Genomic DNA, 72089 nt, shown 5'->3' with positions numbered 1-72089 from the left:
GCAATAATAATTCAATCGACTTTTGCAACAGAGGGAGGTGATACCACGGTAAGCATCTCCAGTAGAGAAAAAAATGTCTGTTGGGTATTCTTGACACGCCTGATGATGCATTACCTTCTCTGTTGCCCCAGCACAAACTGGAGTAGATAGCGTATTTTCCTCATGTTACAGATAAGCAAACTGAGGCTCTGAGAGTTTAAGTAACCATCTAGGGTCACACGTGAAGGCTGATATTTGAATCAAGTCTGTTAGTCAAAGGCCTGTGCAATAAGGTAAAGGGCAGGTTGGAGTCTTATGACACATTATCATTTCCTTATATAAATGTTCTCATTTAATTTGTTTGAACTTCTGTTTTTTCTTTGGCATTTTGGTAATGAAGAATACGGGAGCAGGAATCTTTATTTTTTTTTTTTTTGAGACAAAGTCTCACTATGTCACCCTTGGTAGAGTGCCGTGGTGTCACAGTTCACAGAAACCTCAAACACCTGGGCTTAAGCGATTCTCTTGCCTCAGCCTCCCAAGTAGCTAGGACTGCAGGCACTTGCCACAACACCCAGCTATTTTTTGTTGCAGTTGTCATTGTTGTTTAGCAGGCCCAGGCCGGGTTCAAACCCACCAGGCTCAGTGTATGTGGCTGGTGCCATAAACACTGTGCTATGGGCGCCGAGCCAGGAATCTTTAAAGTTGATGGTTTTAGAGGCCCTGAAAAAACAGGGTATGAATGATCATCAAACGTGGCATTTAGTTTTCTTTATCAAGGATCAGCTACACATGTATACATGTCTATGTATATAAAATATATTTATACACACATATAAATATATATAAATATATGTGTATAAAATATACATATATTCACATATAAAGTATGAACTATTTTATATACACACATATACACTATAAAAAAATTGAAAGAAAAATAACTCCAGAAGCTAAATTATAATTAAGAAAGCCTGCCCTGTTGATGCTTCTGGGGCTGAGGTCTGTATAACAATGAACCATCATGACATTCTAAATCCTGGCATGCTTACAGTGGATGGCGTATGTGGGTGTGACAGGGATAATTTTAAAGAATGAAATGACCACTTCGCACAATGGAGAGAAAAATGAATGGTGGGATCTTAGGAAGCTGAAAATATAGAGATAATCCTGCTTGTACTGAATGCCTATTACATAGCAGGTTATTCTAGGTGTGGGGTGTAGACTCCTAGTTCCCCTAATGGGCAAGGAAGACTTCCTGTTCATTTTATGAATCATTTTGTGGATGAAGCAACTGAAGGTAATGAATAGCCAAGGACTTGCCTCAGATTACAGGGCAAATCAGTAGTAAAATATGGACTAATTCAAGGTTTTTAATGTTCAGTTCTGTACTAATACCAACCTGCGGGGGTTAGAAGAGTATTACTTAGCATGTTCCTATGTGCAGGAATAAAATTTTTAAAACTGTGGAGAATACTGACTTAATTCAAACAGGTTTCATCCTTACAGGACTTATCAGAGGCTTTATTAAATTTCAGCAGAAGGATACAGCAGGTTATCACTTCCCAGACAGATTTTGTTGGTCATGCATGGGAAATTTCTCTGGACTGTTGCTATAAAATACATTCTTGAAGAAACCCTGGCTATATATATTTCCACCTAAAATACTGGGGGTGCTAAAAAGGGTACATACATTTTATGAGATGTTATCTATGTCTTACTTTTGGAAGTTGAATGAATCTTGGTAGCAGTGTGTAGTGTGATGTTTGCTCAAAAGATGATGTTAATCAAATTAGTTCTAGTGTCTCTGTGTGATAGACAGATCAAAGAAAATGACAGTAACCCAAGACTCCCTTGAAGTGGTGTTTGAAATTTGAGAATATTGTAGAAGGATGATGGAGATGAGAGCATGCCACAGAACCTCCAACACACCTAAGAGCTGTATGCATTTGTGGTTAAGTTTGAGGCACATGGTAGTGTGTGTGATGTGCACAAGGGAAGATCTTGGAGGCCTCACACAGCTAGAATTGGTTCTTCTGCTGTGGTATTGGAAAAGATTACGTGCTTGCCACAGAAGTCTACTGAACAATGTGTGCATGAGACAGGAGTTAGCAGAACAAGCGTGGGATGTATCCTCAAAAGAGCAAAGTTTTCATCCCAGCATTGTTACAGGCATGGAATGAATTCCAAGATGTGGTACGAGAGGATGAGGAGTTTGTGTGGGGAAATGGTTTGTTCTGATGAAGCACAGATTAAATTGAACAGAAGAGTGAACTGACATAATTTTGTGTATTGGCCCCAGGAAATCCCCATGTTCACGTGGGAAAAGAAGTCAGTTTACTGGGCCTCAATGTCAGGTGTGGACGGTCATTAGGGGACTACTGGGACCATTCTTTTTTGAAGGTACCATTACTGGTCAAGTGTACCTGGACGTGCTTCTCACAGTTTCTGAATGATCAGCTTTACTTCCAAGGAGATGGCTTCCCAGTGCACTTACCTCGATGAGAATGAACCTGGACAATGGATAGGGTGAAGAGGTGCGGTTGCATTTCCCCCACATTCTCCTGACTTAACACCCTTTTACTTCTACCCGTTGGGGACCTTAAATGGAGTGATGTGCCATAGAAAACGGTGACCCTGGAATATTATGCAGCCTTAAAGAAAGATGGAGACTTTACCTCTTTCATGTTTACATGAAAGATGGAGCTGGAACATACTCTTCTTAGTAAAGTATCTCAAGAATGGAAGAAAAAGTACCCAGTGTACTCAGCCCTACTATGAAACTAATTTAGGGTTTGCACATGAAAGCTATAACCCAGTTACAACCTAAGAATAGGGGGAAGGGGGAAAGGGAGAGGAGGGAGGGGGGAGGTGGGTAGAGGGAAGGGGATTGGTGGGATTACACCAGCGGTGCATCTTATAAGGGTATATTTGAAACTTGGTAAACGGTCTGTAAAGCTAGTGAATGATGCCCCATGATCATATCAATGTACACAGCTATGATTTAATAAGAAAAAGAAAGAAAAGAAAAGAAAACGGTGACCCTCGTGGTACTTTGGGAAGAAATTGAAACAGTATGTGCGGTAGTACAACTCAACACTTTGGTCAATGTTGCTCAAGCAGTGGTGAGCCATAATCAGAAGTGTCTGGAAGCTGATGGGAACTACTTGAGCACCTGTTATAAGTCAAACTTGATTTGTAGTCATCTTTTCTTTTTCTTTCTTTCTTTCTTTCTTTCTTTCTTTCTTTCTTTCTTTCTTTCTTTCTTTCTTTCTTTCTTTCTTTCTTTCTTTCTTTCTTTCTTTCTTTCTTTCTTTCTTTCTTTTTTTTTGTAGATACAGAGTTTCACTTTATGGCCCTCGGTAGAGTGCCATGGCATCACACAGCTCACAGCAACCTCCAACTCCTGGGCTTAAGCGATTCTCTTGCCTCAGCCTCCCGAGTAGCTGGGACTACAGGCACCCGCCACAATACCTGGCTATTTTTTTGTTGCAGTTTGGCCAGGGCCGGGTTTGAACCCACCACCCTCCATATATGGGGCCGGTGCCTTACCGACTGAGCCACAGGTGCCGCCCTGTAGTCATCTTTTCTTATTGGTAGATATTGAATATTGCAACTTTAATACAGTTTTTTCCTTTCATAAAATGTGTATACATTTTGTTGGCACCCTCTTTATTCTTATGGCTACATAGAGAAATTGCATCATCGGGGTAATGCAGGCCAACAACACCGAGCCATTTGTACACCAATGAGAAAAGCATGTTACTTTTGTAACCAAGAATGTGGTCTTGGGGAAAGGAGTAGTTTTTTCTTAATACTTAACAATTAAAGTCTATGACTTTCTTTCAGCCCTTATGTTTAAATACATCATTCTGCTTGGTGGTCTTAGAAGGGGGGATGCCTTGAGAGATTTTTAGTTTTTTAATCCTAGACAACGCAATGTGTTGATGAGTATGTGAGGAAATGAGAAATTACACATAGTAATGGTATACATTTACAAAACCTCTCCCACTAAGTGAGACTTAAAGAAAAAAAAAAAAAACACAATCACTTCAGAGAGTAAATTGTCAATTTTTATTTTATTTTATTTATTTATTTATTTATTTTTTTATTGTTGGGGTATTTTATTTATTTTTTATTAAATCATAGCTGTGTACATTAATGCGATCATGGGGCACCATACACTGGTTTTATAGACTGTTTGACACATTTTCATCACACTGGTTAACATAGCCTTCCAGGCATTTTCTTAGTTATTGTGTTAAGACATTTACATTCTACATTTACTAAGTTTCACATATACCCTTGTAATATGCACTAATTGTCAATTTTTAATTGAATTCCACTTGTAGGTAAATTTTTAATTGAATTCCACTTGTAGGTAAATTGCCTGGAGGAGTCCTTTCAAATGCGCATAAGGGAACCTGTGCCAGTATATTCATTACATGATATTTGAAACAGTAAAAAAAAAATTGTAAATAATCTAATTGCCCATGATTAGAGGAAGGCAAAAATAAACACGCTTATTCATACATTGAATCTTATGTGGCAAAGTATTAGTGAGGTTCATGCATCTACATAAACCAATTGAAAAACCCATCAATGGAAGAAAGATCAAGTTGCATTTAGGATCCTGTGGCATGTCATTCTTAAGTTACGCCCAATAATACCCTATATTGTGCACGGGTATCTATTAGAGGCAGTATATAAAATATATGAAATTCACCAAACTTAAATGGGTTTGCTATGGTTTGGATATGGTGTGTTTGACCTTGTCAAGTCTCATGCTGAAACGTAGTTCCCAGTGTAGGACACGAGGCCTGAAGGGAGGTGTTTGGGTCAGAGGGGAGGATCCCTTATGAGTGGCTTGGCACCGTTTTCAAGGGAATGAAGAGTTCTCACTCTTACTTCTTTCTCCTGAGAACTGGTCATTGAAAACAGCCTGGTACTTCTCTCTTGCCACGTGGCCTCTGTGCATGCCAGTCCCCTTCACCTTCCACCAGGAACGGAAGCAGCCAGAAGCCCCTACCAGAACCAGGCTCTGTGTTTTTACACAGCCTGCAGAACTGTGAGCCAAAGAAAGCTTTTCCAAGTTACTCAGCCTCAGACATTCCTTTATAGCAGTGATTTTCAACTGGCGTGCCTGGAGAAGATCTGAGGTATGCTGCAAAAAAATTTAAGATAATTACTTAAACTATTTTAAAAAGAAGTTCAAAGTACCGTAAGTATATTCTGTTTTTTACTCTTTTTTTTTTGGGGGGGGGAGTCAATGTATTTTAAGTGTACCATGGAAGTTTAACTATAAGTTCAAGTTTAAGGAAAAAAAAAGGTTGAAAAACACTGTTTCATAGCAACACAAAAAACAGACTAAGACAAAGTTATATCTAGGGAGGGAAAAGGAGAAAATGAATGGAAAGAATAAACTTTAACTATATCACTAAAGTCATAGTCTTACAATAGCTGGAGAGGAAATGTAAAATAGTAACATAACCGCTTTTGCATAACGGATACACATCTTCTTTCATGTATTCTTATGTTTGAGTTAATGTTGTAAATAATAAAACAACAGTTTCTTGAACTTAAAAACCTTACCAAGATAATGAAATGTCAGGTCTATGAACAAAATTAAAGTGGTTTTAAAAGCAAAGAAACCAAAACTTTCCCTTTTACTCTTACAGTATATTGCTTTATTTCATGGGTGAGATGGGATTTATTTTGCAGCTTTTGCTTTTTCTTTTCTGTTTTGAGATAGTCTTTACTCCATTTCGTAGGCTAGGGTGCCATGGTTAGCCTAACTCACAGCAACCTCAAACTCCTGGGTTTAAGTGATCCTCCTGCCTCATCCTCCCAAGGAGCCCGCCACCATGCCTGGCTCATTTTTCTATTTCTTGTAGAGATGGGGTCTTGCTCTTGCTCAGGCTGGTCTTGAACTCCTGAGCTCAAGGGACCCTCCCACCTCAACCTCTAGAGTGCTAGGATTATAGGCGTGAGCCACCATGCCTGACTGCAGCTTTTGCTTCTAACAAATTAGAAGTAATGAATTCTAAATAATTCATTCGTGCTGCTATAAGGAAATACTGTCGACTGGAGGGCTTAGAAACAACAGAAATTAATTTCTCAGACTGGGGAGTCCAGGATGAAGGCACCAGCAGATTTGGTGTCTTCTTTCTCTTTCCCGTTTTCTTGCTGTGTCCTCAGGTGCAGGGCAGCAATCTGGGCCCTCTTTTACAAGGCACTGTTACAATTCATTTGGGCTCTGCCCTCATGACCTAATCTCCCAAAGGCATCACATACTGATTTGGGAGACGGCAAAATGTGAAAAAATAAGCATCCTAAAATACATAAAATACAGTACATTTAATATTTTTAAAGCATTTTCATTAATAGTTGTAAAGAATTATTCAGAACTTGCACCAAGATTATATTTATGATGAAGGCAATGTATAACTTAGTAATGTAACAACATTGTATATTGGCTAGTGCTTTTCCTCACATCCCAGAGTCATGTAAAGTTTATTAGAAAAACTGTACATGATAAGGTTATCGTTAAGAATTTATTCATTCTACCAGTGATGCAATTCTGTTTTCTTCTGTTACACAGGTGGTTGTGTCTTCTCAACTGTTAGCTGTGTCCTATTCTCACCACAGCAATTTCATATTTATTGGGTTTGGATTGAAGGTATAGCATGAGATACATCATTGCTAGCTTTAAAAACAAGGATCAATAACGGCTCAGCTGTCAGTACCCTTGTTAAATCTGTCCCTTATCTATCAGACTGCAGTATATAGCAGCAGACTAGGTAATTACGATTCTTCATAGCTCTACAAACTTTCTCTGACATCAACACGATTATTTCCAGGGAAGCTATAACTTTAAGTAATTCCTTGAACTTCAAACTGCATGAATCAGCACCTTGGATTCAACATTTTAAGTGTCAGCAAATCCTCTTTTAAAAATGGATATTTTCTAGAAAACTTGGTTTGAAAATAGAAAGTCACGTGGTTCTTCATAATTTTCACAGGCCTATGTGGGTTTTTTGTTGTTGTTTTTTTTTTTCTTTTCAAAAATAAAACTAAATCCTCCTCTTACTTGAAAAGACTTCTAAAATCTCAAATAATACAAAGAATACCCAGAGAAATAACAGATGTTCCTCACTTATGAAGATAGGTTTTCAAGAGTCATTAAAATAATGGGGAGCCCATATACAATGAGAAGCTTCATCTTATAAAGAATTTAAATTTCTCATTTTAAGGAGAAACACTACTAATAAATTGAAATGAAGCATGACTTTCTGTGAAGGTTTCTAACTGATCTTGGGTTTTCCTCTTACATTGCAAATTCAGCCAGGCTGATCTTTTCTAAAATGATAATCTAATAGTATCACAAAAATCAATGGGCTAAAAATCCTTTACGAGAATGTGTTATATTGTTATGTTTCCAGCTTTAGCAAAGTAGATGGATTCGTCCACTGAAAAGCAGCAGAAGTTCTAGATGAACTGTTGAAAAAAAAAAGATATATATATATATTTGAAGGTTTTGAAGAACAACCAGGGGAGTGAGCATTGAAGTGTCAAAATTCGAAGAGAAGGGAAGAATGGAGATGCTTCTGACATGAGGACAGCTGTCTGCCTCACAGCATCTGGCAATGGAATTTGGCAGCCTGCACCCAGTAATGGGGGCTGCAGACTTCCTAGGAGTGCAAGTAAGGGGACCAGATAGCCATTGAGGGAATAATGCATCAGTTTAAGCTGAACATTAGGTAATCTCAATAAACTAGTAAATAAAAATTAAAATTTAAGGGCCACCCATGACAAGGAGCCCATGTAAACATTTCATGTTTTAAATTGAGATTCTCGAAGGTCTACATCAATGATGTAAGGGCTAATAGACTAATCCTCCCAAAGATTGAAACCCAGTCAGATCAGCTCTACCCTGAACTATATCAAACCAATATGTCTTTAGCCCAAATGACTGCTAGAAACAAAATTAAATCTTGCCTCAAAGAAAATAACTTTATCAGACCATTAAATTGTCTCTGTAATTCATGTACAGTATCTGACTTTGCATAACAGTTTTCAAAATGTTTATTATTCAACTTACTAGTAGGCAAGACTAACTCTAACAGACAACAGAATGAAAGGCAAAGTGCTATTTACAAAAGAAAGAAAAAATGTACTAGAGATTCAGATATTTAACCCAATGTCCAATAAATGATAGAATTTTAAAAAAAACAGCTATAAAAAAAAATAAAAAGACTCACAGGAGACCCGAGTCTTGGAGCTACCAGGGACTTTAAAATAAATGTGATTCCAGATAGAAGATATGATTAGGAATTTCAAAATTACTGGAATCTATTAAAGAGATGTAAATAGAAATTGCAGAACTGAAAACTACAATTTACTAGAATTTAATAGATTTTATAAAACAATAGAGAGAATTTGTAAATTGGGAGATTGGTGAGTAGAATGTAATAAGACTAAAGATGATTTTAAAGACATAAAAATATGTATATGCATTCAATAAAAAGGTATCATATATATGCTATTAAAGCTTATAGAAAGTGAGGAGAGAAAATGTGGCAGAAATAATATTTGAGAGATATTTACAGAATTTTCTAAAATAGAAGAATTATCAAGATACAAATTCAAAAATCACTATAATCAAAAATGCTGAATAAATTACATGTATATAGGAAACTACACATTGGGACCTCATAGTAAAGATGCTGAAGACAAAAAGAAAAATCTTAAAAACACCACCCCCAATAGATTATCTCCAAAGGAGTGAAAATCAGTTCTTGATCTCCACAGAATTTCAGAAGTTAGGAGGCAAAGATGTTTAAAGAATATGTTTTAAAGCAAAGAAAGAAAACTATAAATGGTTAAAAATAATTTTCAGGAACAAAGATGATGAATTTATACAGATAAAGAGTATTATATAACCTCGGTAATTCAGACACTATGGAACTTGTACAAATAGTGATGGAACAATACACCAGAATCCAAAAATCAATCCATAAATATCCATACATTTAATTTATGATAAAGTGACATTGTTACTTATATGCAAAAAAAGGATGGAACTTGGGACAAATATGACTTAATTGATTAGATATTCCTGTGGAATAAATATTTTGATTCATAATTTCTTATTTCCATATATAAAAATTAACTCAAAGGGGCTCACGCCTGTCATCCTGCCACTCTGGGAGGATGAGGTGGGTGGATCACCTGAGCTCACGAGTTTGAGACCAGCCTTAGCTAGATAGAGCAAGACTACGTCTCTAAAAATAGCTAGGCATCATGGTGGGCACCTGTAGTCCCAGCTACCTGGGAGGCTGAGGCATGAGGATCGCTAGGAGTTTGAGGTTGTTGTGAGCTGTACATGGCACTGTACCAAGAGTGACAAAGTCAGACTCTGTCAAAAAAAAAAAAAAAAAATTAACTCATGGTGGATTTTACTATGTATTTTCTTACACCCCCTTACTATTTGACAAAAGATAGACATAATATTCTTTTTATGAACCCAATAGAAATGCATGCAGAAGTTCACAAATAATCATGTGAGGATATTAATAACACTACTATTTGTAATAATCCAAAACTAGGAACAACTCATAAATGTAGCATAAATTGTAATATGGTCATAACATGGAAAGCTATATACTAGTGGAATGAATGCAATGCACCGCATACAAAGAGGAGAAATCTCACAATGTTGGTAAAAGAATCCAGATACAACAGAATGCATGATGTAAATTTTAACATTTATAAATAGTTGAAACTCAGCTATGGCATTAGAAATCAGAGTAATGGTTATCCTTAGCGAATAAGATGTTAATGAAAAGGAGATAGCTGGTCCAAAAGTTGATCATATGAAATGGGCCATACTTGTCATACCCAACTAAAACATAGTTGAGAGTCTTAAAGCACTCAGGCCAAATAACATTGCTCCAAGAATATAATTCCTTACAGACCTGGCTGTTGAAACTGCTGGTTTTATCTGACATCTGTGGAAACATCCTACTGCTATTCTAAGACCAGTTCTACTATCACTAGCCAATCAGAGTTTGCCAGCTCCCCAAAATTTTACTAGTGCTAACAAATTTTCTGGAAAAATAACATGTGACATTTCTCCCTTTTATAAAACTTACAAGCTCCTTGTTCCCTGGACGTATTGAAGGACTACTTGGTCTGCCTATATGCCCAATTGAAATTCTCACCTTCCAGATAAAATATTTTAGACAGAGATATATATATATATAAATTATTATTATTATATATATAATTTATATTATATATTCATATTATATATATAAATATATAAAAATAAATATATATATATTTTTTGACCTTAACACTGATAAAATTCTATTTCTTTATAAGGAATAGACATCATATAAATATGCTTCTTGTGTACTAATTCCTCAGTTTGTACCCTTATGAATTCTATACATTTCTGTTTACATTTCAATACAATTATATAGAAACCCCTCTAAATTGCCTACCAAATACAATCTAACTGTAGCAGTTGGCTTAGACTGAGTTTTGCTGTATTAACAAAGGATCCAACAATACCAGTGGCTTACCACAGCAAGTATTTCTTTCCCATTCATGTACATGTTGTTTGGGGGCTGCCTTCTGATTTGAGAGCAGTGGTAGGCTTATAGAACGGCTCTTAATTTTCTACTCAGATTTGGCAAATCTCACTTCTTGCTCACATTCTACCAGCCAAAACAATTCACGTGGACAAGTCTAACATGAATGAAATAGGGCACACAAGGAATGACACCAGGAGCAATGGCTTGCAAGGACATCCATCATCTTTCCACACCTACGCCAGCATTCTCATCTGCTGTACCAAATACTTTAAGCTTCAGTAAGAATGAGTTGTTTATAGTTACGTACACATACTCTGCTATCTCTGGGCTCTAAGGCATAGGTCACCCCATATTCTTGGCTTGAAATACCCTTCCGCTTCACTACTTTTTCTTTTACCTGACTAAATACTGCCCATAGCTCTTTAAGATTTAGTTCAGAAAACTCAACGCATGATATTCATACCCCACATGGAATGAGCAGAGATATACCATCATGCATATCTCTGTTGATAGTAGGTAAACCTAACCATGAATAGTGGATGTTATTTTGGGGGTTCCCCTCTACTGTGAAACTTACTTTGACCACTTCAGGACAGGTAAAGGGCACCTCTACCCCAGATAGTCTCTGTGCACATTGCTGCCACTGCACACATGAGGTCTGATAATTACATTTATGAACTTGCCACCATGCACTTACATTGGCAGCACTGTACGAACAACTTGATAATGTTTCATAACCTTGGTATATCTGTGTCTCATAGTTGTGTTTATGTCAACGTGTGGTGGTGTCTTGCTGAGTGGCGTTCATAATTGTGGTTACATGTTTTGGTATCCTACCACAGGAACATAGGAACTTGATTAGAAAAATGGAAAAACATTAAATTTCTTGTTAAATTTGGCGAGAGTGGAAGTGAAATCAGGGATATGTATAGTTCAAGTTTCCATGAAGAAAAGAGCAGTGTACAAATGGATCAAACATTTTTCTGGGAGGAGAGAAAGTGCTACTGATAAAGAGAGGTCAGTGTAGCCAAACAAGCAGAACTAAAAAAAATTGCAAAAATTTATTAACTTGTGCATCAAATCATCAACTGATTGTAAGAAGCATGGCAGACCAAGTAAACATTGGTAGAGAAACAGAAAAATCTTAACCGAAAATCTTGGCCCAAAAAAGTCATGGCTCTTGCATCACAACAATGCACCAGCTTACATAGCACTTTCTGTGAGAGAGTTTTTAGCTAGGAAAGAGATAACTATATTGGAACTAACTCCCTCACCTGATCTGGCCCCCAGTGACTTCTTAAGATAAATGAAATATTGAAAGAAAGACATTTTGATACCTTCAGGACACTAAGGGTAATATGACAATTCTGAAGACCATTCCAGAAAAGATTTCCAAAATTGCTTTGATGGGTGAACTAGGCACTAGCATCAGGGCATAGCTTCCAAGGGGAGTACTTCAAAGATGACCATAGTGAAATCTAGCAATGAGGTATTTAGCACGTTTTCTAGGATAAGTTGATGAACTTAATTATCAAACTCTTATATCTTAGTGTTCTATAATTTTTGCTCACAAGCTTGTTATCCCCACTAAATTATAGGCCACTTAAGCATAAGGATAATATTTCACTGCACCTTTACCTAGCACATAGTAGGTGCTCAATAAATACTGATTGAATTACTACATGTGTCATATGTGTAAGAAAAAGCAAAGGTGACTATTATCACCCTAATACAATAATTTATGATTCTTATTTTATGTTCTCACTTTTCTAAAGCACTTTATTTATTTATTTTTTTTTTTTTGAGACAGAGTCTCGGTTGCACAGCAACCTCAAACTCTTGGGCTCAAGTGACCCTCTTGCCTCAGCCTCCCAAGTAGCTGGGACTACAGGTGCCCACCACAACACCTGGCCAGTTTTAGAAGCAGAGTCTGTCACTCAGGCTGGTCTTGAACCTGTGAGCTCAGGCAAACCATCTGCCTTGGCTTCCCAGAGTGCTAGGATTACAGGTGTGAGCCACCATACCTAACAAGCTGTGAAACGGTATAGAAGTTTACTATGTATAAAACAATGGCATACACATATATTCTTGAAATACAGAAGATACTCCCAGGAAATCTGGTATTCAGGTACAGGGACAGCTCATGAAAATTGTCTAGTGCCCCACTTCCAGTATAAATGCTAAGAAAAATCACTCACGTGGGAATATTTAACACATCACTCACGTGGGAATATTTAACGCATGTAACATGTGAAGTGTGAGATATATATAACCCTGGAGCATTAAATGGATGGCAAATGACCAATATAAATATTTATTTCCCTCTCCTTTGAGAGTTAGTGAATCATTTATATATTCCAATATATCTTCCTAGGTTTGCTCCTTAAGATGACAGAGAAATGATCTTTGGAAAAATACCACCCTACACGCCTTAATGAAAGCAGTAAAAATGTTTATCACAGCCACCCTAATTATACAGTATGACTTTTTAAAGTAGTTCTGATAAAAAATAATGGGTAGGAAAATGCCTTTAGTAGGCTATAGTAATACAACTCCTAGAAAAACATATGATACTCACTAATGAGCAGGTGAGACACTCATCTTTTTTCACTTACTCCAAGAAATTACTAATACCGTAAATTTTCTTACCTCATTCTACTGACTTGAGTATTTCACTTTTTTTCTCTGTGTGTAATGATTCATTTATGCAATGTTTCTGTTTACGTTTTTAGGTATTTCTACGTAAGCATATTTACTGCTTTAAGACTTTTACCTTGAAGTTGTTTTTTCTCAACTAATTTCCCTGTGGTCAAAGAAAACGATCAGTAACAGTGTGAATGTAATAACAAGCTTTTCCTATGGACTGCACACTACGCCAAGTGTGCTGGACACACATGGAACTTCATTTAATGCTCATGGGAGCCATAAATTCAGGGGTCCTTTTGCATATGAAGAAACAGACTTGGGGAATAATTATTTTAAATAATTACTTACCTGACATCAGCCAGCAGCCAAATGAAAGTTCAAGTATTCGATTTTGGCTTTGAAATCAGAATTTATCTTCTTATCTATAACAAACTAAAACCCTTTAATGCTTTTAAGGGAATCTTGGGGTAAATGTCCTTAGGACAACAAATAATTTCTCATAAGCAGATAGTTCTCTCAAATCCTAAGAAAACAAATACTTCGCTTGAGGACATTAACCAGTCCTCCAGCAAAATTATTTCCCCTATTTATTTATTTTTCAAAAGCAGCAGAGAAACTAGAGATCCCTCCTTTGTAAGGAAACATTTTTCTAATAACAAAAGAAATAAGTAACATCAGTCTTGGCTACCCTATGTGCCAGGTCCTGTGCTAAAGATAATTTACGTGGATTGCCTCACTTCACCCTCACAGCAACCTTACAAATTAGGAGCTATAAATATATCTTTATCCTTTTTGTTTTTGGAAATTCAAAGCCTCCAACTTACTTCTTCTGAATTTTATCTTATTTTATGCATCCCATTGTTTTAGCTATTTGGGAGCATTTTGGATTCTGACTTTATCCATTTCTGTACGTTCAGTCAAAATGTGTGTCATTAATTTTTTTGTTTCCCTCTCTTGTATGTGTATTGCCTAACAAAATTCTGTTTATATTTGAAACAAAGATAAAGGGCATTTTGTTCTTATTATACAGACATACTGAGAACATTGCTGCCTTAGATGCCATTTTTAAATAAAGTCATGCCAGGATAACTTCAAATACAAAGTAAACAGAAGATAGAAGACTTCTCAAACTTTTTAATGTATTCAATTTAAGATTTATTGGGATATCACAAGAGACATATTCCTCAGAACATCCTAAGAGTTGAAAAATGTCTTCACATTCCGTTTAAGCTCATAAGCTCTTTCTGGTTCCCTTTCAGGGTCATTATGACTGACACTGTAAGGAATAACAATGTCAACAAATCTATCTGTCCATTTCAAACTCATCTTCTAACTCAGGATGTATTAGTCTGCATGGAATGGAACATCAGTATTGTCAAAAATATGACATTCAGCTAACCTTAAAGAAAATTGTTACTTTCGAAAATAGGAAGTCTTACCCCTCAGTTTGTGGATATTCTTCAAATTCTCTCACCTCAAGGTATCAAACATAGAATTCCATGCAAAAGAATGTATAAATTTGCATTTTGGAAGAGATAGTGTCCATGGTTTTTACCTGATTCTCAAAGGTTTTTACCTGATTCACTGATATAAAAGATATTATAAGCCCACTATTTTAAAAGAAAAATACAAGAAAATGTAAAAGAATAGAAATAGTTAGATGCCACTCTTTATTTTTCCTCTACTACATAAAATATATACTCACAAGTGGATTTAAAAAAAACAAACTGTCTTCACTTACCCCACAAACTTAGCTTAATTAGATCACTTATAAGAACTGAAAGTAAAATATATATATATATATATACATGGTCATTTATACTGTCATAAAACAGGAAAGTTAGCCTACTGTAATGGCAAAAACTGTATCATTACAGGAGAGAAATAACCTTTCCTGAACAACTGCTCTATGAAGGGTGCATTGGCAACTGCTGCCTAATAACCACATGAGATTATCTGCATTCCCATTATGCTACTGTGAAAACTTAGATTGTAGGATTGAAACTCCTGCTCTCAGACATACCAGGAACAAGCTGCTGAGAACAGAATGGGGTGCTATTTAGTCTGCTTGAAGATAAGTGGAAACATGTGTCTATCTGGACCACTTTTAAGAGACAGGAGGCAGGGGAACACAGGCTGTTATCATTGGTTGACTGGGTAAGTAACCTTGAAGTAGCCATTTGAAAGACGTAAGAAAGAGCCATTATCTCAAATCACCCTTCGGGAAGGGTCAACGCTGATGAAAATTTGAGAGAACAACAAAGAGCAAAATATTTTAAATTACACAGGTAGACCTTAGCATAACTAGAATAAAACAGACAGAAGGAAAGATGTGGAGGTAATACAAAAGAGCTAAATCCTTGAGTCCACAAAGACAGGGCTACTGTAGTGAATTATTATATTTTGCAGAATAACTAGAAGAGAACAACTAAAGCTGTTCTGTAAATGAAAAACTGATCAATGTTTGAGGTGTTAGATGTCTCAGTTACCGGATTCCAACATTTTACACTGTATGCTTGTAGCAAAATATCATATGTACCCCTTAAATATGGGCAATTTATATATATTTAATTTTATGTAAATATCCATAAAGTTAAAAATTAAAACAAACATATTAAGTAGGAGACAAACCGAAGTTAAACTGACTGGAAATATAAATGAAAAAAAATAATAAAAGGAACAACTATATCAGGAGCCATGAAAGAATCATCATTAAAAATTGCAGCAGGTATTTTAAGAAATGAGTCCTATGAACAACTCCATGCTATCTAATTTGAAAATATCCAAAATAGACATGTTTCTGGAAAAATCAATTTAACAAAGCTAAATTAGAAAGGAAAGATAATCTCAACGTTCTTTACCTCTTACAAAAATTGAACAGATATTTAAATATTCTCACCAGAAACACCCCAACCATCACACACACACACACACACACACACACACACACACACACACACACACACACACACACACAGACACACATACACTTTAGCACATACTGGGCACACTTTAGCAGGCCCAGACAGTTTCAGAAGCAAAAGCTAAAAAAAGTCAATAGAGCAAAGATTTCAATGTTATACGAGGGTTGTCTACAAAGTACCGAGTCATGTAATATGAAAAATAGCATTAATGATTGCTGGATACTTTCTGAATAACCCTTGTATATGTTTTTTCATAGAATAAAAAGAAAAAGCACTATAAATTATTTTTGATATGATCGTCTTGACTCTAAAACTAGTCATGAATACCAAGATGAGGGAAAATTAAAGGCCAGTATCATTCATAAACATGTTGCAAATATCATTTTTTAACTGGCAAAAATGAAATGCCTATTATTATTTGTTATTATCACAAATCATGGCTATATGAAAGGCAAAATCTGTGGAAAAATTGTTTTATTTGAAGACGAATGGGGCAAGGTTGATATAAAATTAATATAAAAAATCAATAACAAACTTATATAATAGTGACAAAAAACTGTATTTTCTAAAAACTTTTATACATTTACCATTTGTGATAGAAATAAATTTCTATCATAGACAATGTAAATGACCTAGGAATAAATGTAAGATAAATGCATGGACATTTTTTGAAGAAAAGTATAAAACTTTATGAAAGTTAAATTAATTAATAAAATAAACCATGTTCATGGATAAGAAACCACATCATTGAAAATATCAAAACCTTCTCCATACTGAGAAAATAATTAAATTCTAGCGTAAATCATATCAGGGTTCTTTGTGAAACTTGACATACTAATTCTGTCATTTACATGGAAGAGCAAAATGCCAAGAATAACCACATTATTCCTGAAAAGAAGGTTGGCTGGGAGGAGAGGGAGCTTGTTATAGCTGATCTTAAGTTTCATTGTAAAGCCATAGTAATTAAGATAGCATAATATTAGTATGAAGATAGGCAAATAGACCAGAAGACCAGAACTGGAGAACACAGAACCAGATTTATGCATCTATGCAAATAGGAAGCACACAAAATTGAAAACATTTAGAGAGATTTGCAGCCATTGGCACCACTGCAGCGTCCAAATGCAAGATTTCACAAGAATAGATGCACAATAGATTAGAAATTCAAGCAAAACAAACAACACTGTTTTCCTCACCATTTTCTTAAGTATTAGCTTAGACAAAAAGCTTGGAATTTAAAAGTAGTTCTGAAGAATCAGACAAAATGTTTCTGAGATACACCACGACAGACTGAATTTGAGCATGAAAATGAACAAAGGTGGTTGATGACCAGGCCATTCTGCATAACTAACTGAGTCAGGTTCTGACTGCAGTTAGAGTGGATTACAAGCAGACCTAAGCCTCATGTTCACTGACCAGGATTGGATTTATGACCTCTCAATCTAACCACACTGTGAAATGTCAACATGGAGTCACTGACACTCTAAGACCCACTGTGCAAAGTCAGTAATTACACTGCAACAGTCCCTTGCACACACACACCATATGCTGCACAGCCCCAGGGAAATTAGTGCAAATTCAACAGTTTGTGAGATATTAAACCTTGAAAGGGTCCCAGAAGCCACTAAGCTTCCCCCTTCATTTTTGCAGAAGAGAGAACAATACCATGAGGTTGAACCACAAATCCCAAGATGACACAGCCTGTCACTGGCCTGGTGAGACTAGAACTTCAGTTTCCTGAAACATAATAGGCTTCAGCTCACAGCTTTACAAAGTGGTCTCCAGACAACGCAAACAGTCATTTGCACAGTATGAAATAAAACTGCCAATTGTCAAGAAAGGTACTTTGCAGAGACACCAAGTTTAAAGGGACTGTTTCACCAACTGGGAAAACAGCAACTCCAATTCATTCAGAGATGCTCCAACATCAGTCAGTGTTAGTATTTAGGGCAAAGTGCACTGGGGGTGATGAATAAGGCTAAAGTAAATGCATTCATGCCCATAAATAAGAAGTAGCTTGTCTTTTAAGATTTAACAACACAGATTGCGAAGGACAATGCTTTTATGGACTCACTCGTTTCTTTCATCAATAATGGGTACCTTCTTATCTCTTTTCCATGAAGGCTGTCAGAAGATATAGACTTCCTGGCTCAGAACAAGAAATCCAGGAAGCCAAATCCCCCCCCACCCCCCGAAGAAACACATATTCCTGAGAGAAGACATTCTCTAAAAGTTAAATAACTAGCCTTAATAGCAAATGTCACTTAACTGGTTGCAAACTCTTTCAAATCTATTTGATTTTCTCACACACTGTGCAAAGTAAGGATTATCATTCCTGTTTTACAGATGAGGAAACTGATGTTGTAGCTAATTGGTACTACAATTAGGATTCCAATGTAGAAATCCTATCCCACATTGAGAGCACTTCACTGCATATTCTCATGTTCAAAGACCCCAGGAACAAGACACAGGAATGCAAAAATGGAAACCACCATATTATAGCCACTTGGATGGAGAGATGAAAAGACAGAAGCTCAGGTTGCAACCATGCTCTTAAGTTATAACAATTTCTAAGCCTTTGGGTATCCAGTATTTTATGTCTTTGGTTGGATCAAATTCTTAATATAATTTACTATAGTCTTAGAGGGCAAAGCTAATACATAGGATTCAAAGAGCAATTCTATGTGGACATTACAAATTATGCAGGATCAGGAGAAATGATTTCAGAAGAGGAGGTGGTAGAAGAGAAATTTTGTTATTATTTTGTCATTTTATACTCGTGCTTAACCAATGGCTTTAAGTTCTTCCCCCACGAGAATAAATATATTCTCCTTGCCCCTTGAATTTGGATGTGGCTATGTGACTTGCCTTGACCAATGGAATATTAATTGATGTGATTCAAGTTTGATGTATGTAGTGGTGCTATCTAATAGCAAGAGCATCAATGTACAATCACCAAGATGTGGAAACAACCTAAATGCTCATCAACTCAGGAGTGGATCAACAAACTGTGGTATATGCATACCATGGAATACTAGTCACCTACAAAAAAGGTGGTGACTTCACATATTTTATATTAACCTAGATGGAGCTGAAACACATTCTTCTCAGTTAAGTATCACAAAAATGGAGAAGCAAGTATCCAACGTACTCAATGCTAATATGAAGCCAGCAGGTTATCTAATTAGCTTGTCCCCCAGAAATCACATATGAATCAAAACTGAGCCCAACCATAGTAAACAGCCAACCCATCAGAACCTGCAGCTTAAAGGCACAGCTGCCAGCCAAATGTAGTCTAGATAAGACAATTCACAGTGGACCTATATATTCATGAAGATAAATTTTTATTATTATATGCCACTTAGTTTAGGGAGAGTTTGTTCTATAGCACTCCTGGGGTAAGAGATAACAGATATGAAGGATAATTATTAAGAAGCATCACTTCACCACACTTTAGGTATACTACAAGTCCATAATGATCAAAACAGTGTGGTACTGGCACAAAAACAGAGACATAGATTTATGGAACAGAATAGAGAACCTAGATATGAAACCAGTTTCACATCACCATATAATCTTTGATAAGCAATAACAACAAAAAACATACACTGGGGAAAATAATCCCTAATTAATAAATAGTGCTGAGAGAACTGGTTAACCAAATCTAGAAGACAGAAATTGGACCCGTACCTCTCACCACTTAAAAATTGACTCACAATGGATAAAAGACTTGAATCTAAGACACAATACAATAAAAATTTTAGAAGAAAGCATGGGAAAAATTCTTAATGATATTGGCCTGGGGAAAAACTTCATAGCAATTGCAGCAACAATGAAAATAAACAAATGGGCCCTGATCAAACTAAAAAGCTTATGCACAGCTAAAGATACAAAAATGAAAGGAAATAGACAATCTTCAGAATGAGAGAAAATATTTGCATGTTATAAATCTGACAAAGGCCTAATAATCAGAATCTATAGAGAACTCAAACTAATCAACAAGAAAGAGCAAATAATCCCATTTATCACTGGGCAAGAGACAATAATAGAATCTTCTCCCAAGAAGACAGATTGACAACACACACCAAAATGAAAAAAAAAAAAATGCTCATTATCTCTAATCATCAGAGAAATGCAAATCAAAACCACCTTGAAATATCACCTCACCCCAGTGAGAATAGCCCACATCATAAAAGTCCACAGCTTCAGATACTAGTGTAGGTGGGGAGAGAAGGTGACACCAATACGCTGTTGGTCGGATTGCAAACTAATACAGTCTCTTTGGAAAGCAATATGGAGACTTCTCCAAAAGCTAAAAGTAGACCTCCCATCTGATCCTGCAATCCACTATTAGGTGTCTACCTAGAAGAAAAAAAAAATCATTTACCATAAGGACATTTGCACTAGAATGTTTACTGCAGCTCAATTTACAATTGCCAAGACGTAGAATCAACCCAAGTGCCCATCCACCCTTGAATGGATTAATAAACTGTGGTCTATGTATACCATGGAATACTATTCAGCCATAAAAAGACAGAGACTTTACATATTTTTTATTTACCTGGATGGATTTGAAGAACATCCTCTTCAGTATCACAAGAATGGAAAGCAAGTATCCAATGTAATCAAGACAAATGTGAAACTAGTAGATTAACAACTATAGGACCAGAAGAGAGGAAAACCCAAATTCATGAAGGTAGGAAGGGAGAGAGGAAAGAAAGAAAAGAGAAGAGGGGGAAGGAAGGAGGGGAAAAAAGGGAGGGGGTTTGGTAAGCTCTCACCTAATGGGTACAATTTAGGGGTACATGGTACACCTTCTGTGCGAAAGATTCAATCACAAGTTGGACTTTACTGAACAAATGCAAACAATGTAACCTAATATTGTGTATCCTTATGGTAATCTGAAATAAAAAAATAATTAAGTTCAGTAATGAATTGTGGGGGAAAGTAAAGTAAAGATATCATGCTCTCTAGAATAAATAGATAAAGGCCAGGTAGGCAAAATGTCAGAAGTCCCCCAGAGGAGGCCCAAAGTAATGTGTCCACCTAAAAATAATCATGCATAGAAATACTATAAAGGGAAAAATGACCACACGAAGAAACAAAACAAGCCTGTGCTTTGAATCTCACAATTCTGACCTTGTGACAGCTTCAGTTTCCCTGTGATCACTGCCTACGTGATACAGGATTTCTATCATGTCAGCACCAGAGCGAACACACACTTTTGAGATCTATTTTTCTCATTTTTTACATAATGATTTTTAAGTAACGGGTTGTGACACACCTCTTGGGGACAGAACACAATTATAATAGGGACTTTACCTAACAAATGCAATCAGTGTAACCTGGTTCTTTGTACCCCTAATGAATCTCTAACAATAAAAAAAAAATTAAGTAAATTATTTTATCACACAGCCTTCATATCCATCAATCCCAGAATCTGAGGAATATTCCATCCTAGGTAGACATCATCCTTGCCTGGTTCCCACATTGGCACGTGCTGTTTCAATGCACTCCCGCTATTTCTCATTTTGATGAAAGCTATTATTTTTCTGCCTAGTGTTTCTTCCAATTCTGAAAATTTGTAGTTCTGCTTAGGGCTGCCAAGCCCAGTACTAGCCACAGGTGGTACAGTGTGGGCTGGGATAATAGGTGTTTCCTTTGGCCACAGATGTCCAGAAATAGGCACGTGATGCAAGGAAGCCTCCTGAGAAACAGTCCCCAGGATTTGTGTTTGGGATCAGAGCTCCATCAGACTAAAGAATCAGTGTAACTGGCTTATTGTACCCTCAATGAATCCCCAACAATAAAAAAAAAAAAAAAAAAAGAATGTGCCCTGATGTTTGTGTTCTTTCCCAGTTAGAAGAAAACATGTCCTAGCAGGAGAAGAGAAAGGAAAAGAACACAGACCAGCAGGACTGAGAACATTGGAAGAAGAGCGTCCTGGGAATCTTTGAAGTATTGAGGCCAGCCTTCCCTGAAACTAGTTATCTCCTCTTTGTTCAGTACTCCAAGACAACAAGTTCTCATTTCCTGAAACTACTTTTAATTGGGTTTGTCCATCCTATGTAGCCTGTGAATCTGAAATTGTTTAGAAAAGTTTACACACTGTGTTATTAATCTAATTACAGGCATTTGTTGTTTCAGGCATTTGTCCGAGAGTCTTAAAGGTCTATTATAGTTCTGACAACTGTGTTATAATTCGTTCCAGGCATTCATTTCAAAGAAAACAATGAAGATGTTTATAAACACAAGAAGGAGTGAAATGAAGTTTTCAAAGACGACTTCCATCAGAACCACTTGTACACCTTGCTAAAATAATTCCATCTGGTCTTCCCTCTGGGCCTCCTGAAATAGACTCTGTGGGAGTGATACTCAGGAATCTACACTTAAAATTCGCCCTTGTTACTCTTACCTGTAACAAAGTTTGAGAATCACTAAGCTAAATGACTGTCTACCTTCCTCATTCAGTTCAGAACACTTATTGAATTAGAGGAGGTAATTAGGAAAAAACTTTTCAACCTAATGGAATACGAATTATCTAGAAATCTTGTTAAAAATGCAAATTATGATTCAGAAGGTCTAGGGGAGGGTCCAAAGTTCTGTATTTAAAAAAAAAAAAATTCCAGGTGATGCTGATTCTACCTGAAGACCACACTTTGACTAGTAAAGTACTAGACTACATGCTGCAAGTAAAAATAAACTGAATTTGAAATAAACTGAAACAAACAATAATCTGTATAGCAAGAGGTAACATCAGGGTGCCAGGATGAACGCCACACTGGGAATGATGGCCCCAGTTCGCGTTCTGCCACTATTGCTGCTAGTAACTAGTTCTGTGATCTTTTCATATTTCTTCCCCGCTGCCCATTAACACAGAAAACCAAGGGGATCATCCTTTGATGTGTATTCAGTTCTGATTCTGAATCCAGGATTCTGGTTCACTGTGTTGACGTCTGATGTTGATAAATTGCTCACTCAAAAAATGTTATCACAGACCCAGGAGACACAATTTTAGTGTAAAGAAAGTATCAATAAACTAATGAGTCACCTCTATATATTTGGAAACAAATGGTTTATCCCTCCCTAGTACCATACAACATCTCACTTTTTAAGACGGATTTTGATTGTTATAAGAGGCAGTCATTCCCTTGTCTATGGCAGCAACCATAAATTCTGCAAAACTGGACCCAATTCCTTTTAGTATTCCATTGGACCAAATAGCCATAGAACTCCAACTTGCAGGGACCTCAGATTTGAATGGTTTTGATGTCTCTCTTATGTAAATTAAGTTGGTTTAAGGGCATGCATTGAGGGACAATGACTGGCACTAGAGAGGGCAGGCTGGAGATGAGGCTGCTTCACTCGGCTGCTTTCAGCCCCAGCAGGTGTTTGTTAGATCCTGAGCAGCAGAAACAGTCAAGATAAGGAAAAGATCCCTGCCCTCGATGAGCATCCAACACACACACCTACGTGTAATTAGTGTCCAAGAGAGCAGAATGGACTCTTAAGAAGTGGCGAACATGATGTGTGCTTTAAGGGTCCCAAGATGGGCACTTTCAGGATGTTAACACGGAAAATGACTCAATGAATGAGCCTACATTTCCTCAATCAGCTTATCACACTTTTTTCCTTTTTTTTTTTTATTGTTGGGGATTCATTGAGGGTACAATAAGCCAGGTTACACTGATTGCAATTGTTGGGCAAAGTCCCTCTTGCAATCATATTTTGCCCCCATAAAGTGTGACACACACCAAGGCCCCACCCCCCTCCCTCGGTCCCTCTTTCTGTTTCCCCCCATAACCTTAATTGTCATTAATTGTCCTCATATCAAAATTGAGTACATAGGATTCATCCTTCTCCATTCTTGTGATGCTTTACTAAGAATAATGTCTTCCACTTCCATCCAGGTTAGTAGGAAGGATGTAAAGTCTCCATTTTTTTTACTGGCTGAATAGAATTCCATGGTATACATATACCACAGCTTGTTAATCCATTTCTGGGTTGGTGGGCATTTAGGCTGTTTCCACATTTTGGCGATTGTAAATTGAGCTGCAATAAACAGTCTAGTACAAGTGTCCTTATGATAAAAGGATTTTTTTTCCTTCTGGGTAGATGCCCAGTAATGGGATTGCAGGATCAAATGGGAGGTCTAGCTTGAGTGCTTTGAGGTTTCTCCATACTTCCTTCCAGAAAGGTTGTACTAGTTTGCAGTCCCACCAGCAGTGTAAAAGTGTTCCCTTCTCTCCACATTCACACCAGCATCTGCAGTTTTGAGATTTTGTGATGTGGGCCATTCTCACTGGGGTTAGATGATATCTCAGGGTTGTTTTGATTTGCATTTCTCTAATATATAGAGATGATGAACATTTTTTCATATGTTTGTTAGCCATTCGTCTGTCATCTTTAGAGAAAGTTCTATTCATGTCTCTTGCCCATTGATATATGGGATTGTTGGCTTTTTTCATGTGGATTAATTTGAGTTCTCTATAGATCCTAGTTATCAAGCTTTTGTCTGATTGAAAATATGCAAATATCCTTTCCCATTGTGTAGGTTGTCTCTTTGCTTTGGTTATTGTCTCCTTAGCTGTACAGAACCTTTTCAGTTTAATGAAGTCCCATTTGTTTATTTTTGTTGTTGTTGCAATTGCCATGGCAGTCTTCTTCATGAAGTCTTTCCCCAGGCCAATATCTTCCAGTGTTTTTCCTATGCTTTCTTTGAGGATTTTTATTGTTTCATGCCTTAAATTTAAATCCTTTATCCATCTTGAATCAATTTTTGTGAGTGGGGAAAGGTGTGGGTCCAGTTTCAGTCTTTTACATGTAGACATCCAGTTCTCCCAACACCATTTATTGAATAGGGAGTCTTTCCCCCAAGGTATGTTCTTGTTTGGTTTATCAAAGATTAGGTGGAGAACACTGAAGAGTATAGGCTTAGGTGGCACATTTCTAAAACTGATTGAAGCTATCTATGACAAACCCACAGACAATATTTTACTGAATGGAGTAAAACTGAAAGCTTTTCCTCTTAGAACTGGAACCAGACAAAGTTGTCCTCTGTCACCTTTACTATTCAATGTAGTGCTGGAAGTTCTAGCCAATACAATTAGGCAAGACAAGGAAATAAAGGGAATCCAAATGGGAGCAGAGGAGGTCAAACTCTCCCTCTTTGCTGACGACATGATCTTATACTTAGAGAACCCCAAAGACTCAACCACAAGACTCCTAGAAGTCATCAAAAAATACAGTAATGTTTCAGGATATAAAATCAATGTCCACAAGTCAGTAGCCTTTGTATACACCAATAACAGTCAAGATGAGAAGCTAATTAAGGACACAACTCCCTTCACCATAGTTTCAAAGAAAATGAAATACCTAGGAATATACCTAACGAAGGAGGTGAAGGACCTCTATAAAGAAAACTATGAACTCCTCAGAAAGGAAATAGCAGAGGATATTAACAAATGGAAGAACATACCATGCTCATGGATGGGAAGAATCAACATTGTTAAAATGTCTATACTTCCCAAAGCAATCTACCTAGTCATTGCCATTCCTATCAAAATACCAACATCGTACTTTCAAGATTTGGAAAAAATGATTCTGCATTTTGTATGGAACCGGAAAAAACGCCGTATAGCTAAGGCAGTTCTTTGTAACAAAAATAAAGCTGGTGGCATCAGCATACCAGATTTTAGTCTGTACTACAAAGCCATAGTGCTCAAGACAGCATGGTACTGGTACAAAAACAGAGACATAGAAACTTGGTTTCACACTTTTTTCACTCATAACCCGCTGCCTGGTGTTTGCCATATCTATTAAGCCACTGTTAGTGACTCAATATTTTTCTTTAAATTACTTTGCAAATTGCCAGGCTTTTTCAAAAGGAAACTTTGTATCACTGCTTCAAGTAGAAAGCCATCACCAATGGCCCCAGATAGGTACCTACAAAAAACAAAATGAAATTGAATCAATATATGTTTAGTTAAATATTTTTGCTTACTAAAGAGTTAGAGCTTGAAGCCTGCTCTCTTAGCTAAAAAGAAAGACTCACCAGTGTTAAAGTTGTCATAGATGTATTAGCATCAGATTCCTGCCCCATGAAGCAATCAGAAATATGGAAGAGAATTAAGGAAAAATGATATTGCAACGTGATTCAGAGCTATGTACATCTATTTCCACATGTCCTTCATGCATATGCTTCAGCCGATAGAAATGCTTCATGAGAAAATTAAAGGCAATATGTTTTAATCATTTTAATGACATTCATGGGTATAAATCAGGTTTCACACTTAACATCAGGCCCTATAAAAATAAATGGGAAGAAAAATAATCCAGATCTATATTCTGGATGGAGAAGATATTGATTCCTCCTGAGACCATTTTTGCATCAAAAACAGATGGGTTTTTTTCCTCCTTCATTTTATCAGGATGTTGATTTTTCTTAGGATCTACTCCAAATTCAGAGAACTTTATTCACTGTTGAGTTGAATGTACAATTCTACCTAAGAAAACACAGTTGAAAAAATAATTGAGATATAAAAAATTTCTTAAGTCCAGGTTCTCCTAACTAGGATAAGCTAATCCACACTTTACGTTAAATTCTAAGCCCTCCACCCTAAACATGTTCAGTAATAACTTGATGATTTCATGGTGATTGTTTTGTCAGTATGTCCTCTACACCCTTCTAATACCTGCTGCTCTTCTTGCCAAAGGAGGCAACCAAACAAAACTTAAAATTTTCACAAGGAAGACTTTACTGGGGAATTAGGGGTGGTAGCAGAGCAGAACCTGGAGAGATGGGTGCTTTTGGCCATGCAGACCTACCTGCAAAGGGCACTAGCAAACCCAGAGAGACTCAGGGCCTAAGGACTGAGCTAGGAGAAGTGAGGCTGTGTCAGAGAGGCGTTTGGGCACACGGCATGCTGCTGTGCAAGGAAGCCTGGAGGTCCCACAGAGGCAATGGCCAGGTCAGTGAAGAAAAGGCAGGCCAGGTCAGTGCCTGAGCAGTGTGTGCTGGGGTTCCCAGCCCATGAAGATCATCAGGAATTCCCTCTATACATTGATTTCCTATCTATGCATCAGGAGAGGGACCTGGCATGGGCTTTGTGAACTCCCAATGGCAAGATCTACTCCTGATGAGAACCAGAAAAACCCACCACTAAGAGTTAGATTTTCAGTCTTTCCATCTTTTTATTGCCTGGTCTATTTAGGATATATAATAAAGCTAAATGTAATAATAAACTTCAGGACTTTACAATTTGAAACAGATGCATTCTTTCTTCCTCCATGTCCTAGAGGGCTACAAAGGACAGGTTCAGATTTATTATTTCCTTCATCAGGTCAACCTCACAGTGATGAGTGTCAGACCCTGGGACAGCCACCTTTTCTCAGCTATAGGCAGACAGAACAGGACCTATGTTGTATCTGTGAGAGCACCCTGGTTTCACTGCCCAGTAGCTGGGGGATTTGAAGCAAATGACTAAATGCCTCGGTGCCTCCCTCTCCTCAGCTGTCAAATGGAAATAGAAATACTTCCAGACCCCTCCAGTTTGTATTGAGGGGGATAAGAAATTTGAAAAATTATGTTAAAAAACATACAATGGTGCCGGCCCACAGGAAACACTTGTATGTTGTAAACAGTGTCAAGGGAGCCCCATAATGGATAAAGAGGTTGAGAAATCAAATGAGCACTTACAGTGCTCTGTGAACCACTAAGGGCAGTCAGTGTCTGGCTCCTTCCTGTGCAAACTTCCCACACAGCAACTACCGGATTTTAATGACCATTTCTTCCCATTTGTCTAATTTCTCAGACTATGAGCATCTCAAAAAGGGGTCTGTGTTCTCTGTAATCCAGGTACCAGATATCATGACATATGATACCAGGTATCATCAACATATAGGCCTGGGTGGCACCTGTGGCTCAATGGAGTAGAGTGCTGGCCCCATATGCCAGAGGTGGTGGGTTCAAACCCAGCCCTGGCCAAAAACTGAAACAAACAAACAAACAAAACATATAGACTTAATTCAGGCTTAATCCTAGTTTGTAGATTAAATTTTGATATCTCTTCTCTAAGGCCTACTATTCCTCTTCCTTAAAAATTTCTATGAGACTAGGCATAGTGGCTAATGCCTATAATCCCAGCACTCTGGGAGGCTGGAGGATTACCTGAGCTCAGGGGTTTAAGACCAGCTTGAACAAGAGCAAGACCCCATCTTTACTAAAAATAGAAAAACTAGGTGAGCATTATGACAGACACCTATAGTCCAAGCTACTTAGGAGGCTGAGGCAAGAGGATCACTTGAGTTGAGGTTGCCATGGCACTCTACCCAGAGCAACAGACTGACACTCTGTCTCAGAAAAAAAATTTTTTTTCAAAGAGTTGCCACAAGAAAATTAGAATGGGGGGGGCCAAAGCAAAATGACACATCAGAAGGATTATTCAGCTGAGCTCTTCTAGAATGACTGGAAAAGAAAAGAGAACCCAGACATACCTGGCCTGGGCATCTTACTCAGAATCATAGCTCAGGGAGCATATTGAGGAGGTAGTGAGCTGGATACAGTGTATAATACAGAGCAGTGGAATCTGATGAATTAAGCAAGTGTTTGTGACTGGCTAGGTTCAGCTGCCCCCCATGGAGATTCAGGACAGAAGAAACCCTTTCCAGAGTTTTCAGTTGTTGGGGGAAGCTGCACATTGAGTGGAAAGTTTGGAAGAGTGGACAGACTTAAACAGTATACAGAAACCATATTTGAATGCCAATTGGAGTAGATTTGCCATAGGTTTGGTGGCTGCAAGGCAGCATACTGAGAACATCTCCATAGCCAGGGGTCTGCCATTGTGGGAAGGTCATGAGAAGGTCTTAGCAGGGGCCTAATGAATGGCTGTCTTAATTCAACCTGCCAGAATCAGAACTCTAATCTTGGGACAGGCTGAGGGACTCTCACATCCCATAGGAACTGGAGTCAGGGGATGCTGTGAGACCTGCCCCTGAAGGATTCTTGTGAACTTTAAGATCCCAGACCACATATACTAAAATTGGAACAATACAGAGAAGATTGTCTGGCCCCTGTGCAAAAATGACACACAAATTTGTGAAGCATTACTTATTTTTAGCAATGTTTGTTATTTCATTTCACTGGTCAGATATGGGAGATGATGAGGAAAAGAAAGATGGTGGCATTTTAAATTACTTGTTTACTTTTCTCTTAAAGTCTCATAAGGCAAACAGCAATGCAGTGAGATTTAGAGTGTGCCAGCTCATAAATAAGCTTTTAGGAAGTATGCCAGAAAATGCCCAGATTTATGATGATGTGTTTGATAAAATTAATGAAGTCATGTTTATTAGATTGAAAGATAAGATTCCAAATGTGAAAATACAGGCAGTTCTGGTGCTTTTACGACTTCAGAATCCCAAGGATGATGAATACCCAGTGGTTAATGCATATGCTGCTTTGATTGAAAATGATTCAAACCCAGAAGTTAGGCAAGCAGTGTTATCTTGTGTTGCACCATCAGCAAAGACTTTGCCAAATTTTGTAGGGCACACCAAGGATGTGAAAGAGGCTGCCATAAAGCTGGCTTATCAAGTTTTAGCTGAAAAGTTTCATATGAGAGCTCTGGCTATTGCTCAAAGAGTAATGGTTCTTTAACAAGGTCTTAATGACAGATCAGATGTTGTGAAAGAAGCTATGCACAAGCTTCTTCTCCAAAACTGGCTATGTTTCTCTGAAGGAAACATCTTAGTGTCGCTTCCTCATTTGGATGTGGAGAATTATTCTGAAGTGTCAGTCTCTGTTCTCAATGCCTTATTTTCTGTGACTCCTCTCAATGAACTGGTGGGAATCTATAAAAATAATGATGGCAGAACATTGATCTCAGAGGAAACATTAACTCCTATAACATTGTTCTATATTGGTGTGTTCTTTGTGAATATTTGAAATCAAAAGGAGTTGAAGGAGAAGAATTTTAGAGCAGATTTTGCCAGAGCTTGTAATATATGCAGAATACTTATGGAGTTACATCCAGAATATTCCAGTTGTTAATGAGGAACACAGAAGTGATTTTTCCTATATTGGAAATTTGATGACAAAAGAGTTCATAGCTTTACAATTGATATTGAATATTAAATCTTTTGATACCAATGAAGAAGGAGGAAAGAAAAATTTACTGTCTATTTTACAGGAGTTTCTTACCCTACTCACAACCTTGTTATCTCTGGTTTCGTCTCTACTCCACATCATTGTAGTAGATGATAATAAGAGAATATAAAACGTTTTGAAAATTATCTCAGAGATTTGGGCTCCCATTGTTATTGCTGATATTAACAATGGTCCAGCCTCTATAAGAAAGAAAGAACTCAGGATTGCTGAAATAAAAAATAAACATATTGAAGCAAAAGAAGCTTTGGAAAAATGCATTACCATACAGGATTTAAATCGGGCATCAGAATTAAAAGAAGAAATAAAAGTACTAGAAGATGCCAAAATAAACCTATTGGAAAAGATGGAACAACTTGAGATTTTAAAAGTACACATAGAGTGGGGTGGAGACAAGATGGCTGACTGAAGCCAGCTTTCCACAGAGGCTCCCATCCAGAACAGAAATTTGGCAAGTAACCTGGTGGATTAGAGCTGACGAAGAGAGAAGGTTGAAGAACACACATTGACACCGCTGAGGTGAGCTGCGACCCCAAGGATACAAACAAAAGGTACAAAATCCATCACCAAGCAGACAGAATGGTGAGATGAGAATAACTTGGAGTCAAGTTGAAATTGACATCTGCTTCATCAGTTCATAGCATAAAACAAGACACTTCTGCAGTATTTCACATCATTCTTTTGTATGTGTACTTTTTTGTGTGTGTGCTTCACATAGTTTTAATGATGAGTAGTTTTTTTTTATATATATATTAAATTATACCTGTGTACATTAATGTGATCATGGGGCACCATACACTGGTTATATAGACCGTTTGACACATTTTCATCACACTGGTTAACATAGCCCTCCTAGCATTTTCTTAGTTATTGTGTTAAGACATTTACATTCTACATTTACTAAGATTCATATATACCCTTGTAAGATACACCACAGGTGTAATCCCACCAATCACCCTCCCTCCACCAACGTCCACCCTCCCTTCCCTTTCACCCTTCCCCCTATTCTTGGGTTGTAACTGGGTTATAGCTTTCATGTGAAAGCCCCAAATTAGTTTCATAGTAGGGCTGAGTACATTGGGTATACATATACCACAATTTATTAATCCATTTGTGGATCGATGTGCACTTGGGCTTTTTGCAGCCCTATTCATAATTGCTAAGTCATGGAAGGGACATTTCTTAAACTGATAGAGGCCATCTACAGCAAACCCACAGCCAAATATCATTTTGAATGGAGTTAAATTGAAATCATTTCCACTTAGATCAGGAACCAGGCAAGGTTGCCCATTGTCTCCATTGCTCTTTAACATTGTAATGGAAGATTTAGCCATTGTAATTAGGGAAGAAAAGGTGATCAAGGGTATCCACATAGGGTCAGAAGAGATCAAACTTTCACTCTTTGCAGATGACATGATCGTATATCTCGAAAACACTAGGGATTCTACTACAAAACTCTTAGAAGTGATCAAGGAATACAGCAGTGTCTCAGGTTACAAAATAAACATTCATAAATTGGTAGCCTTTATGTATACCAACAATAGTCCAGCAAAAAAAAAAAAACAGTTAAGGACTCTATTACATTTGCAGTAGTGTGAAAGAAGATGAAATATTTGGGAGTTTATCTAACAAAGGACGTGAAAGATCTCTAGAAAGAGAACTATGAAACTCTAAGAAAAGAAATAGCTGAAAATGTTAACAAATGGAAAAACATACTATGCTCATGGCTGGGAAGAATCAACATTGTTAAAATGTCCATACTACCCAAAGCAATATACGATTTTAATGCAATCCCTATTAAAGCTCCACTGTCATACTTTAAAGATCTTGAAAAAATAATACTTCATTTTATGTGGAATCAGAAAAAACCTCAAATAACCAAGACATTACTCAGAAATAAAAACAAAGCAGGAGGAATCATGCTACCAGACCTCAGAATATTCTACAAATCAATAGTGATCAAAACAGCATGGTACTGGCACAAAAACAAAGTAGATGTCTGGAACAGAATAGAGAACCAAGAGATGAATCCAGCTACTTCCCATTATTTGATCTTTAAAAAGCCAATTAAAAACATTCAGTGAGGAAAATATTCCTTATTTAACAAATAGTGCTGGGTGAACTGGCTGGCAACCTGTAGAAGACTGAAACTGGACCGACACCTTTCACCATTAACTAAGATAGACTCTCATTGGATTAAAGATTTAAACTTCAAACATGAAACTATAAAAATACTGGAACAGAGTACAGGGAAAACCCTTGAAGAAATCGGTCTGGGCAAGTATTTTATGAGGAGGCCCCCCTGGGCAATTGAAGCAGCTTCAAAAATACACTACTGGGACCTGATCAAACTAAAACGCTACTGCAAAGCCAAGAGCACAGCAAGCAAAGCAAACAGCCCTCAGAATGGGAGAAGATATTTGCAGGTTATGTCTCCAACAAAGGTTTAATAACCAGAATCCACAGAGAACTCAAACGTATAAGCAAGAAAAGAACAAGTGATCCCACTGCAGGCTGAGCAAGAGACTTGAAGAGAAACTTCTCTGAAGAAGACAGGTGCATAGCCTACAGATATATGAATAACTGCTCATCATCTTTAATCATCAGAGAAATGCAAATCAAAACTACTTTGAGATATCATCTAACTCCAGTAAGATTAGCCCATATCACAAAATCCCAAGACCAGAGAAGTTGGCATGGATATGGAGAAAAGGGAACACTTTTACACCGCTGGTGGGAATGCAAATCAATACATTCCTTTTGGAAGGGTGTTTTGAGAACACTTAGAGATCTGATAATAGATCTGCCACTCAATCCTATAATTCTTCTTCTAGGCATATACCCAGAAGACCAAAAATCACATTATAAAAAAGATATTTGTACCAGAATATTTATTGCAGCCCAATTCGTAATTGCTAACTCATGGAAAAAGCCCAAGTGCCCATTGATCCACAAATGGATTAATAAATTGTGGTATATGTACTCCATGGTATATTATGCAGCCTTAAAGAAAGATGGAGACTTTACCTCTTTCATGTTTACATGGATGGAGCTGGAAGATATTCTTCTTAGTAAAGTATCTCAAGAATGGAAGAAAAAGTATCCAATGTACTCAGCCCTACTATGAAACTAATTTATGGCTTTCATATGAAAGCTATAACCCAGTTACAACCTAAGAATACGGTGAAGGAGGAAAGGGAGGGGAGGAATGGGGGCGGAGGGAGGGTGATTAGTGGGATTACACCTGCTTTGCATCTTACAAGGTTATATGTGAAACTTAGTAAATGTAGAATATAAATGTCTTAACACAATAACTAAGAAAATGACAGGAGGGCTATGTTAACCAGTGTGATGAAAATGTGTCTAACGGTCTATAAAAGCAGTGTATGGTGCCCCATGATCGCATTAATGTACAGAGGTATGATTTAATAATAATAAAAAACATAAAAAAATATATATTAGCTGAGCTCCAGCAGGCATTTTAGACCCTGATCTCCCTAAAGTATGTAAGCCACATAATAGCATGATGACATAGAAAGACAGAAATCTGGATCCCTTATGAATAAGGAGCAGCCAAACTACCCCTGTATGAAATGTCACATGTGACAGAGAAATAAACTTCTCTATCGATTCAGGCCCTGTCATTTTGGGTTTTGTTCCCAGTATGTTAACTTAACACATCTTTATATTTATCCAATCAGGAAGCCACCATGCTAAGGGACACATCTACTTTTTTCTGACCCTTACATCCCAGATAGCAACAGTGAGCTCAAGCTTGGCCTCTGCCTCTCCAGCCAAGCAGACAAGAAGGATCCAGAAGATCCCCCTCCCCAGTGTCCTGCTGAAAAGCTCCATCCCTCTGAAGGTCTGGCAGGGTGTTTCAAAAATGTGTGCTGGCCTAGCTGGGATTTCTACCATCAGTTTGTGGCCTGTCTTTCTCCATCTCTCTCTCTCTCTCTGCTTGAGTGTCAGGTCATGGGACAAAGTTTTCTGTGTTTTCTGCTGAGGCATCTCCTGGCCTAGAGAAGGGACAGGGAGGTCTCCCAAACACGTGCTGCATAACTGGATGGCTGGGCTGGAGGAGCAGGGAGGGGCCTCTGCTCACAGCAGACACTTGCGAGGGCTGCCGAGTTTGCTCTGGGGATCAGGAGGCCTTGGTTTCTTCCCTGCTGGGTGACCCTGGCTACATTTCCTCACTCACTCACCCTCAAGTAAACCACCCTTGGTTGGTCTCTGCTCTGTATCAGGCACTGGGTCCATGTATACAGGGGCAGAGATGAAAGGTCCTAAGGTCACTGAGCTGGCCTCTAATGGGACAGAGGGAGAAACGAACATCACACACTGTGGGGACCAGCACTGCCTGACACTGGGTGGCAGGAAATGTGAGGGCTTCCTGGCCCAGCCAGGACCTTGCGGAGGCTCTCACAGGAGAAGGAACTCCCATCAGCTCACCCTCTCTGGGCCTCTTGTGGTCAAGGCAGGGTTCAGACACAGAAAGCGCAGGTCCATTCACCACCTGCTGTGCGGCAGCCCTTGGATGAAGCCTCCACAACACCCCTTGGGGGAGGCCCAGATCTTTGTCCTCCTGTTACTCACTCTCACTGAGCGCTCAATACCTCCCAGGCTGCTTTCTACACCTGCTCCATGTATTAGCTCAGTAATCCTCACCACAGCCTATAAGGTAACTGCGGTCTCCCCTCCATTTTACATGTGAGGACCACAAGGCCCAGTGAAGTTAATTGAGCCAGTGCTCAGAGCGTGTGTCAGACCCAGATGCAGTCTCAGGTCTGGTGTGGAGCTGAGCCCGTGTGCTCCACACTGTACATGCCAAGGCCACCTCCCTCCGTACATGGGAAGTGGGATTCACAGACATCAGAAAAGGTGCAGAATCCCGTGTAGACCCAGGTCTCAGGAGGCCTCGAATCTAACACACCAAAGGCCACTTTCCACTTCTTGGTCTCTGTAGGGATTCTGAGGGGACTGGAGTGGACCAGTGGCACTCCTCTGTCTTGATGCCTGGTGCAAACATTTCAAAGCCATTGGAGCCCACATTACTGCCTTGGTCAGGACAGCTGCACAGGTCAGCACCCTGCCAAGCCTGCCAAACACTGTCCAGTGTGAACACGTGGATGTCAGCACCCACAGTCCCCTGCGGGGAGGCTCTGCTCTTCTACATCAGTTCCTGCTTACAGCCGTAAGATCACAGGCAGAGGGAGGTGTGTCAAAAGCTATTCTGAACAATTGGGGTTTTCTTACAATTTCATCAGAGCACAAGAATTATTCACCTCAGGGAAGAGGTGGGGAGTGTGGGTGGGGAAGGGGAAGGGCCCTGGCTCACCTTCAGGGGCAGGTAGGCTGCGATGTTGATCCTGGCACTCAGGTGGTGTGGCCCTGTTGTAGCTCACCAGGAGCCTGCTGGAGCCCTGGGCTCGGCTCTCACCTGACTTTTGCCTTTACTAGACATCAAGGCAGCCTTGTCTTCCCAGTGTCCTGATTCCCCATTTCTGTGTTTGATCCCTAAACTGGGAGAACCTCTGTCTCTCTCTGCCCTCCCCTACCTCTGCCAAGTGGAAGGTAAATTACAAGCCTTGTGGATTCCACGGCTTCTCTGGTTAAGTTCGGCTCACTCTTTCTCTGGTGCTTCCCAGCTGCCCGACCCCCTAACTGAAAAGCTGTCCTCTGGATGTTGCAACATTTGTATCACTGTGTTGGGTGTTTCCTGGGCAAGCCTCTGTGTTTGTTTTGCAGCCCCACTAATTCTGCCTTGGCTGGGTTAGGCCATTATTGCTTTGCTAACTTGGAGGGGGAAGGGATGGTGGAAACATAGGAGTTCTCAGCCGGTTTAGGGGCTTCCCTTCCCCAATGTCTGACCAATTGTCAGTTCACGATGGGGTGGGGGAGCATCCCAGGGGACTCCCCACTGGACTGCCTCCTCAGCAGCAGAATGGCTGGGAAGGGTTGGGGGAAAAGGGCTCATTTTTCTGTCTTCTGACTTGAAGTTGGGGTAAAACACTGGATTTGTCTTGGTGTGATCTGTGATAAGTAGCACTATTTCTGGTATCATTGGTTGGGTGAGAGCAGCCAGGTCATCTGAGTTGTATGTATTGACAAAGATGCTCATGTGCTGAATTCTGTAGGTCTTTCTAGTGTGAATGCCTGATTTCTTAAGTCAGAGAATAATAAATTGAATACATATAGAATGTCTGCACATTTCTCTAGACACTGCTAGTGAGGGGCATACAGTACGCTCTCCTAGGAAAACACAGAGGTGGCCCGTCTCCTATCTCTCTAGCCACTCTGAATTATCTTGTATTGCATGAAGACACTAAATTCTCCAACGATTTCCTTTTCATCTTTTATATCACTTAACAAACTTGCAGAAAGCCTTATGAAGTCAACAGAAAGCCTTATGAGGAGCATGTCTGTTTCATTCACTGCTATGTTCCTAGGATCCCACATGCCTGAGTCCAAGCATACAATAGGTGCTCAACAAATATTTGTTGAACAAATGGCTTTATTAACCACAGGTTACAGGAATATACATAGAGCTGGAGTTTACACATAACCCCAAATAATTTCAAGTTTATGCATTTTCCCCAGCAGTTTATTTCATAGGTAGATCCTCTGTAATATCAAAATCTTGCCCTCAGCTCATTAGCCTTATTTGTGCTAAGTCAACATATTGGCTTCAACCAACTCGGTTAACAAAAGACAAAAGTGATTAGCATTATATTCATTTTTTAAGAAACCAAAGGATCACACATAGGCTTCCAACAGCATCCTTGATTTTCCAGATATTAGCCTCCAAAAAATACATTAGCAAATATTTGCTAATGTATTTTTTGGAGGCTAATATCTGCTGGGCCTTGGCTAATATATACATATTTTTATGTTTTTTTAATTATTAAATCATAGCTGTGTACATTAATGCGATCATGGGGCACTATACACTGGTTTTATAGACTGACATATTTTCATCACACTGGTTAACATAGCCTTCATGGCATTTTCTTAGTTATTGTATTAAGACATTTACATTCTACATTTACTAAGTTTCACATATACCCTTGTAAGATGCACCACAGGTGTAATTCCTCTCAATCACCCTCCCTCGTCCCACATACTCCCCCCTCCCCTCTTGTTCCCTTTTCCCCCTTTTCTTAGGTTGTAACTGGGTTATAGGTTTCATGTGAAAGCCATAAATTAGTTTCATAGTAGGGCTGAGTACATTGGATACGTTTTCTTCCATTCTTGAGATACTTTACAAAGAAGAATTTGTTCCAGCTCCATCCATGTAAATGTGAAAAAGGTAAAGTCTCCATCTTTCTTTAAGGCTGCATAATATTCCATGGTGTACATATAACAGAATTTATTAGTCCATTCTTGGATCAATGGACACTTGGGCTTTTTCCACAAATTAGTAATTATGAATTGGGCTGCAATAAACATTCTGGTACAAATATCTTTGTTATGATGTGATTTTTGGTCTTCTGGGTATATGCCTAGCAGAGGAATTATAGGATTGAGTGGCAGATCTATTTTTAAATCTCTAAATGTTCTCCAAACATCCTTCCAAAAGGAATGTATTGATTTGCATTCCCACCAGCAGTGTAGAAGTGTTCACTTTTCTCCAAATCCATGCCAACTTCTCTGGCCTTGGGATTTTGTGATAGGGGCTAATCTACTGGAGTTAGATGATATTTCAAAGTAGTTTTGATTTGCATTTCTCTGATGATTAAAGATGATGAGCAGTTATTCATATGTCTGTAGGCCGTGTGCCTGTCCTCTTCAGAGAAGTTTCTCTTCAAGTCCCTTGCCCAGCCTGCGATGGGATTGCTTGTTCTTTTCTTGATTATCCGTTTGAGTTCTCTGTGGATTCTGGTTATTAAACCTTTGTTGGAGAGACATAACCTGCAAATATCTTCTCCCATTCTGAGGGCTGTTTGCTTGCTTTACTTACTGTGTTCTTGGCTGTGCAGAAGACAAGCCAATTAAAAACATTCAGTGAGGAAAAGATTCCCTAACAAATGGTGCTGGGTGAACTGGCTGGCAACCTGTAGAAGACTGAAACTGGACCCACACCTTTCACCATTAACTAAGATAGACTGTCACTGGATTAAAGATTTAAACTTAAGACATGAAACTGTAAAAATACTAGAAGACAGTGCAGGAAAACCCTTGAAGCAATCAGTCTGGGCGAGAATTTTATGAGGACGACCCACCGGGCAATTGAAGCAGCTTCAAAAATATACTCCTCGGCTAATATTTTAAGTTATTTTATTACAAGTCCATGCTCATTCATGTACATATTTCTGTATGGACAATTCAGAATGTCCTTTTGTAGGGTTTTCACACACTTTAAAGTTACTGGTGATGTAAAGTTTCGAAGTCAGGATACACGTGGTTCTGCATATGGGGTGAACCAGGGAGGAGGATGTGTTATGAAAAAGGCATGAAATGTGCCCCTTGTGAGGAAATATATGTGTAATGTCATCTAACTTACATGTTTTTTCAAAGTTGATTCAATGTATGCATTTGAAAACAAAAAAGATAAAAACAGGTTACAACAACAACAACAACAAAGGCTATCAATGTGGAAATGTGCTTTTGCAAAGGACTGAACACAGAAATGGTTTTGTTTGGGGACCAAAGGCCCACGCCTGGCTCAGGCCTCGTAGAGGGACCCACCTGTGCTACTGTGAGGAAAAGGAGAGAAGATCTCAGAGGAAAGTTCAAGTGCTACACGCATCAGTCAGAAAACACAGCAGGATAGGGCAGTGCCTGTGGCTGAAAGGAGTAGGGCGCTGGGCCCATATGTGGGAGTTGACAGGTTGAAACCCAGCCCTGGCCAAAAAAGAAAGAAAGAAAGACAACATAGCAGGACAAGTGGTCCCCTAGGGCAATTTGGGAACCACAGCCAGGTCACTCTCTGACTCCCTATGTAGTTTGGTTCACAGGACTATGTTACCCTACTTGAGATAAGCAGCTCAGGCCAGCAGGCCCTCAAGTCCCCATTGTTCCTGGTGAACATGTTAACCAGGCGACATCAGTGTGGGGTGCCCATGCACGATGTGTGCGTCTCTGCCCTGCACACGACCCAGAGACTCCTGTGTGGCTGTTGGGTGACCTTGGTAGTTCCCTCAAGGCCCCTTTCCATTGACTGTTTCTCCTTAACTACAAATGCTACTGTGCTCCAGGCTGCCTGCACCAACTGTGCACAGCCCCAGCTTTGCAGGGAGGACCCAAAACAGCAAAATACCCAGGACTCAGCTTTCTGGAGTGAGATGTATTTATACTGATTTGGAAGAACCAGGAGTGAGATGACTAAGAACCCTCTTGTCCCGCCACCCACAGCCATGGAAGAAAAAGCAGAGAAGGGCAGTGAGGGGACAAGTGCCCAAGAGCTATGGTGCAGGCTCAATGGTTGTTCCAGCTGGTTGGGGCAGGGCAGGAGACCAGGCTGTGCTCAGCTGGCTGCACTGTGCTAGGAGGCCTCTGCAGGCTGCATCCTGCTTGTGTGGCCCCCACCCAGCTGGGAGTCCAGGCATGGCCAACCTCCCACACCGTGTTTCAGGATCCCGGGAGGTCAGGACCTTCTTGCTCTCCAAGGAGACATTTGAAGTGGACTGTCAGGTATTTTGAAATGTGGCCTACATTCTCCTTAACCTGGTCACCATGCTGTACAACAGGGTTTCCATGCTGTACAGGGTCACCATGCTGTACAGCAGGGTTTCTTCATCCTGTGTGAACCTTTGTTCCCTGCGACTAACCCCCCATCCCTCCCTGTGCCACCCACCCCCGTGTCACAAACATTCTATGAGGTCAGCTCTTCAGAGGCAACACATCAGTGACAGCATGCGGCATCTGCCTGCCAGGAGGAGGATGTTAGCTTTTCACATATACCTGAACTTCACCTTGTGCCGAATACATGTACACACAGTAAAAGATACAATTTCAACCTCTTTATTGAAAATCCAATAAGAAATAAAAGAAGGAAGCATGGCTGACCGCCCCACACTCGCCTCCTGGTCTCGGCCTCAAGTCCCCTGGCTGGCCGCAGGCACCACCTTGTTCCGGCGGTGGCGGCTCTTTCGGGCCGGCGGGAGGCAGAACATTTTGCGCACGAAGTTCACAATCCTCCTAGCGCACCCCCGCCGGCCCTGGCCCGGTTCAGTGGGCTCATCCTCCACTACCTGCCCAGCTGGAAGGGAGGGGTCATGGCTGGTTCTTCCCTCAGCTCCCATGTCTCCTGCCGGGCCTCTACTAAGGTGGCTGGAGGGAGAGGACACGCGGCCAGCCTGGGGGGCACAACTGGGCCTCGGCATCGGTGGGGTGGAGGTGTCTGGTGGGGTGGCAGCCTCAAATGGAGTGATGGTCTCCTGTGGGGTGGCAGTCTCTGGTGGGGTGGCGGCATCCAGTGGGGTGTGGGTCTTCAGTGGGGTGGTGGCCTCCAGTGGGTCGGCAGTCTCCTCCAGAGGGGTGGCGTCCACCAGTGGCGTGACTACCTCCAGTGGGGTGGCGTCCTCCAGTGGGGTGACTGCCTTCAGTGGGATGGCGTCCTCCATTGGCGTGACTACCTCCAGTGGGGTGGCGTCCTCCAGTGAGATGACTGCCTCCAGTGGGGTGACTGCCTCCAGTAGGGTGGCGGCCTCCAGTGGGGTGGCAGCCTCCAGTGGGGTGACTGCCTCCAGTGGAGTGACTGTCTCCAGTGTCATGGCAGCCTCTGGTGGGATGTCTGCTGCCGTGCGCGGCCTCATCCTCTCTTGCCCAGACTGGATCCAGGGGTCTTCCATCATCTGCCTGATAGTGGGTCTCTTGCTGGGGTCAAGGGTTAGGATTTTTTGGATGAAAGATTTTAATTTGGGGGTAGTGAAACCAGGTGTAGCATAGGTACCTCTTGAGATCGATGTTTTTAGTTCATCGAGGTCCCTTCCCTTAAACGGGAAGGTCCCGGCTGCCATTACATAGAGGATGACCCCGAGGCTCCAGATTTCTGCCTCTGGCCCTTTGTAGTTCTGGCCCAGGTAAACCTCAGGGGCCAAATAAGGGGGGGTCCCACAAAAGGTTCTGAACGTCTTACCTTCGCTGAAATTTGCGGCCATGCCAAAGTCAGCCAGTTTGACATTGTTTTGGGAATCGAATAAAACATTTTCAAGCTTCAGGTCCCTGTGCACGATGCCCTTTTGGTGGAGGTACTCCATGGCTTTCAGTAGCTGCAAGAATATGGCTCGGGCCTCCCCCTCCTCCATCTGGCCATATGCGTCTATTCTCTCACCCAGGTTACCACAGGCTGCAAGTTCCATAATCAGGTACGTATTTTCCTTACCCTGTCTGACCTCCAGCAGCTTGATGATGTGGGGATGGTCCAGTCTCTTCATGATGTCAGGCTCCGCAGACACAGACATGAGGCCAGCAATACGGCGTTTGTTGATGATCTTCACCGCCACCAAAGTGCCAGTTCCACGGTGACGGGCCAGCCTCACTTCAGCGATGCTGCCCTCACCAATGGTCTGTAAGAGCTCATAGTCCTGGAGGACCTCCTTGTCCAGGGACACGGAGGACACCCCAGGCGCCATGGGGAGCCTGACTACACTAACACTACGCTAGATAAGCTACAATAAATAACTAACAACAACAACAACAACTAATACTCACTATGCTACAAACACTAACAAACTATAATAACTGGGGCACTAAATATGCTAACACTACTAATGAAAGCTAACTAGGATAAAAATAATATGTGACCTTATACTAAGAAAACAAATAACACTACGCTAAGAAGACTATGTACACTATGATAAACTACTCACTGGGATAACTGCAAGCACTACGATCAAGGAAACACGCTAGCTGAGGTCAAGTCCACAGGTCACCGAAAGAGCTTCCTGGGCTGTAACGACCAAAGACCCAGGCTCAGACCAGGGGCTTATATAGGTTTGGGCCTCAATGGCTCTCTATGAGGTCAGAGGCAGGGGGAAATGGACCAATCAGGGCTGGGGATAACACAGGGTATTTTTTTTTCCTTATATGGGGGCAAAAACATTTTCCTCTTGAAAGAGAACAAGTGCTTCTCATTTACGTGGGTTATAGACATTGATATTTGGTTTATTAGAAATTAAAACCTGTACAACATTTCCATAGCCTTCTCACTTTCCGTTTTAAAACCTATAATAACTTTTGACTTTTAGAGACCTCATTATGCCTCTATGGGAAGTATCCAATTCCATCTACTTTAAATTTGAATTAAGGTTGAAGGGATGCTACAAATAGCTACTATCATGATATACTGTACATGATACTATCCACTAGTGTATAGAAATATTCTGGGGTATATGATACCCAATAAAGTCTCTAATTAACACCTAGTGAGCTGCTAGGAAGATGGCCCTCACTATTTGTTTTCCCCCATTGTTTACCACATGATTTCAGTGGGCTGAAATATTCAATGTCATGGGGGGGGGCGGAGGTCTGTCTACCAAGAGTTTAATATCCAAGAAACTGTGCTTCAAAAACGAGGAAGAAATTAAGACATTGTCAGATACCCAAGATGTGGGTACCAGCAACCCTACCCTGCAATGGAAAGAGTCCTTCTGGTTGAAAAGAAAGGACACTAGACAGGAACTCTAAGCCTGATGAAGAAATAAATATGTCTGGTAAAGGCAAAAATACATGGATAGTTATAAAGCCTAGTACTATTTTTGTCTTGCACTTGATTTTGGAGACTAACATAGCAAAAAAGACTTATGAGTGGATGTTTTGGACGCATGTAATCTGGAGTCACCAAAAACTGAAGGAGCAACTAGGTAAGAGAAAGAAATAAAAGCCACTCAAAGTGAAAAGGAAGGTGTAAAATGACCAGTTTGCAAATGACATGATCTCATATGTGGAAAACACTTAAGATTCCACAAATGAAGTGTAACAACCAAAGAAAATTTAGAAAGGTTCAAACATTTAGAATCTCCAAGCACCCAAATAAAAAAATCTTGAAAAGGTATGAACTTGGCGTCTTACACTTCCTGTTTTCAAAACTCATTATAAGCTCCTGAGTTCAAAACAGAGTGGTACTGGCACGGCAGACTTCGAGAGCAGTGGAACAGAATGCTGAACCCAGAAATCAACTTGCTCCTGGATGGTGAACTGATTTTACAAGGGTGCCATGAGCACCCAGTGAGGAAAGGACAGTCTCTTCAGCAAATGGTATTGGGATGACTGGACATGCACATGCAGGAGAATGAAGATGGACCCTGACGGGACACCATACACAAGAATTAACTCATAGTGAATGGAGGACTTAAATGTTAAGGACTGAAACTCTGAAACTCTGAAACTCTGAAGCTCCCAAAAGAAACTATAGGAGGAAAGCTTCAGGACAATGGATTTGACACTGTTTTTTTTTTTACCTATAATACCAAAGCACAGGTTACATATTTAAAGTAGGTAAACAGGACCATATCAAAATCTAAAAACTGAGCCAACTGTGGTACCTCACTCCTCTAATTCTGGCACTCTGGGAGGGTGAGGTTAGTAGATTGCTTGAGCTCAGGAGTTCAAGACCAGCCTGAGTGAGAGCAAGACCCCATCTCTAAATGTAACTGGGCATTGTGGCTGTCACCCGTACTCCCAGCCACTAGGGAACTGAGGGAAGAGGATCACTCGCGACCAAGAGATTGAGATTGCTGTGAGCTATTATGCCATGGCACTGTACCCAGGGTGACAAAGTGACACTGTGTTTTAAAATGAATAAGAATAAAAAGAATTCAAAGACTCTGAGTGTCAAAGGGCAGAAGAGATTAAAGGCAACCTATGAAATGGAAGAAAATACCTCTACTTCATAGACCTGATAAGGGGTTCACATCTAGAATATTTAGAGAACCCCTATATGTTGACAACAATAAAGCAAATAACCTGATTCAAAAACAGCCAAAGGACTGTTCAGAATAGATTTTTCTGAAAAGGTGATATACGAGTGACTGATATGTTTGTAAAAAGATGCTTAACAGTGCTAATCACCAGAGTACTGCAAAGCAAAACCGCAAGGAAAAACCACTTTACCCTCCTTAAATGGCTACTATCCAACCAGCAACAAAAAACAGTGAGTGTTGGTGAAGATGTGGAGAAACTGGAACTTCTGTGCACTGGTGGAGGGAAAGTACAATGGGGTCACCACTCTGGGAAACAGTGTGGAGGTTCCATAAAGAATTAAACAGGTTTACCCTGTGAACCAGCAATCGCACATCTGTGTATATATCCAAAGGTATTCCAAGCACAATCTCAAAGCCGTATTATTTCACCCACGTTCATAGCAGCATTATTCATAATAGCTGAAAGGCAGAAGCAACCCAAGTGTTCACCAATGAGAAGTGGGTAAACCAAACGCGTCTGTACGTATAATGAAACATTTATTCAACTTTAGAAGCAAAAGAGATTCTGATCCCTGCTACCACATGGATGAACCTCGGGGACACTCTGCTAAGCCGGTCTCAAAAGGTAAATATTGTGTAATTGCAGTTACATAAGGTACTCAGCTAATTCAAATTCATGGAGACAGGAAATAAGGTGGTTCCCAGAGGGAGAAGTAGGAATTGGGGAGTCTTTGTCTATTGAGGACAGAGTTGCAGTTACAAGATGAGTTGTGTAGATAAATGGTGGTGACAACATAGTGTGAATGTACTTCACACCAATGAAATATATACTTAAATGTTGCCAAGGTGCAGATTTTATGTTATGTGAGTTTTATGAGAATGTAAATGAATAAGGCTTTAACATTTACTTAAAACACTGTTGGATAACAAAGGCAGGGGTGTAGGGCAACTGGGAGTAGCACTTTCCATTGATAGAACCACTGTGAGAAAAGTGTTTGGCAGTAACAATGCATGCTCCATAGCATAGGAGTCTCACTTTTAGGAACACACCCAATGGAAACCCCTAAGGGTTCCCCCAGAAAGGAAGGTGCCTGGATGTTCTTAGCAGCCGTGTGGATCAGAGCCCCAGACTGGAAGGAGCAGAAACGTGCACAGTAGCAGGGTCAGTCTACTGCCCGGTATCCACACAGCAGCGTAATGTATGGAAATGTGCATGGGGACGCGCAATGTGTGACAGACGGGGAAACTCGGGAATAACATGGAGCTGAGGAAGCCAGTGGGGAAGAGTTTAACTGCAACATCAAGCAGAATTAGTCTTGTGCTGGTAGAAGTCAGGGTCGGACTTTCCTTTGGGGTAGAGGCTAGACATCAGATGGGTCTCCAGGACAATTTTGGGTGCTGATAATCTGTTTCCTGATCTGGGTGCTGGATACAGTATGTGTTTACTATGTGGCAAAAAGAAGTTAAGTTGTATAGTCATGAGAAGTGTACTTAAATTAAAAAAAATTTCAGTGAAAATCATCCAACTGCCTATCAAGCCTAGGATAAAGCCTCAGCCTGTCGTGCCTTGCTCACAAAGGACAAGTTCACGGTGACGAGTTGGTTCTCCCCTTTGGTCCAGGGATGCTGCCACGGGCTATAAGCACTGCAATGAAGTCAGGTGAGAGCCGAGCCCAGGGCTCCAGCAGGCTCCTGGTGAGCTACAACAGAGCCATGCCACCTGAGTTCCGGGATCACCATGGCAGCCTACCTGCCCCTGAAGGTGAGCCAGGGCCCTGCCTCTTCCCCACCCATCCTCCCCACCTCTTCCCTGAGGTGAATAATTCTTGTGCTCTGATGAATTTGTAAGAAAACCCCAATTGTTCAGAATAGCTTTTGGCATGCCTCCCTCTGCCTGTGATCTTATGGCTGAAAGCAGGAACTGATTTAGAGGAGCAGAGCCTCCCCACAGGGGATTGTGGGTGCTGACATCCATGTGTTCGCATGGGACAGTGTTAGGAGGCTTGCCAGGGCACTGACCTGTGCAGCTGTCCTGACCAAGGCAGTAATGTGGGTTCCGATGGCTTTGAAATGTTTCCACCAGGTGTCAAGACAGAGGAGTGCCTCTGGTCCACTCCAGTCCCCTCAGAATCCCTACAGAGACCAAGTGGACAGTGGCCTTTGGTGTGTTAGATTCCGAGGCCTCCCAAGACCTGGGTCTACAAGGGATTCTGCACCTTTTCTGATATCTGTGAATCCCACTTCCCATGTAAGGAGGGAGATGGCCTTGGTGTGTGCAGTGTGGAGCACACAGGCTCAGCTCCACACCAGCCCTGAGACTGCATCTGGGTCTGACACACAGCAGCTCTGAGCTTTGGCTCAATTAACTTCACTGGGCCTCATGGTCCTCACATGTAAAATGGAGGGGAGACCGCAGTTACCTTATAGGCTGTGGTGAGGATTACTGAGCTAATACATGGAGCAGGTGTAGAAAGCAGCCTGGGAGGTATTGAGCGCTTAGTGAGAGTCAGTAACAGGAGGACAAAGATCTGGGCCTCCCCCAAGGGGCATTGTGGAGGCTTCATCCAAGGGCTGCTGCACAGCAGGCTGGTGAATGGACCTGTGCTTTCTGTGTCTGAACCCAGACTTTTTCACAAGAGGCCCAGAGGGGGTGAGCTGATGGGAGTTCCTGCTCCTGTGAGAGCCTCCAGAAGCTCCTGGCTGGGCCAGGAAGCCCTAACATTTCCTGCCACCCAGGGTCAGGCAGTACTGGTCCCCATGGTGTGTGATGTTCGATTGTCCCTCTGTCCCATTAGAGGCCACCTCAGTGACCTTAGGACCTTTCATCTCTGGCCCCATATACATGGACCCAGTGCCTGATACAGAGCAGAGACCAACCGAGGGTGGTTTTCTTGAGGGTGAGTGAGTGAGGAAATGTAGCCAGGCTCACCCAGCAGGGAAGAAACCAAGGCCTCCTGATCCCCAGAGCAAACTCAGCAGCCCTTGCAGGTGTCTGCTGTGAGCAGAAGCCCCTCCCTGCTCCTCCTGCCCAGCCATCCAGTTATGCAGCACGTGTCTGCAAGACTTCCTGTCTCTGCTCTAGCCCAGGAGATGCCTCAGAATAGAAAACACAGAAAACTTTGTCCCATGACCTGACGTTCAAGCAGAGAGACTGAGAGAGAGAGAGATGGAGAAAGACAGGCCACAAACTGATGATAGAAATCCCAGCTAGGCCAGCAGACATTTTTGAAACACCCTGCCAGACCTTCAGAGTGATGGAGCTTTTCAGCAAGACCCTTGGGAGGGGGATCTTCGGGATCCTTCTTGTCTGCTTGGCTGGAGAAGCAGAGGCCAAGCTTGACCTCACTGTTGCTATCTGGGATGCAAGGGTCAGAAAAAAGTAGATGTGTCCCTTAGCATGGTGGCTTCCTGATTGGATAAATATGAAGATGTGTTAACTTACTGGGAACAAAACCCAGAATGACAGGGCCTGAATCAATAGAGAACTTTATTTCTCTGTCACATGTGACACTTCATACAGGGGTAGTTTGGCTGTTCCTTATTCATAAGGGATCCAGAAATCTGTCTTTCTATGTCATCATACTATTATGTGGCTTATATACTTTAGGGGTCTCAGGGTCTAAAATGCCTGCTGGCACTTCAGCTGTCACATGTGCTTTCCACATAGCCTCAAAGGGAAAGAGCTCACGCTTCAGCTCACCTGGTGTTTTGTTATTAGTCTTGCCAGGAGCTTAGGAAAATTTCTCTCTACATCTCACTGACCAGACATTTTTTCCATTATCCTTACCCAAAGGCAAGAGAAGTTGGAAATATTTTCCCTGGGCAATTTACTACCCTAAAAAAGTGGGGTGCCTTTATTAAGGGAGAGGGGAGTGTGGAAACTTGGAGGGGAGCTAACATCATGGCTGCCACCTGTATTTGCTGGTCCGTGTGTCCGTTGACTCTGCAGCCAGTCCTGACCACTGCTCATTGTGAGCTCACTGCTCTCCTTCAAGCCTGCACAGACATTTGTGAGGTCAGAGCTAGAGGCTTAGGCAGGAAAGGCTCCAGTGGCAGGGTGTGTAGCAGGTCTGTCTGGCTCTGGAACCTGTGCTTCTTTGTTCCAAGGCACTTCCATGAACCTCTTAGAACCAAAAGTTGAGTCAGTGCCCTCCCACTCATCTCTGCTCCTCATGGAACCTGTTCAGGGCCTATTCACTCATGACAGTTCACATGGTTTCTACAGATTCAGTTTTCAGTTTTATTTTTCTTGTATTTCTGACTAACGATGGTCTACTTGAGTGACAATGTTTGCATTTGTTAGGTAAAATCCCTGTTGTAGTTGTGTCCTAACCCCAGGGTGTGCCATGTACCCTTACATTGTGCCCATTCACTGGAAACAAAGCACCCCCCTTCTCCTCTCTCTTCCCCCCAACTTGAGTTTTCCTCTTGTGTGGCTGTGTATTAGCTCATCTACTGCTTCACATTAGTATTGAGAACATTGGATACTTGCTTTTCCATTCTTGCCGTACTCTACTAAGAAGAATGTATTTCACGTCCACCCAGGTTAATACAAAAGATGTAAGTTCTCCATCTTTTCTATGATTGAATAGTATTCTGTGATACACATATACCAGACTTCAGAATCTATTCACGTGTTGATGAGCGTTTAGGTTGTTTCTGTATCTTGACGGTTGTAAAGGAGCTGTGATAAACCATCTAATGAAAATATTGTTATGATAAAATATTGTTTCGGGTGGATGGCTAATAATGGGATTGTAGGATCTAGTTTGAGTTCTTTGAGGATTCTCCATACTTCTTTTCATAGAGACTGTATTAATTTGTAGTCCCACCAACAGTGTAAAAGTGTTTCCTTCTCTCCCCATCTGTGTCAGCATCTGCAGCTTTGGGACTTTGTGATGTGGGGTATCCTCACTGGACACTGACATTCTAATACCATACACAAAAACTAAGTCACATTGAATTGAAGACTTAAATGTTAAGAGCTAAGTTGATAAAACTCCCAGGATTAAACATAAGAGGAAGTCTTCAGGAAAATGTGTGTCTTGATATTTCCTGCTGGTGGGGCCTGAGGGATAAAACCCAATATTGTGACTCTTGTGTAGAAAAGTGTTGGCTTAAAGGGATAGGGAGAGATCTGAATACCTCTTTGACTTTGAACAGACCTTGACTTTGAGGCAGTGATCAGGACTGTGGCTGTTGCTTCAGCCCCAGAGGAGGCTCAGACCCACCAGCATAGGATCCCACCCCTTGTCTTTAGCCCCCTTTCTGGATCCTAACTTCCCTTCTCTATGTCCTTTGCAGGAGGTATCAGCACCCACATGACAGCCTGTGAGGGTTCATGGTGTCTTTTCAATGGGCCATCTCAAGATGTGTAAAGAAAAGTTAGGGAATTTCTCTTTGGACCCTGGGAAATTCACAGAGGAATGTGAATACCTGGCTGTTGTTTTTGATTTGACCTGGAATGATGTGCCTCACTGATACCGGTGTTTCAGCTTCTTGGTTTCTTTGATTTGAAGAATGAATCCACGGAGCACAGCATCAGTAGTAAGACAGGGTTTATTCACAGAAGCAAAACTTACAACTTACCCAACACAACGACAACAACAACAACAAAAAGCTCCTGGCAGACAGAACCCAGGAGGGGAACAAGCTCTCCTGCCCCCTCTGGGAGGTCTGCCCTTGGGCTCTCTGCTCAGGGGTTTATATAGTGGCAGGGGGTTGTTTTGCCAGCACTCAGTGTTGATTTTTAGGGCATGGGTCTTTGTCAGTTACAGACAGGTGTCCAATGACATCTCAGGCCTTGGAAACTTACATGAAATTCACCAGTCACAAGTGCAAAGGAAGGAGACAGCAAGGCTCCAGTGTCTCCCCTATAGGTGTCCAGCCCTTCCAGCAGCTGGTTCCTCCTGCCATTGCAGCATCAGCACCGCCAGGGCTAAGGTGGCAGGTTGTGGCACCAGCTGTCCTGCATCAATTCTCTCTCTCTGGGTGGAAACTCTAACTGCTGTTAGGAAAAAGGGCCAAGACTTGATCTAACTGCTTCCTGCTGACTCAGGTGATGATAGAAAGGGCAGTTAGGATTTTTCCAGAGGGAGACCAGTACAGGGGTCCATGATAGAATCAGGTCTTAGACTGGAACCATCTTTATTGTGTGTGGCTTGATGACATTTCTAAAAAATATAAATCTGATTAGTATAATCAGTACTAGGCAAAGGTGGGACAGAAGCACTAATTCAGTCACAGTAAAAGAAAACGATATTCACATTTTTCTTGCTGTGTTCTAAATAATAACTTCAAACATTCCTTACTGGTATTTATGGAGGAGTGTACGTGGAGTCTCTTCATAGTCCGCTTCCGTACAAGGTGGAGGATTCCAGGATTTTACTCGTGAAGGATGTATCCAGGAATCCACCCCCATAACTTTAACAGCTGTAAAGAAGACAAGATAACAGAAAAGGGGCCTTCCCAAGTTGGGGTTAAGAAAGGTGAATTAGAGGGAAGAGTTTTGATCATGACTAGATCCCCAGAAGAGAAAAGCTCCTTCAGTGTTGAATGTGAAAATGTAGTTGGGAGATTTTGAAGGATTTGTTGAAATTTAGCTAAAGAAGTGATATGTTTCACTATTTCTGTAGTTTCCAGATCTAATAAACCTTAGTTAAAAAGGGTCTTCTATATAATAATTTGGATGGGCTGGAACTTAGTTTCTGAGGGAAATTTCTTATTCTAAGGAGAACAATGGAAAGTAATTTAGTCCAAGGGAGATGAGTTTCCTTAGTTAGCTTTCGTAACTGTCCTTTGATTTTATCATTCATTTTTTTTTGCCTTCCCAGAGGATTGGGGCCTCCAAGAGCAGCGTGGATGATATTTTATGCCCAGAGCTTTAGATATTCCCTTTGTCACAGCTGCCTTGAAGGCCGGCCCATTATCACTTTGCAAATTTCAAAGATGTCCAAACCTGGGGATAATCTCATGTACTAAAGCCTTTACAACTTCCTGGGCCTTTTCTGTCCTATAAGGGAATGCTTCAACCCGATTAGTAAAAGTATCCATAAATACCAGTAAATATTGTATACCATGTTCTTTAGGGAGGTGAGTGAAACCCATTTGCTAATCTTTACCTGGGTATCTACCAGGTCTCTCTATACCTGGGGGAGCTAAATGGTCATTTAAAGGATTATTTCTCTGACATATCTCGCAAGTCCTTGTTATCTGTTTTATGGCTTCGACTGGGGTTTTGTCATTAAAGAGAGCCTTAGCCATTTGATAGGTACATTGGATGCCAAAATGAAAAGACCGATGTAAAGTTTTAAGTATTTTCCATTGGCTTGCAGCAGGTAATAACAAAAGTCCACTTTTATATTGTAACCAGCCTGATGGATGTAGTGAATAGTCTCTGGATAAAGTCCACTCCTTCTCCTTTTTGGTATATTGAGGTGCATGATTCTCATGTGATCCCTCCCAAATAAGGGGAGCCACAGGGGGAATTATTCCTTTCTGTGCTGCCATTTTAACCTCTTTATCAGCAAGTTGGTTACCTTCAGAAATCTCATCTAAGGTCTTTTGATGTCCCTTACAATGAGTAACTGCTACTTCTTGGGGATCATGAATGGCTTGTAACAACCTGTCAATTTCATGATGATATTTTATGGGAGAGCCATTGGAAGTGAGATATTGTCTTTCCTTCCAAATAGCAGCATAGTCCTGTAGAATGAGGAAGGCATATTTTGAGTCAGTGTATATATTGACCTTTTTGTTTCTCCCAATTTCTAAAGCATGGGTTAAGGCTATTAACTGAGCTAATTGCACACTAGTTCCTGGAGGGAGACACCCACTCTCCATTACAGCATACCGAGTAACTACAGCATAGCCTGCTTTTTGAGTTCCATGTTCTATGAAAGAACTTCCATCTGTATATAAAACCATCTCAGGATTAGATAGGGCAGTTTCAGGTAAGTCTTCTCTAGTTGCATAGGTCTGTGCTATAATGTATTGGCATTATTCCCTATCTCCTCATGGGACCCAGGGAAGAAAGTGGCAGGATTCAAAGTAGCACGGGTGTGTAATTGTGGCACTGGTCCTTCACCTAATAAGGCTTGACATTTAAGAAGGTGGTTCTCTGACAGCCTGAGACTGCTCTTGGAATTTAAAAGTCCAGTAGGGTCATGAGAAGTGTAAATAGGTAGGTCTTTCTCTAAAGATAGTATGGTTGTCTCTGGGGTTAAGAGGGCTACAGCTGCTACAACTCGTAGACGGTGTGGTCATCCCTTGGCCACAGCATCAATTTCTTTACTAACATATGCTACAAGTTGTAGAAGTGGACCCTGGTATTGGGCCAAAACTCCCAGGGCAATTCCAGCTTATTCTGTAATAAATTCTGTTGTCCAGTGGGAAGACTCAAAGCAGGGGCCTCAAAAAGAGCATTTTTTAACTGTTGGAATGCCTTATCTGCTTCTGGTTCCCATTCTAAAGTGACTAGGCCCTCTGTTTGAGCATCTTTAATTAAAGAGTAGAGTGGTTTAGGTATTTCACTATATCCAAGAATCCAGAGTCTGCCAAAGCCTGTAATTCCTAAGAAGCCTCAAAGTTGTCTGAGAGTTCGAGGTTTTGGGGAGCCAATTTTGGTTTGATTTTTTCTTTGCCCAAAGCTCTCTTGCCCTGTGAAACCTGGAGACCCAAATAGTGAACTTAAGGGACACATAATTGGGCTTTAGCTTTGGAAACTACACACAATCAGCTAGAAAGTTTAAGAGAGCCCATGTAGCTTTGTGGCCTTCCTCTGCATCTGATGTTCCCAATGTATGTCATCTACATACTGAATAAGAGTCGCTGTAGGATGTGAAAAATGACTTAAGTCTTTGGCTAAGGCTTGTCTGAACAAGTGAGGGCTGTCCCTAAATCCTGGGGTAACACAGTCCAAGTAAGCTGGGTGTTGGAGTCACAGGGGTCTTCAAAAGCAAAAAGGTATTGGGAATTTTCATGAAGTGGAATGCAAAAGAAGCATCTTTTAAGTCTAAGACTGTGATATGAGACAATAAGGTATAGGGATTGGGAACTACAGGATGGAGAGGAATGACCGTTTCATTTATAATGTGGAGATCTTAGATTAGCCTTTAGGTTCCATTTGGTTTTGGGACTCTTAAAATAGGAGTGTTACATGGACTATTATAAGGCATTAATAACTTTTGTTGCTTTAGATTCTGTATTATGGGAATTAGTCCATTATTCACATCTGTTTTTGGAGGATGTTGTTTTTGATTGGGATAGATGGCGGGATTCTTCCACTTCATTTGGACTGGTTGAGCATATCTTGCTCTTCCCACCTGTCCCTCAGTAGCCCACACTCCTGGGTTAATTTCTGTCTCTAATAAGGGAAGACATGATAGAGGTTCCTGTCCCCTATTCATATAAGTGGTTGTTCCTGCTATACTTAGTATGTCTCTCCCCAAACGGGGAGCATGACTTTCAGGCATGATTAGGAAGGCTTGAGAGAACAGCCAGTCATCCCAATTGGACCTTAACGGCTAAGAGAAAAATTTGGTAACTGGTTTTCCAGACACTGTCTGTATAGTTACGCATTTAGGGGATAAAAGACCAGTGTTAGAGAGAAGCATGGAAAAGGTTGTTCCAGTGTTCAGAAGAAATTCTGTCTCCTAGCCCTCCACTATAAGGGAAACCTAAGGCTCTTGACTGTGATGTCACAAGCTGGAGCCATGAAACTCTGCCCTGGAAACCCTCAGCCCAGTTTGGGCATGGATGGGATCAGTATCCCAGGAGGCCTTCACCTCTGAGGACAGGCCACCCTCCAGTGGTCATCTTTACATTCTGGACAGGGGCAGGTGGCTTGCCCAGCTGGCGGTACTGCTGGGGCAGTCCTTTCTGAAGTGACCAGACAGACCACATTGGAAGCACTTGTCCCTAGCACCTCTGGCTTCCCCATGTCCCTGAAAGGTGCTCGTTTGTTGGAGTGCCATTATTAGGGTCGTAATTCTTTTTTGATCCCTTCTGTCTTTTTCCTCCTTTTTCTCCTGATCTTGGTTATAAAACACCATAGTGGCTGTTTACGAAGATTCTCCAGGTTATGTTCTGAGCCTAGAGCCAATTTCTGCAGTTTTCTTTGAATGTCTGGGGCTGCTTGAGGGATCAATTTGTCTTTTAAAATAATTTAACCCTTTATGGAGTCGGGTGTCAATTGGGTGTGTTTTCTCATTGCCTCACTAAGCCTCTCAAGAAAGGCTGAAGGAGTCTCGTATTGCTCCTGGCAAATAGTAGACCACTTGGAATAATTCACAGGCTTTTTCTTGAACTGACGTAAACCTTCTAGGATACACATTAGAAAATGTTTACACCACCAGTCACCTTTCTCAGGGTCCCAGTTGGGCTCCTCAAAGGGAACTGTCCGTCTTCCCGTGGGGTATCTGTCGCTTTGCCCGGGAGACATACTGCCATCAGGATTGGACATGAACCACAAACCACCCCACTTCCTAGCTTCATCCAGGACTTAATTTTTTTTTCATTAAACATTAAAGTTTGACCTAGTAGTAACATTCTATCTCTCCAAGAGAGGTCAAAGCTTTGTCCTAACTCTTGGAGAACATCTATGTATTTATCGGGGTCATTAGAAAATTTTCCTAAATCACCTTTAATTTGCATTAAATCTGCTAGAGAAAAAGGAGTGTATACTCGTGCACTCATGGCCCCTTCCCCACTTGCAGTCTCAACCAAGGGACACGAAGAAGGATATGGTTGCCTTCTGGGGGTCGCAGTAGGATCAGAATAAACTCTTGGGACAGCCCCTCTCCTGGGGTTTTCTGCACACATGGAGGAAGGTGTGGGAGACGTAGATGGAGGGTTTGAACTAGATGGTGCAGCATCTCCCTCGAGAATCCCTGACCACGTGGGAAAGTCACTGCAGGTAAGAGCAGAATCTATCTGCTACACAGTTAGGGGTTGTCACTGAGGGGAAAGAAAGCTTGCACATAGGGCACCTCAGACCACTTTTCTTCCTGTTTACAAAAAGTATCTAACTGAAAAAATGGTGTTATAATTAAGGGTACCCTCTAGGGGCCATTGTTCACCAGTGGGAGTTGATACTGAGGCCAGGCCTGGGTGCAGAAGAAAACCATACCTACTTTTATCAGCATCTGGGGATCAAACTTCCCCCAGTGCTCCAGAATACAGCCCAGCAGGGTGTTCTCTTGGCGAGAGAATATGTTACCCATCCGTGAGAAAGAACAAACATCCAGTGTGTTAATCAATCCCACCCCATATTCCTGAGTCGTCAGAGCATCCTCTGACCAACCCATGAAGCTTCTGACCAAACAAAAGGAAGTGTCCTTCCAATTTTGGGGGAAGAATCCTGAGGAGAGTGGCCTCCTCAGCCCTTGTCTGGAATTAGCCACTCTTACCAATGCAGCACTTAGTGCCCGCTGGTTCTCCTGTGCTGATAACGTGCCCGCAGCACAGCTCTGAGAAAGCAGGTATCAGGGAGCCTGGTCCCACCCGATGCTTATATTCTGCCCCTTTCTGCCCCTTCCCCCCACGAGCCTCAGAGTATCAGTCAATGTGGAAATAAGCCCCATCCCGAAGAAAATGGCTGTGCGGTGTTTGCACAGTTAACTCTATAGAATCTGTCCAAGCTTTTTCTAAATTCCCCTTAACAAAAAAAAAAAAAAAAAAGTAGGCTTTCCAGCATGACCAGGTCTTGGTGTTAAGTGCTATGTTTTTTCAACCTCCTCTGTCTTTTTTAAAGTTTACCAAGACAAGAATATTGAAAGTTAGCTACAAATCAGTGTTGAGACACTTTGAAACTTTTTTGAATCACAATTAGTTGCACTTGGCTGAAGTCCTAGAGAAACCTAGGAATATCTTAAACTTCCCCATATCAGAAAAAATCAAATACCCAGCAGCATTCTCATTGTCTTTATTTTCAAGAGACTGAGTGGTAGCCAAGGTTCAGGGCCATTCCCACCTTGGGGAGTCATCCTGGGCTTCTTTTCACAGGCCTCCCATTGCACAGACACACTGTGGAGGGGAGTCATTTCACCCCTGATTTGGGGCTGACTTCTCTTTAACAAGGTCAGCCTTTTTTTTTTTTAGTGACATAAAAACACCAATGAAAAGTAATAACTCTCAACCCACCTACAAAATTTGAAGCCCTCTGAAAACATCTAATACACAGTTGTAAAAAAAAAATTCCCGAATACCCTTGCAAAATTAACTAAATATATAAACAATTCTTACCTACATCCAAACAAAGCATATATACTATCAAAGAGAGGAAGAGAAATAGAAGAGGTCTACAGAGATACATAGAAAAAATTAGGAACCATGGATGAGAAGAGAAGATAGTAAAAGCTGGGAGAGCACGAGTTTTCAAAGGTACTTCCAAGTCCTGGGGTCAGAACAATTGCTGGGGACTCCAGGGCCTCTGGGTGCTACCTCCTTGCTCAGATCTCGACCAGGGAAAAGGAATAAAGAGAGAATAGGTTCAAAATTCACCAACAGTCCCTTTCCCTCCTTTCTGAAGCCCAGGGGAATTAGAAAGTTTGTTTCCCAACAGCCTCTTGCCCCTGACCTGGAGTTCAGCATTTACACTCTGCACATTTACAGGCTGGTGGGCATTGAATTTATTAATCTCCAGTAGCATAGCTACAGAGAAAAACAGGATGGAGGTAAGTGGTCCCATTACGTACCACAGATGTCTTCTTTCCATCTGCTGTCCCCATACGGGCCACCAAATATGATACCAGAACTTCATCTTCTGTCCTGGGTGTCTTGCCAAATCTGATCCCGGTGTTTCAGGTTCTTGGTCTCGGGGATCCAAGAATGAATCCACGGACCACAGCATCAGTAGTAAGACAGGATTTATTCACAGAAACTAAACTTACAACTTACAAAAAACCAAAGCTCCTGGCAGAGAGAACCCAGGAGGGGAACAAGCTCTCCTGCTCCCTCTGGGAGGTCTGTCCTCGGGCTCTCTGCTCAGGGGGGTATATAGTGGCAGGGGATTGTTTTTCCAGAACTCAATGTTGACTTTTAGGGTGGGTCTTCTTTAGTTACAGCCAGCTGTCCAATGAACTCTGAGGCCTTGAACATGAAACTCACCAGTCAGAAATTCATGGGGAGGAGACAGGGAGCCTCCAGTGTCTCCCCCGTGGGTGTCCGGCCCTTCCCACAAGCTGGTTCCTCCTGGCAGTGCAGCGTCAACAACGCCAGCGCTAAGGGGGCAGGTCATGGCACCACCTGTCCTGTATCATTACTCTCACACTGATGTGTGTAGATGAGAGAAAGAGATTTGGGCAGCTGGTCAGGTCTTAGGGGACCACCTCCATGCCCAGGTCAAAACTCCTACCTAGAAATCAAACAGTTCAAGGGAATCCAGGATGGAATCACCAACTGGGTCTAAGGGGATCCCATCGCTACAACCACATGCTTCCATGTCTTCCATGCCTTTACCAGACTTCTTTATTTCTTCATCAGGCTTAGAGTTCCTTTCTAGTGTCCTTTCTTTTCAACCAGAAGGACTCCTTTCATTGCAGGGTAGGGCTGCTGTATTCACATTTTAGCTATCTGACAATGTCTTAATTTCTTCCTCGTTTTTGAAGAACAGTTTCTTGGATATTGGACTCTTGGTAGATAGATCTTTTTTCCCCCCATGACATTGAATATTTCAGCCCACGGAAATCATGGAAAATCATGTGGTAAACAATGGGGGAAAATGATGGTGAGAGTCATCTTCCTAGCAGCTCACTAGGTGTTAATTAGGGACCTTATTGGGTATCATATACCACAGAATATTTCTATACACTAGTGTGTAGTATCATGTATAGTATCATAATAGCAGCTATTTGTAGCATCCCTCCAACACTAATTCAAATTTAAAGTAGAAGGAATTGGATACTTCCCATAGAGGCATAATGAGGTCTCTAAAAGCCAAAAGTTATTATAGGTTTTAAAACTAAAAGTGAGAAGGCTATGGAAATGTTGTACAGGTTTTAATTTCTAATAAACCAAATATCAATGTCTATAACCCACGTAAATGAGAAGCACTTGTTTTCTTTCAAGAAGAAAATGTTTTTGCCCCCCTATAAGGAAAAAGAAAACCACCCTGTGTTATCCCCAGCCCTGATTGGTCCATTTCCCCCTGCCTCTGACCTCATAGAGAGCCATTGAGGCCAAAACTTCAATGTTTTTGCACCCATGTAAGGAAAAAAAACCCCACCCAGTGTTATCCCCGGCCCTGATTGGTCCGTTTCCCCCTGCCTCTGACCTCATAGAGAGCCATTGAGGCCGAAACCTATATAAGCACCTGTCTGAGCCTGGGTCTTTGGTCGTTACAGCCCAGGAAGCTCTTTCGGTGACCTGCGGACTTGACCTCAGCTAGCGTGTTTCCTTGATCGTAGTGCTTGCAGTTATCCCAGTGAGTAGTTTATCATAGTGTACATAGTCTTCATAGCGTAGTGTTATTTGTTTTCTTAGTATAAGTTCACATATTTTTTTATCCTAGTTAGCTTTCATTAGTGTCAGTATATTTAGTGCCCCAGTTATTATAGTTTATTAGTGTTTGTAGCACAGTGAGTATTAGTTGTTGTTGTTGTTGTTGATTAGTTATTTAGTTTAGCTTATCTAGCATAGTGTTAGTGTAGTCAGGCTCCCCATGGCGCCTGGGGTGTCCTCCGTGTCCCTGGACAGGGAGGTCCTCCAGGACTATGAGCTCTTACAGACCATTGGCGAGGGCAGCATCGCTGAAGTGAGGCTGGCCCGTCACCGTGGAACTGGCACTTTGGTGGCGGTGAAGATCATCAACAAACGCCGTATTGCTGGCCTCATGTCTGTGTCTGCGGAGCCTGACATCATGAAGAGACTGGACCATCCCCACATCATCAAGCTGCTGGAGGTCAGACAGGGTAAGGAAAATACGTACCTGATTATGGAACTTGCAGCCTGTGGTAACCTGGGTGAGAGAATAGACGCATATGGCCAGATGGAGGAGGGGGAGGCCCGAGCCATATTCTTGCAGCTACTGAAAGCCATGGAGTACCTCCACCAAAAGGGCATCGTGCACAGGGACCTGAAGCTTGAAAATGTTTTATTCGATTCCCAAAACAATGTCAAACTGGCTGACTTTGGCATGGCTGCAACTTTCAGCGAAGGTAAGACGTTCAGAACCTTTTGTGGGACCCCCCCTTACTTGGCCCCTGAGGTTTTCCTGGGCCAGAACTACAAAGGGCCAGAGGCAGAAATTTGGAGCCTTGGGGTCATCCTCTATGTAATGGCAGCCGGGACCTTCCCCTTTAAGGGAAGAGACCTCGATGAACTAAAAACATCGATCTCAAGAGGTACCTATGCTACACCTGGTTTCACTACCCCCAAATTAAAATCCTTCATCCAAAAAATCCTAACCCTTGACCCCAGCAAGAGACCCACTATCAGGCAGATGATGGAAGACCCCTGGATCCAGTCTGGGCAAGAGAGGATGAGGCCACACACGGCAGCAGACATCCCACCAGAGGCTGCCATGACACTGGAGGCAGTCACCCCACTGGAGGCCACCACCACAGTGGAGGCCGCCACCACACTGGAGGCTGCCGCCCCACTGGAGGCAGTCACCCCACTGGAGGCCACCACCGCACTGGAGGCCACCACCGCACTGGAGGCAGTCACCCCACTGGAGGCAGTCACCCCACTGGAGGTAGTCACCCCACTGGAGGCTGCCACCCCACTGGAGGCAGTCACCCCACTGGAGGTAGTCACCCCACTGGAGGCTGCCACCCCACTGGTGGACGCCACCCCTCTGGAGACTGCCAACCCACTGGAGGCCACCACCCAACTGAAGACCCACACTCCACTGGATGCCGCCACCCCACCAGAGACTGCCACTCCACAGGAGACCATCACCCCATTTGAGGCTGCCACCCCACCAGACACCTCCACCCCAAGGATACTCAGGCCCACTTGTGCCCCCCAGGCTAGCCCCGTGTCCTCTCCCTCCAGCACCAGCCACCTTATGGGAGGCCCAGCAGGAGACACGGGAGCTGAGGGAAGAACCAGCTATGACCCCTCCCTTCCAGCTGGGCAGGTGGTGGACGATGAACCCACTGAACCGGGCCAGGGCCGGCGGGCGTGTGCTAGGAGGATTGTGAACTTCTTTCGGAAAATGTTCTGCCTCCCGCCGGCCCAAAAGAACCGCCACCGCCCGAACAAGGTGGTGCCTGCGACCAGCCAGGGGACTTGAGGCAGAGAGCAGGAGGCGAGTGTGGGGTGATCAGCCATGCTTCCTTCTTTTATTTCTTATTGGATTTTCAATAAAGAGATTGAAATTGTATCTTTTACTGTGTGTACATGTATTCGGCACAAGGTGAAGTTCAGGTATATGTGCAAAGCTAACATCCTCCTCCTGGCAGGCAGATGCAGCATGCTGTCACTGATGTGTTGCCTCTGAAGAGCTGACCTCATAGAATGTTTGTGACATGGGGTGGGCAGCACAGGGAGGGATGGGGGGTTAGTAGCAGGGAACAAATGTTTACACAGGATGAAGAAACCCTGATGTCTGTTGTACAGCATGGTGACCAGGCCACATTTCAAAATACCTGACAGTCCACTTCAAATGTCTCCTTGGAGAGCAAGAAGGTCCTGACCTCCCGGGATCCTGAAACATGGTGTGGGAGGTTGGCCATGCCTGGACTCCCAGCTGGCTGGGGAGCCACACAAGCAGGATGCAGCCTGCAGAGACCTCCTAACCACAGTGCAGCCAGCTGAGCACAGCCTGGTCTCCCACCCTGCCCCAACCAGCTGGAACAACCATGGAGCCTGGACCATGGCTCCTGGGCACTTGTCCCCTCACTGCCCCTCTCTGCTTTTTCTTCCATGGCTGTGGGTGGCAGGGCGAAGGGGTTCTTAGTCACCTCACTCCTGTTTCTTCCAAATCAGTATAAATACATCTCACTCCAGAAAGCTGAGTCCTCGGTATTTTGCTGTTTTGGGTCCTCCCAGCAAAGCTGGGGCTGTGCACACCTAGTGCAGGCAGTTAAGGAGAAACAGTCAATGGAAAGGGGCCTTAAGGGAACTACCAAGGTCACCCAACAGCCACACAGGAGTCTCTGGGCCGTGTGCAGGGCAGAGACGCACACACCGTGCATGGACACCCCACACTGATGTCGCCTGGTTAACATGTTCACAAGGAACAATGGGGACTTGAGGGCCTGCTGGCCTGTGCTGATTATCTCAAGTAGGGTAACATAGTCCTGTGAACCAAACTACATAGGGAGTCAGAGAGTGACCTGGCTGTGGTCCCCAAATTGCCCTAGGGGACCACTTGTCCTGCTGTGTTTGCTTTCTTTCTTTTTTTCTTTCTTTTTTGTCCGGGGCTGGGTTTCAACCTGTCACCTCCCGCATATGGGGCCAGCGCCCTACTCCTTTGAGCCACAGGCACTGCCCTGTCTTACTGTGTTTTCTGACTCATGATTGTAGCACTTGAACTTTCCTCTGAGATCTTCTCTCCTTTTCCTAACAGTAGCACAGGTGGGTCCCTCTAAAAGGCCTGAGCCAGGTGTGGGCCTTTGGTCTCCACACAAAACCATTTCTGTGTTCAGTCCTTTCTTTGAAAAAGCACATTTCCACATGGATAGCCTTTATTGTTGTTGTTACCTGTTTTTGTCTTTTTTGTTTTCAAATGCATACATTGAATCAACTTTGAAAAAAACAAGTAAGTTAGATGATGTTACACATATATTTCCTCACTAGGGGCACATTTCATGCCTTTTTCATAACACATCCTCCTCCCTGATTCACCCCATATGCAGAACCACGTGTATCCCGACTTCCAGACTTTACATCACCAGTAACTTTAGAGGGTGTGAAAACCCTAAGAAAGGACGTTCTGAATTGTCCATGCAGAAATATGTACATGAATGAGCATGGACTTGTAATAAAATAGGTTAAAATATTAGCCGAGTATATTTTTGAAGCTGCTTCAATTGCCTGGGGGGTCGTCCTCATAAAATTCTCGCCCAGACTGATTGCTTCAAGGGTTTTCCTGCACTGTCTTCTAGTATTTTTATAGTTTCATGTCTTAAGTTTAAATCTTTAATCCAGTGAGAGTCTATCTTAGTTAATGGTGAAAGGCGTGGGTCCAGTTTCAGTCTTCTACAGGTTGCCAGCCAGTTCACCCAGCACCATTTGTTAAATAGGGAATCTTTTCCCCACGGAATGTTTTTAATTGGCTTGTCTTCTGCACAGCCAAGAACACAGTAAGTAAAGCAAGCAAACAGCCCTCAGAATGGGAGAAGATATTTGCAGGTTATGTCTCTGACAAAGGTTTAATAACCAGAATCCACAGAGAACTCAAACGTATAAGCAAGAAAAGAACAAGTGATCCCATCGCAGGCTGGGCAAGGGACTTGAAGAGAAACTTCTCTGAAGAAGACAGGCACACGGCCTACAGACATATGAATAACTGCTCATCTTCTTTAATCATCAGAGAAATGCAAATCAAAACAACTTTGAGATATCATCTAACTCCAGTAAGATTAGCCCCTATCACAAAATCCCAAGACCAGAGATGTTGGCATGGATGTGGAGAAAAGGGAACACTTCTACACTGCTGGTGGGAATGCAAATCAGTACATTCCTTTTGGAAAGATGTTTGGAGAACACTTAGAGATTTAAAAATAGATCTGCCACTCAATTCTATAATTCCTCTGCTAGGCATATACCCAGAAGACCAAAAATCACATTATAACAAATATATTTGTACCAGAATGTTTATTGCAGCCCAATTCATAATTGCTAATTCATGGAAAAAGCCCAAGTGCCCATCAATCCATGAATGGATTAATAAATTGTGGTATATGTACACCATGGAATATTATATAGCCTTACAGAAAGATGGAGACTTTACCTCTTTCATGTTTACATGGATGGAGTTGGAACATATTCTTCTTAGTAAAGTATCTCAAGAATGGAAGAAAACGTACCCTGGGCAGCGCCTGTGGCTCAGTGAGTAGGGTGCCGGCCCCATATGCCGAGGGTGGCGGGTTCAAACCCAGCCCGGGCCAAACTGCAACAAAAAAATAGCCGGGTGCTGTGGCGGGCACCTGTAGTCCCAGCTACTTGGGAGGCTGAGGCAAGAGAATCGCTTAAGCCCAGGAGCTGGAGGTTGCTGTGAGCTGTGTGATGCCACGGCACTCTACCAAGGGGCATAAAGTGAGACTCTGTCTCTACAAAAAAAAAATAATAATAAAAGTACCCAATATACTCAGCCCTACTATGAAACTAATTTATGATTTTCACATGAAAGATATAACCCAGTTATAACTTAAGAATAGGGGGAAGGGGAAAAGGGAGGGAAGGGAGGGGGGACGTTGTTAGAGGGAGGGTGATTGGTGGGATTACACCTGTGGTGTATCTTACAAGGATATATATGAATCTTAGTAAATGTAGAATGTAAATGTCTTAACGCAATGACTAAGAAAATGCCAGGAGGGCTATGTTAACCAGTGTGATGAAAATGTGTCAAACGGTCTATATAACCAGTGTATGGTGCCCCATGATCGCATTAATGTACACAGGTATAATTTAATATATATATATATATAAACTACTCATCATTAAAACTATGTGAAGCACACACAAAAAAAAGTACATATAGAAAAGAATGATGTGAAATACTGCAGAAGTGTCTTGTTTTATCCTATGAACTGATGAAGCAGATGTCAATTTCAACAGATAACTGGTGCAACCATGAATGGGATCATTGAATCTTTGATTCTTCCTGGAATAACAAACGTTCATCCCTTAGTGAGAAATTTGGCTGTTTTATGTTTGGGATATTGTGGACTGCAGAATCAGGATTTTGCAAGTAAATACTTTGGGCTGCTATTACAGGTTTTGCAAATTTATGATATCACAATAAAAATGAATGCTTTAAAGGCAATCTTGGACCAGCAGATGATGTTTGGGATGGAACCATTTAAAACTAAAAAAAAAAAAATCAATGCTCTTCCATGAGAAGCTACAGAAATGAATGGTGATGATGAGCAAGAGTCAAAAGAATTTGAAGAGACTGCTACAGCTAAGAATGTTCTGAAACTCCTTTCTGATTTCTTAGATAGTGAGGTGTCTGAAATTAGGACAGGAACTGCAGAAGGATTAGCCAAGCTAATGTTCTCTGGGCTTTAGGTCAGCAGCAGGGTTCTTTATCATCTGATTTTGTTATGATAAAATCCTGTGGCTGAAGAGGATGTTCAACTTCAATGTTGCCTGGGCATGTTTTTCCCCATGTTTGCCTATGCAAGCAGGACTAATTAGAAATGCTTTGAAGAAGCCTTTCTTCCAACTCTGCAAACACTTGTAAATGTGCCTGTTTCTTCTCTTTTTCCTGAAATAGATATCACAAATGTTACTGAGTTACTTATAGATTTTACATGACCAAGTGCATTAAATCCTCAGGCCAAGAATTCCCCAGATTATTAGGCCTTAACAGTACATGACAATTTGGCTATAAAAATTTGCTGTGAGATCTTAGTAAGTCCATGCCTACCAGAAATTCGCATCTATACAAAAGCCTTGAGTTCTTTAGAACTCATTAGCAATCTTACAAAAAATCTTCTGGTTCTATGAATGAGATTCTGGAGCAAGTGAAAAGTAGGACATGTCTGAAAGCTTTGGGAAAAATCAAAGGTTCAATTAGAAAAAGGAAATAACGAATTTGGTGAACAACATGTAGCAACATAGGATACTAACATGACTATAACTATTTTTCAAGATGATAAGAATGAAGTATGTATGACTCCTCTCAAGTTGTAAAACCAACACAACCATCAAGATCAACTAAGCCAAAGACTAACATTGAAAAGTGACAGCTTCAACAAGGTTGAACAGGAGAAATCAGCCTGCTGAGGCTGATTCTCATTCTAATTCCAGAATGAGAATTAGAAATGAAGGAATTATCAAGATAAGCCAAAATAGCAGCACTAGAAAAAAGTAAACTTAAACTTGCACAATTTCTCAATGAAGTTATAAATTAGGAGAAATCATGGGGGTGGAGGCCTTTAAAATTATGTTTAGTTCTTTACTTTAATAAAGTCATCCTTTTGTCAAAAAAAAAAAAAATAGGTTAGACCATGGAGAAGAAAGAACCTTAGAGCTAGAGCATAAAGTTTTCAAGTTAAGCCAGGTAGTTAAAGAGGCAGAAAAGAAGAGAGAGAAAGCAGAGCGGGCACTTAGAGAACTATAAGACTCTATGAAGTGTTCAAATATACGAATAATAGGGATTCCTGAAGGGAAAGAAGATTGTCCCAAAGGAATGGAAGCCCTCCTGGAGACCATCATAAATGAAAACTTACCAAGTTTTCCTTAAGACCTCAACACACTCCTTTCAAATGGTTATCAAACCCCAGGTCATCTCAACTCAAACAGAGCCTCTCCAAAACACATTGTAATTAAACTGTACAAAGTCAAGATGAAAGAAAAAATTCTGTAAGTAGCCAGGAGTAAGCACCAACTGACCTATAGAGGCAGAGCCATTAGGATGAGAGCAGACTTTTCAACTGAAACCTTCCAAGCCAGAAGGACATTGTCATCCACCTTCAACATTCTTAAACAAAATAATTTTCAGCCCAGAATTCTATATCCTGCTAAACTAAGCTTCAAAACTGATGGAGAAATAAAATCTTTTGTGGATATGCAAGCAATGAGGAAATTCACCACAGGACCAGCTCTACAGGAACTACTTAGACCTACTGTCAACACTGACCATCACAGTGGACCACCAGCAAAGTAAACGCCCAGAAGCTAAAGGTCAAAACTATGGAGACAACAACCAAAGCAAACAGACAACCCTCAGAATGGGAAAAGATAGTCGCATATTATGAATGGGTCAAAAGCTTGATGACTAGGATCTATAGAGAACTCAAATTAATCAACAAAAAAGACCGAACAATTCCATGTATCACTGGGGAAGAGCCATGAATACAACCTTCTCTAAAGACAGACAAATAGCTAACAAACATGAAAAAATGCTCGTCATTCCTAATCATTAGAGAAATGCAAATCAAAACTACCCTGACATGTCACCTAACCCCAGTGAGAATGGCCCATATCACTAAGTCTCACAGCTGCAGATGCTGGTGTGAATGTGGAGAGAAAGGAACACTTTTACACTGCTGGTGGGATTGCAAATGTATACAACCTTTTGGAAGGAAGTGTGGAGAATTCTCAAAGAACTCAAATTAGACCTCCCATTTGATCCTGCAATCCTTCTATCAAAAAAATCCTTTTATCATAAGGACATTTGCACTAGACTGTTTATCAAAGCTCAATTACAATCACCAAAATGTGGAAACAGCCTAAATGCCTACCAATCTAGAAATGGATTTACATGCTACAATATATGCATATTCTTAAGCCATTAAAAAAGATGGAGACTTTACATCTTTTGTTTTAACATGGATTGATGTGGAGCACATTCTTCTTAGTAAAGCATCTTAAGAATGGAGAAGCAAGAATCCAATGTACTAAATTCTTTTATGAAGATGGTAGATGAGCTAACACAGGGTGGGGTTGGGGGTTTGGGAATCAACAAGTGGGGAGAGAGGAGCAGGAGAAGGGAGAGGGAGATGGCAGTCACCGTGTAGAGCATACCTCTTGTGGTGGTGGGGTCAAAATTATAAGAGGGAATTTATCTAACAAATGTAATCAGTGTAGCCTAATTCTCTGTACCCTCAATGAATCCCAAACAATAAAAAAAAAAAATTAAAAAGTAGAGTGAATGTTAACAGATTTCCTTAGCAATATTTGGCAATCTGCATAGCAGTCCAAACAAGCAAAAGAAACTTCACTCCTAAAAGAAATTCCTACTAGTGCAAACATTTGGAAAATAAGGAAAAACATTTTTTCAACTGCCTATAATCTCTGAATACGGCAAAAAGCATTCTCTAACATTTTGTTTTTTTCTTCCTTAGTCTATTATGGTTTTGTTTATTTTATTTTATTTATTTATTTTTTTAGAGACAGAGTCTCACTTTATCACCTTTGGAAGAGTGCTGTGGGGTCACAGTTTACAGCAACCTCCAACTCCTGGGTTTAGGCAATTCTCTTGCCTCAGCCTCCCAAGTAGATGGGACTACAGGCACCTGCCACAATGCCTGGCTATTTTTTTTGTTGTTGCAATTTGGCCAAGGCTGGGTTTGAACCCATCACCCTTGGTACATGGGGTCGGTGCCCTACTCACTGAGCCACAGGTGCCACTCAGTCTATTATGGTGTTTAACTTGGGTTTATTTTTTATCTCTTTAAAAATTTATTTTACCTCATATGCATTTAATAAAGAATTTTTGTAACTGGGTTACAGCTTTCATGTGAAGGTCCTACATTAGTTTCATAATAAGGGTGAGTACATTGGGTTCTTTTTCTTCCATTCTTGAGACACTTTACTAAGAAGAATATGTTCCAGCTCCATCCATGTAAACATGAAAGAGGTAAAGTCTCCATCTTACAGGGGTATATGTGAATCTTAGTAAATGTGGAATGTAAAGGTCTTAGCAAAATAACTAAGAAAATGCCAGGAAAGCTATGTTAACTAGTGTGATGAAAATGTGTCAAACGGTCTATGAACCAAGTGTATGGTGCCCCATGATCACACTAATGCACACAGCTATGATTTAATAAAAAATTAAAAATTAAAAAATTAAAAAAAAAAAAAGATTTTGTTTTTCCTTATCAGGAAATAACATGATTTTTTTAAACCTCTGAGCTAAGAAGTCATTGAACCCATAGTCTTCCAAGGGCTATAAACTCTGATTTATCCCCAGGTTCAATTCCAGAGAACAACTTTGGGGACTACTGGCAGAAGCAGAATTCCTGCTTTTGGAGGAAGGTCATTTCACCAAGTGAGTTTGGTTTTGCTGGTGTTTCCAGTAGTGACCAGTTCCAGCATCACTGCAGCCTGAAGACAAACTCCCTTCCCTTAGTGGTAAATGCTACTGAGTCAGAATTTGGAACAAGCCTATGTGTGTTGAGTGGGAGGTGTGTGTGTGTGTGTGTGTGTGTGTGTTTGTGTGTGTGAGAGAGAGAGAGAGAGAGAGAAAGATTGAGATTTTGGCCTTATTAGCTGCAGATAATTACATTTGTTTTGGCCATTTGGGTACCATACTCTCTTTTGACCAAACTAGCTTTGTTAATTCTCTGAAATAAGTTAATTCCAAAAAAAGGGGGGAAAAAGTTCCACAAATTCTTTATTTTATTTATTTATTTTTGTTTGGTTTCATAACTTTATTTGATCTATCTGACAATCATGTTGACTGTGGATTTTTGAAGTGGAAACAAGTACATAGATAAACAAAGCATATAGCTTGTTTGGTGAATCTTCATTACGTTTTCTAGACAACTGCACATGGATACCTTATGGAACATTCCTTATGCCTTTGGCCCAGACAGTTTTGTTGAACCTGGAATCAATGTACACATCCGGAGTCCTCATCTCTTTCATGGCAAATTCCGGGATCTCTCTGAGTGTCTGAGGGGCATGCTTCTTGAAGCCCATTCCATAGATGCACTTGTGTATTCTCAAGTCACCACTTCGTTGATGACAGAACAGCCCTCCTTCTCACCACCTTTCTTTGCTGGAGCCATTTTGCTGGGTTCAAGTTGAAAAGAAAGAGCCCAAAGAATTGTGGAATGAAGAAGTGGGTGGTTGTCAGTGCCACAAATTCTTAAAAGGACAGGGGTCATACGCCGAGAGTTAAATGAGCCCACTCTGTAAGAACACATATGCTACTAATGTGTCAATAGCAAATGAATTATTTTCTCTTGGGTTTGTTTACTTTTCTATTGGCAGAGAGGTCTTAGCTTTCTGCAAGGGATATTTTGAGTGACACAAATTCCAACCCTTCAAACATCTCCTCAGCAACTCTGAGCACAGAGGCATTGGGGTGAGCACTGCCACCATTGCTGAGCACCAGCCAGCACCCAGTGGGGCTGGGGTCAGTGATTGACATTGGACTAGAACAGACATTAAGCTATATAGACAAATCTATGGAGATTGCTCCTGTGGCTAAGAAGAATCTACTCTTTAAGTTTCACTACTATCCTGGGGTGAGAGCTTGGTGAGAACTCTGCCATTGTTGTGGAGGATGGAAGAAGAGAGGGATGAGCAAAGGGAAGAATATTGCCCTCGAGGCACTGTGCCAGGATTTGTATGGTCACACTTAGCCTCCTATGCTTTAAACATTGGAAAGGAAAGCGATAGAGAATGGTACTTTATAGACTGCCTTTGAGGTCATATAGTGCTGTATTTTTGCCCAAATCTAGCTTGGCTAGCTGTGTAGTCTTGGTAAATAACCTAAAAAATCTAAGTCTCTGTTTCTTCATTTATAAAATGGGCATTATCTTAGTTCTTACTCCTTAGAGATTTTGTGACAATTACTAAGATAAATCAAGCAAAGCACTTCACATAGTATATAGGATTCACAGGAGATGGTTATAAATTGTAGTTATTTTTTTTTTAATTTTTTTTATTAAATCATAACTGTATACAATGATATGATTATGGGGCATCATACACTCACTTCATAAACCATTTGACACATTTTTATCACAGTGGTTAACATAGCCTTTCCGGCGTTATCTCAGTTACTGTGCCAAAACATTTACATTCTACATTTACCAAGTTTCGCAAATCCCTATAATATGCACCACAGGTGTGTTAATCCTTGCTTTAGAGATGAAGACCTGGTCCTTGGAGAGATTAACTAACTTGATCTGGAAACACAATGCCCTTAATCTCTGATGTCCTCACGGAAGTTAAGCTTTTGGTTAAAGCCATATTACACTATGACCTTGTGGGCTAATTTTCCCAAGTCTTACTTACTGATGCTGCTGTTAAGCTAGTTCTGAAACTATTAAGGGCAAGACAGAACTTTGTCTTGTTCTTAATCACTTTAGACCATTATAGAAGGTTTGACAGTGAAGGTTTTATAATTAGAGAAAGAATTTAGCTGTTGAATTTCTTGTTCTAAGCTGCCACAGTCTTTGTGTCTTCTGCTTTATCATTCAGACATTACCCACACCTTCCACTCTCATCCTCCGCATTGCTGAGTAGTATGCTTTCCACATCCTCATCGCTCAGGAAAATGTGGGGCAGATGGAGCGCCACAGGGCATCTCTAGAGACTGACTTGCCTCTCATGCAATGCTAAGTTTTACCACCTTATTTTACAAATGAGTAAACAGGTCCATTTGTAAGCAGGTTAGATGTCTACATAATATTTCATGGCTAGTGGGTGAGACAGGTTAAATGTCTATATAATATTACATGACTAGTAAGTAAACTTGCATCCAGATTTTATCAGGAATTACTTCTTTCAAAGAAGTAAAAGCATTGGTAAGCAACCTTCTATTAGGTATGGCACCTATAGAAAAAATGATCAGGTAGTCAGTGTTTGAGGAGGCACCAGGTTAAATACTAGGACACATACCACGATGTACCGTGATTGGCACCTGGCCCTCAAGGAGGACATCATCTGTCCAGTCTGGGGCAGTGGTAATTCTTTGGGTTTTGATAGTTCTTACCAAGCCCAAACAATGTACCTTTAACAGTAAAGAATGCCAGGAGTCCTCAGAGGAGCAGAAGGCTCCTTAAAGTGCCCTGTTGTCTACTGGTCTCTTCCAAAATGAAGCATAGTTCTGTGAACTAGCCTTGGATGGATTAGAGGTCTTTGCAAACTGCATGAGGTCCAGTTCATCTCTAGCCCTCTGTAAACAGTTTCATATCAGAAGTTCTATGTAAGAAAGATACTTTAGAGAAAGAATGAATGGCCATTGTCCATAAACATTACATCATAGACTTCTGCATTTTATACACAAGGATTATACAGCCATATACTTATTAGCTCACCCTTAGCCTGCAGAAAAGCAACCCAAGGAAAACCTTTAGAATCTCCACTGAGTAACAGAGGGGCACCTTACAGGAGTGGTCTGCTAGTTGACAATTGACACATATGGTGGGCACACACCATATAATTACTAGGGCTCATGTAACTCACAACTCTTCTCATTTGACTTGTTATTAGTTAATAGTTTAATAATTATAAATAGTAAGCTAAAATAATAAATATATTTTTCCCAGAGCATAAATCTGCAACCATGATAGCACTTTTTTAAAAATCTAATTTTTTGTTTTGTTTTAGCATTATCTCTTATATTGTGTAGAGTATTTGCTTTTCAACTAGGGCATATCATGTTTGGTTCATCTTGGTTCATCAAATTCAACTTCTGGGCCAGGGTTACTAACTCTATGGATGTATTTTCTGTGGTTAATATTAATACTACTACATACGTGACTTGCTTATTCTATATAACAAAAACTATTTGAACAGTCACTGCTGCTATAACTTAACTATCACATCACTTGCAGAATCTTTTTTTTCTTAAAAAAAATGATTTACCAGATTTTTAATACTGAAAAATCAGAAATACAGAAAAGCACAAATAAAATAAATATCAACTGTAATACCACCATTATTCACATTCTGGCACAAACATTGTTCTGATTTCTTTTTCTTTATGTAAACATTCTTTACAAAATTAGGTTACTATACAGTTTTATAATTGGATTTTCTCACATAAATACAATATGAGTACTTTCCCACATTTCTTGTTGTTTGTTTTGGGGACAGAATCTTCAGTGCCAGGAAAGCACAGTGGGGTACACAGAATCCTAGCAAAGGGAAATGGATTCTTTACACATCAGTGGCTCAAATGGTGCACCCAGGAGGTAATAGCACTAACTTGGTTTAATACTTTCTGAGAGTCTTTTAAAAATTTTTGGTTAAAGTTAATTTCAAATGCCTATCATTGGCATTGCATGAAAAGCAATCCTACTGTTATAAGGATTTTGGTTGCAAGTGATGTTAC

General features: G+C 41.0%; 1 non-coding gene and 1 pseudogene across 1 annotated transcript; both read left to right on the top strand.

Moving 5' to 3' along the window:
* Positions 1-29155: 29155 nt before the first annotated feature.
* LOC128592943 (U6 spliceosomal RNA) lies at positions 29156-29266 on the top strand. Its single transcript, XR_008382148.1, has one exon. It is a non-coding gene; the product is annotated as a U6 spliceosomal RNA (small nuclear RNA).
* Positions 29267-29279: 13 nt separating this feature from the next.
* LOC128592407 (condensin complex subunit 3-like) lies at positions 29280-65205 on the top strand (annotated as a pseudogene).
* Positions 65206-72089: the final 6884 nt, after the last annotated feature.

Source organism: Nycticebus coucang, chromosome 8 (genome assembly GCF_027406575.1).
Source record: "Nycticebus coucang isolate mNycCou1 chromosome 8, mNycCou1.pri, whole genome shotgun sequence".
NCBI lineage: Eukaryota > Metazoa > Chordata > Mammalia > Primates > Lorisidae > Nycticebus > Nycticebus coucang.
The sequence above is the reverse complement of the archived record's forward strand: the minus strand, read 5'-3'. Positions and strand labels throughout refer to the sequence as shown.